This window comes from Apteryx mantelli, chromosome 17, assembly GCF_036417845.1.
Source record: "Apteryx mantelli isolate bAptMan1 chromosome 17, bAptMan1.hap1, whole genome shotgun sequence".
NCBI classification, from domain to species: Eukaryota; Metazoa; Chordata; class Aves; order Apterygiformes; family Apterygidae; genus Apteryx; species Apteryx mantelli.
This window is the reverse complement of record NC_089994.1, coordinates 1,537,562-1,608,912: the sequence shown is the minus strand read 5'-3', so window position 1 is coordinate 1,608,912 and position 71,351 is coordinate 1,537,562. Positions and strand designations below refer to the sequence as shown.

The 71,351-nt window shown below is 45.3% G+C and overlaps 1 protein-coding gene across 1 annotated transcript; it reads left to right on the top strand.

The window, feature by feature from the left end:
• Window positions 1-17,143: 17,143 nt before the first annotated feature.
• On the top strand, window positions 17,144-45,847 carry LOC136993542 (double-stranded RNA-specific editase 1-like). The gene is made up of 6 exons (XM_067306954.1): window positions 17,144-17,214; window positions 25,258-26,192; window positions 40,134-40,248; window positions 44,396-44,564; window positions 44,915-45,063; window positions 45,675-45,847. Exons 1-6 carry the CDS (start codon window positions 17,187-17,189, stop codon window positions 45,845-45,847), a joined length of 1,569 nt encoding a protein of 522 aa, XP_067163055.1. The 5' UTR covers window positions 17,144-17,186.
• Window positions 45,848-71,351: the final 25,504 nt, after the last annotated feature.

Genomic DNA, 71,351 nt, shown 5'->3' with positions numbered 1-71,351 from the left:
ACTTAACAACAATTAGCATATTAGCACAACTATTAAACACACTAACAGAGCAGGATGATGATAAGAAACATACTTTGTAAAACAAGAGAAGTTCCATGTCCAAGTATTCCCGAAAACCACAAGGACCAATTGTCACTTTGATGTCATGGGTTTATTCCGACAAGTATTTTCTGAATATCATGGCACACTTCCTCGTCATTTGGGGGTAGAAAGGTACAACATTCTTTACCAATCAGGGTACAAAAAAGGCCTTTGACAGCTCGGATGAAATCGAGTGCCATCCGATTTTGCAACACCATTTGCTGTATTGCTGATCCTGCAGCAGTAAGGACTTTTACAGCGTCACTAGCAGGATTGGCTGCTGCTTCAAAAATTAGCGCTAGCTTTTCCCAATAGGTACTTCATCGATCCTGCATTAGGTAATTCTCAATGCAAAGGGTTAAGCAGCACTACTTGGGGGTTTCCCCCTCCTCCTCTTGTTGTCTGCGACCATATCTAAAGGGTTGAGGTAGAAATAGAGAGGCCTCAGAGATGGTCCCGGGCACCCTTGTGTTCTCCCCAATGGGAGGGGCTGCAGATGCCAGGAGCTTCACTCAGGCGGCCCCAGCAGGAGGCTTAATTCCAGCATTGTCTGCCACGGCAGTGCTTGGCTCTTCTGCTTTACTCATGCTGGTATGATTAGAGTGTCTTCCTGGCACTTAAACAGAAAACGGGATGTGCGAAGCATGGGGTGCAATAGTCGTCATGGAGTAGCCCAAGGAGCAGAGGGGCCTCGCCGACATCACTTGGCTCCTGTGCCCAAAGGCAGCTCCCGTCGATGCAGCTGTTGGTCAAAGGGCTTTTGGTCTTTGTGGCTAGGGAGCCAAAGGCAGCTTTGGCAAAGGCCCCCAGAGAATTCCCCTGTTGGCTACAGTGGTTCGGGGGCCTTAGCCTTGGAGGCCAGGAGGGCTGGGCTGGCCCCGTGCTTGTGGTCGGGCGCTCTGGTAGCTGGGTAAAGCAGTTTTCCGAGCTGAAGGCAGAACGTGGCGCACTAAAGCAAAGCCCTCTGCTTTCTGTGTGCTTCTAGTCTTTGGAGGCCTGCCAAGTGCGTGTCTGGAGGTCACCTGTGTAAAGGGACAGGGGGACTGACAGGGCAAGTCCTTAAGGAAAGAGATGGAGGGAGACAAAGGCTCTCTGGAGAGGAGGGAGGGGCTACACCTCCTGTGGGGTGCGTTTCCATTTAGGTCTTGTTCGATCGTGGTGCTTCTTGCACTTGCAAGAGCAAGCTGAGAGGGGCTGGAGCACAGTTTTAGGCAACTCCTTCCCCCTAGCCCTTGCTTGTGACCGATGTGTAGAGCTCCTCTGCGTTTGGTGCCCCTCTCTTGCTTTCCTTCGGCGTGCTGCAAGTGCCTGGAAAGAGGCTCCCAGAGGACCAAGGCCTCTTTTCTTAGCCAGAAGCTGGAAGTGGGAAGGTTCAGGCCCATGTGTGCTGAGTATTGGGAGCCCGGCTAAGCTTGCTGAGCATCGCTGTCCCGTCGGCCCTGGGCCACCCCCTTGGGCCCAAAGAGAGACCCCCTTCCTCTCTGGGCAAGTGCCTGGGCTCCTCCTCCCTGGGTTGTCTGGGCTGCTTAGAGGCCAGGAAACGGGCACGTCCTCTTCCTGGCACCCCCAGGCTGCTCACAGTCCCATACTGCAGTGAGTCAGCCCCTGCCAAAGAAATCCTTGTGTTTCTGCTTAGAGGCAGTTGGAGGCTTCTGTGGCCTCTGGGTCTTTCCTCTGCACCAACGGCATGGGCCATCTCTTCCTGCCCACGTGTGCCAGCAGGACAAAATGCTTCTGGTTTCTGCAAGGAAGAGCTGAACGCCACGCGACGGAAGAGCTGCAGATGGCCGAGGATGGCCAATGCCTTTTGCAAGTGGCAGCGGGCCCCTCTCCTTCGGCTGCCTTGCGAGGAGAGTGCCCCTGCCGACAGGGGCCGACGGAGGGGGCACCTTCCCTAGCTGCAGCCTGCCAGCATGCGGCTTCTGCCGCTCGCGCCTCCTGCCAGGCCAGGTGCTCTCCTGCCCCTTTCCTCGGTGTCCGGGCAACAGCCGCACCCGGGAAGCAGCAGCCCTGCCGTGCCCGTGGCCTCCTTCTCTTGCACACCCCTTCTGGAGCAGCATCGCCTCTCGGCAGCTTCTCTCTGCCCCTCCCTGGGGACTGCTGCTCTCGGTGGTGGCCCTTGACTCCCTGGCACAGAGGCATTGCTTCCCCAAATCTCCCTTGCCCTCTCCCACAACAGCAGCAGCAGCAGCAGCAGCAGCAGCAGCAGTGCTACCGCTGCTCAGTGCCTTGCCCTGCTGCTACGGCGGTGTGCACGCCAGGGCATGCAAACAGCCCCGCCGCACCTGCAGAACCATCCCAAAGTCGGTGGAGGACATTTGGCGCCCGAGTGTTGCAGGGAGAGACAAGGAGCCGTCAAATCGTCCTGCAGAAAAGGGCTTTATTGCAGTGAAGTTACACGGGCGTAAATCCAAAGTCCCCCTGCTCCTGGTCCGAGGCTCCCCGGGGCCCTCAGCGGGGAGGTCAGTGCTAACCACAGACAAGTTCCCACAGGTAGAAGCACACTGCCCGTCCCGGCAGGCTTCCCGCTGTTACAAGGGGATGAGGATGCCGCCAAAGGTGGGGTTGGGGGGGGGGGAGGGGTTCCTTTCCTTTTTGTTCTTTCCTTTTTTTCGTTCCTTTTTACCTTCTCCTTTTTCCTTTCCTTTCCTTCGTCCCTTTTGTCTTTCCTTTTGTCTTTCCTTTTTTCTCTTTCCTTTCCCTTTTCCCTGTCCTTTTTTTCCCTTTCTTCTTTGGCCCCTTTCTTTTCTTCCCCCGCTTTTCTTCCCCTTCCTTTGCTTCCCCTCCTTCTCTTCCCCTCCTTTTTCTCCCTGCTTCCTTATCTCCCCCTTGCTAATCTGCCCCCTTATCCGCCTTGCTCATCTCCCCGTTTCTTTTCTCCCCGCTTTTCTCACCAGGTCTTCTCCCCATTTTTTCTTCCCCTTTTTTCCCTTCCCTTCTCCTCCCTTTTTTTCTCACCCCTTTTCCTCCCTTCCCCCCCTTTATCATCTTCCCCCTTTTTTCTCCCATCTTTGTCCCCCTTCTCTTCTTCCCACTTTTTCTTCCCTTTTTCTTCCCTCTTTTCTCCCCCTTCCCCCCTTTTTTCTCCCCCTTTTAGCTCCCTTTTTTTCTCCCTTCTTTGATGTTCTCCCCACTTTTCCTCACCTTTTTCTCCTCCCTTTTTGTTCCCCCTGCTTTCCTGCCCCCTTTCCTCTCCACCTTTTCTCCCCCTTTTTTCTCCCATTCCTGTCCTCCCTTCTCTTCCCCTTTGCTCTTCCCTCTTTTCTCATCTCCCCCTTTCCAGCCCCCCTTCCCCCCCACCTTTTCTCTGCCTTTCTTTTCTCCCCCTTTTCTCTTCCTCCCCCCCCTTTTCCCCCTTCTTTCTTCCCCCTTCTTTCTTCCCTTTTTTCTCCCTTTCTTCTTTCTCCCCCTTTTCTTCTCCCCCCTTTTCTCCCCCTTCCTCCCCCTTTTTCTTGTCCCCCTTTTTTCTCCTCAATTGCTCTCCCCCTTTTTCCTCTCCTCCTTTTTCTCCATTCTTTTCTCCATTTTTTCTACCTCTTTTTTCTCTCCCCCTTTTTTCTCTTGCTTTCTTATCTCCCCCTTTTTCCTCCCCTTTCATCTTCCCCTCTTTTCTTCCCTCTTTTCTTTTCTCCCCCTTTCCCACCATTTTCCTCCCCTTTGTCTCCCATTTTTCTTCTGCCTTCGCTTATTTTCTTCCTTTTTTCTCCCCCCTTTTTCTTCCCCCTTTTTCTCTCCCCGCTTTTCTCACCCTTTCTTCTCCACCTTTTCCTCTCCCCCTCCTCCCTCCCTCCCTTTTTTCTCCACCTTTTATCTCCCTTCTTTTTCTCCCCTCCTTTCTTTTCTCTCCATTTTTCCCCACCTTTTTTCTCCCCCCTTTTCTCCCCTGCTTTTGGTCCCCCTCTTTTTTGCTCCCCCTTTTTCTCCCACCCAGGGGGCACTCTCCATTCCCAACAGGAGAAACACTACCGGTGATGTGCGGTTGTCCCATTCCCCTTTCTCCATGAATCACCAGCAGATCGAGGGAGGTGATCCTCCCCCTCTCCTCAGTCCTGGTGAGGCCACATCTAGAGTACTGCTCCCCAGTACAAGAGGGATGTGGCACTACTGGAGCAAGTCCAGCGAAGGGCTACAAAGGTGATAGGGGACTGGAGCATCTCTCTTATTAGGAAAGACTAAGAGAGCTGGGCCTCTTTAGCCTGGAGAAGAGAAGGCTGAGAGGGGATCTTATTAATGTGCACAAGCATCTTAAGGGAGGGTGTCAAGAGGATGGGACCAGACTCTTTTCAGTGGTGTCCAGCGACAGGACACGAGGCAACGGGCCCAAACTGAAACACAGGCAGTTCCATCTGAACGTGAGAAAAAACTTCTTCACCGTGAGGATGACAGAGCACTGAAACAGGTTTCCCAGAGAGGTTGTGGAGTCTCCTTCTCTGGAGGTGTTCAAAACCTGCCTGGACGCGATCCTGGGCAATGTGCTCTAGGTGACGCTGCTTGAGCAGGGGGCTTGGACTAGATGATCTCCAGAGGTCCCTTCCAACCTCAACCATTCTGTGATCTGTGGTTACAGTTAATGCTGTTTTGCCGGGGGGAGGGGAAATGGGATGAAGTACCATATGTGGGTTGCTTCTTCACTTTACAAAATGATCATGAAGCCAGAAAAAAATGTAAACTGATGGATAATGATTCTAACGGTATATATGTCTTGGCTGATAAGGTGCAGAAGAAACGGAGACCGGAATGTTGTTCTGCATGTGATATTGGGAGAGGTTGTATTAAACTGTTTGAGGAAGCAGAGGAAGTGCAAATGTTAGTAGAAGTTGTATGAAATAAGGCAAGGGGGGGATGAAAACCCCTCACCATTCTATGAAAGATTTTCTGAAAGTGCTAGGAAATGGCCTGATTTGGATCCGGAGGATGAAGCCAACAGGAAAATGTTTAATATGTTGTTTACCGGGCAGTCAGCACCAGACATTAGGCGAAAGCTACAGAAAGTGGATGGCGTAGGAGGTATGTCCATTTCACAATTAATAGAAATAGCTTAACAATAGGGAGGAAGTAGAGAAGAGAGAAAAACTGAAAGAGAAACAGAAGGATCGAAGGTGACAAGCTTCTCTGCTAGCAGCTGCTATTGCAGGAAATATGTTGTTTTGTAGAGGGCTGGGAAAATGGGGTGAAGTAATGTATGTAGATTTGTTTTTTGCATTAAGGGACCACCGTGAGTGGCAGAAAGATTGTGGGATGATTCCAAGGGATCCAATGGTACTAGCACTAGAGAAAGAGGGAACGGGTCAAAATTTGAAAAGGCGTTGTTGCGCTTGGAGTATTGGGAAAAGGTGTTTGAAGTGTGGACGGGAGGAGGAAGAAGATCTGGAATTGATGGTTGCTCCCCGACAGAGGTCTTTCAAAAAATATATGAAACTTCTCTGAGCTGCAGCTTTCTGCTTTTTACTGTCATCTTTACAATAATAGTTGTTTCATCTGCCAGGTTATGTTTTTTATATGACATTTGACAGCTATATATGCTGTTACATGTTAATGTATAACACTGGATAGTCACTAAATACAGAACTTTCCATATAACTTGTATCTAGTTCTTCTTCAATGATAAGTTTTGACCAAGGTAGATATTAAAAGGGTCCTTTACAACTTTTTTTCATGTAGTGACAATACAGAATTATACATGAATTATATCTGTGTTTGTCCTCATGTAGTGCATATTTGTTCTATCAAACATTTAGTTAAAAATCTTTCAAGGAGCCACTCAGGGAAACAAAGTCAAATACTGCTGAGTTGGCTAACACATTTAGAAGTACTTCTAGTGTTTTCATGCCTTTGGAAATACTCTGCAGGGAATAGAGACTTCAGGAAAATAAAAGGCTGTTGACTTTGGGAAGTCTGTTAGCAAAACTTGGCATGCATGCCCACATATGAAAAATGTGGGACTAAAACATTACTGTTTGAGATTTGCATGTTTGTGTATACCTGTTATACAGAAATATATCTTGTGTGCGTTACTAGGTGTTATGTGAAATGCGTAACTAAGAGTGTGAGAAATGAGAAACAATCATAAAGCACCCTGAAGAAATCTTAATTTCTTGCGTGCAGCTAGGATATATAATGTGTTCCCCTTTTATATGCCTCATGTTTCTATGAAATGTAAAAGGCTGATGCCAGGCCAAAGAGCTTCCCTCCTTTTCCGTTTATTTTGACAGCAAATTTGCCTTTCCACGTCTGGTAGTGATGCAAGACGGCATGTGAGGACATCTTTGGTATCATCGTCTGAGGAAAACGGTCCTTCCTTGCCCGCTTTCACTTTCAAAAATGTCTCGAAGGGTTAATTGTCACATGTGCCTCTTGTGGATGGTAGGACTCAACTGCAGTGTTGATTGTACCCTGCCGTTAATCCTGCAGTTTGATGAATGGACCTTGAATAGGTGAAGAGAGTATATAGTGGGGATGTAACACAGGGTTAACTGTTCTTGCTGCTGTGACTTGCTGGAATAAATCACTGTATCTGTCTGCCGAGAAGTCCTGAGGGCTGACCCACCCTGTCTTTAGCTGGGCTCCTGCTCCTTCTGTCACCGAAATCGGGAGTAAAAGGCTTAAAAATGTAAACTTGCTGTACTTTTTTATGACTATTTAAATTAGCATACAGCGCACTTTTAAATGTGATTTTTTTTTTTTCTGTGTTTGACATAGCTGGTGTGTAATGCATTTAGAAAAGGAAGGTCTTTTGATTTGGGTTTTTTTTTAATACTGCTTGTATTCTAAATATTACAGGATGTGTTGCTATACAGAATCACTTAGCTTTGGTAATTGTTTTTAGTTAGCAGCTGGATTTTGATTTGCCACACCATGTTAAAAACCAAAAATCCCCTCTACTACACCATCAGAGTGAAAGCCTGTATTTATTTTAACAGCATACCTGAGAGAAAATAGGGTGGTTTTTTGTTCCAAAGGTCAGATTTTTTTCAACAGTCCTTTTTCCCAAAAAAGGTTCTGTATATGCACTGACTGGACCCAAATCAGTTAAGTAACTGAGTAATTAATATTTATGTCAGTTGTTCACTACTGCTATTCTTTTCAAAGCTTGGTAATCTCTGAGCAACAATTAACCTTTTTCCATTATTCTTATCTTTTATTCCAAAATTAGAGTTTTTTCAAGTGCTCTCGAAGGCTGTTACTGCAGTTGTTACTTATTTTAGAACAGGTTATTAGGAATAAAACTGAGGATTTTGATCGTATCTGCTGTTTGATGTGAATGCACAGTTTCAGTAGAATCCTGAATTTATCATTGGTCAGATGTCACTAAAAATTACTGAATGTTAATTCTCAAGCAATGCAAAGATTTTATACCTGCAGGATCCGAGAGATTTCTGAACATCTGTAGCTAAATAGGTTATTTATGGGCAATAAGTAAGTTTATCTATTATTACAGCTTCACAGCAGATTTTATAGTGCAGTAATGCAAGTTTGGAAGGTCAAAGAAGTCAGAAAGCCTGTTCCTTCTTCAAAGTGAAATCATAACTGAGTTATTAATGATTTGAGGACTGATCGAGCATGCCTTGGCAGGAGAGGAAGCTGTTTGCTGTAGTGAGAAGCTTGGGTTCAGATGCTTTTTTCCTGAAAACACTCATCCCAATTTCTCAAAGCATGTGATTGCACTGTTCTCGGTGGGACCTGTTCTGTATGGAAGGGCGTTTTAAAATTTTCTTTGTAGCCCAATCCTATACCTCTAGAAGCTGGCTGAAAAAATTTCTGTGGAGTTCAGTGGAAAAAGGTAGGAAGATTAGTCTCCTAATTAAATGTGCACAAAAAATGCTGGGACATATTAATTCTTTCTGCCCTAGCCAAATACTGTCTCTTTTATGTTATACATACTATTTGAATGTTTTTTGCTAGGAAAAATAAATGTTATTTGGACTTCTTTAATAAGTACATTCTGTAGAAACCTTAACAACAATTTTGTGATAGGAAATTACTATGCAGGAGAATACTGAAATTTTCTAAGCTTTTAGTTGAATAGCTGCAACAAATTCCACAACGCATTTTTCAATTGTAATGGCTTGTAGCAGTGATCTAGCTCTCATTCTGTTCTCTGATTTATCCGATTATTGTTACTTTTTCCAAGAATGGCTTAATCTGAGAATTGAGTTGAGAGGGTTTTCTCCCCCCCCCCCTTTTTTTCCCCAATACAGACCTGCAGGTAGCACAGCCCTTCCTTTTCCCTAACGTGTCCATATAGTAAGTCCATGGGCACTCTCTTGTTGCTGTGCATCCACAGCTGAGGGCCTTACAGTCCTTGTTTTCCAGTGTCAAGGGTGCTGCTCTGGCCTGCTCTTTGGTCGGCAAGCTTCTCATTAGTCCTGCAAAGCAAAGGAGCCCAAGCATGACAAGCTTCTTGGAAGTACCACTGCATGGAAATCCTTTCGGAGAACCATTTGGATATTGCGAGTGTTCCCAGGCGGTGGCGACGGGAGGTGTCGGATAGCTCTACAGGAGTCGTGCGTGCCAGATAGGCAGGGGCTGCATTCAGAGCTGGCGTGATGGGTGCTGGGTCAGCGTTTCTTCTCTGTACAGGCACAGAGGTACCTGCCGTGGCTGTAGCCACCAACTGCAGTGACGCCTGCAGAAAGTGTGGTAGTATGTGAGAAAGTTAACTTTGGGATTGCCTCTATCAAAGGGCAATGGATTTACGCTTCTAGGACTGGGATATGTATGTCACTAGTTTCTCCTAGAGCCACCAAAATGTCTACATCTCAGCCTCCAAGAGGAGTTTCTGAAACAATGGTACGACAGAAGCTGTCTTGGCATTGTCTATGGCCATGATCTCTGAAGAAGCAGGAAGAAGCAGTGAGTTCATTGGCTTTAATCCTTCACTCTCCCTCATACGCTCTCAAGTTAGTGCTCTGGGCAAAAACTAGGTCTGGAACGTGTGTATACGCTCCAGCTGGAGACCACCCTTGGTTGTGCCTCCTCGCAGCCACGTGCACTTCCCAGGGGCTTCTGCTGGTATGACTTCACATCCATGGTGCTCTGAGACAGAGGAGGGGAGAACATCTCTTCATACTTAACTTCAGAAAAAGTCACCAAGGCCAAAAGTAATGGAAAAATTTAGCCAAGTCTGAACCTACCTAGCAAACCCTCAAGAGACTTGTGTTTAAAGTCAAACACAACTGTACAAACCTTTACCCTAATAAATATCTAAGCTATAAGCAACGCCTAGATAACAGCACAGATGGAGAAGGTGGCTGTGCCAGCTGTTTGACTTGGGCTGCAGACTTAGCTCGCGTTTTTGTATCCGCTCTTGTGAGTTCAGGCAACAGCAAATGTGAACTTTGAAAAAATATCTGCCTGGGGTTTCTTGGCACAGAGGTGACGTCCCATCTAGGCTCTGAAAGATGAACATAGTTGGGCATCAGGCATCTGAGGGTGATAATTGAAAAGGAAGGTTCATCTGTATTTCTCTTGTTCAGACTTAGACCTGCTATTTGACTCAGCTCTCTACCTCTCCTGAAATCTTTCTGGCTTGGCTGGGAAAAGTAATAATTGCAGTTGACTCTGGTCAAAAATAACAATTTCACAGGCCCCTGTTCAAGCTTGCAAGCTTCGTTCAGTTATAAGTATGTGGTGGTGTATCGTTGTTCATTTTTTGTTGTTTTTTTTTTAATTGATGTGAACCTACCTATAGACTATAGAAATACATAGCATAGGAATACCTTGACTCATAAAGACTTCCAGCATTTTATTGTTTTCAGAGCGTTTTACTTTATTGTTTTATACACACTGAAACAAATAATTTTAAAAAGATTTTTGTACGCAGTTTTTACAAAATTGGGCTCTTTTTGTGGTATTGGAAAGCAAACTTGAGAAGCTTTTATGGAGCAAATTTAAGTAGCCTGTTCTCAAAAGTTTTACTAGGATTTTTAATCTCTTTAGGGGAGGAAGGCTTATGTGATTTGTGTTATCCTTTCCATCTCTCTACCCATCTCTTCTAGTGAAGATGGCAATCAGACAGAAGAGACACTCCCAAACTAGTGCTGCTGTTGTGCAAGGGTGGCCCACTCGGTTATTAAAAATTGGTGAGCCAGCTGCTGCCAAACAACTGTGCTCTTAGAGCACCTGGGTTAAACACAGGGTGTGATCTTTCCTGCCTGGTGGCAAAGGTCCTGATCAGTGTACTGTGATCGTGTATCAGGTTGTCTATCAGAAAAATGTCTCAGGCTCTCAGAAGAGGTGTCTCCTTTCTGAAGTCTCTAGCTTCCTAGCTGAGACCGGAGAAATCTCACGCTTCGGTCTCTCTGGCTCTTCATTTGTGTAGCGCTCCAACAGAAAGCCCAAAAGGCTTCTGGTTGTCCTGTCCTCCTTTTCTCCCACTCTGCACGTGGGCATGCACATGTTATTTGAAAACTGTCGTCTCCAATCTCTAGGCACTGAGGTGCTGTAGAGTCAAAGAGCAAAGAACAGGCTCCTCACTCTGGAGAGATGAGAACTTTGTGCCAAATTCAGATGAGCAGCAGCTAGGGCTGAACAGGGAGGTTGTGATGTGTCCTGAGTCGCCTGCCCAGCTGCGTCATGGACGGCAGAATCGCTGCTCCTGCCTATACTGAAAGTAGCTCTAAGGATATATGATACTGCAAGAAAGGAGGGGAAAACCCCCTCCAAAACCTCAAACCTACCAACATTAAAGAATATTCAAATTTGTGATTTCTTGTGTACTCATCTGCTGCAAAAAGGCTGATGCTTCTTTCAGTATTAAGCAGTGGAGATGTGCTACCATCCCATTTAATGCAGTGGGTTTTTTTCAGTGTATGGGTGTAACCCAGAGGCTGTTGAAGACAGAAATAAATAAAACTGTGATCAGCTCCCATTTGTATGTTTGAAAGGCTTTTCTGATTCCTAAGCTTTATTTAAATGAAGGCTCTCTCGATTTCTGTGTGTTTAAAATAGTAATTGTTTTGTTTTACTGTGCTCAGTAAAACATGCTTGTTTATGGCAACTTCAGTTATCTGTTTTTCCCCCCCAAATTGCACCAGGATGGAAGCTGTCATGAAATGGGGACTCTGCTAGCCAGAATGAAATGGAGTAGCCAAGATTGTTGGAAGCTTGCAGCTAAAACAAGACGTGATCAGGAGCTCTGCATCCCCCCATGGGCTATCAGGAGTATTTTAACTCAGGCCTACAAAATCTGAAGTACCTAAGAACCTGAAGTATTTCAGTGGTCCTCTAAATGCTGAAGCTATTTGTATTGTGGAGCTGTTTCATGTTTTGTCAGCCAAAGTGCCAGCATCTTAGGGGATGAAGCCTGTTAGTTTTAGTGGTACAGGAGGAAACATAAATGGCGTGTTAAACACGATAGTGCAAGGTTGACGATGAGACATGGGCTCACAGAGCAGCTGCAACAGTTTCTAAACACCTGTGGGCACTGCAGCGGAAAAGACCTCTAGGGCAGGATTTGAGAGAATAATATTACAGCTTTCTGGATACTTACAGGGAACTCATTCCTGCCGTTTTCCTGCTAAAGAAGAGAGTTTAATAGTGCTCACACTGAAACAATCAATGTTGATGTGTTTGTGGAATGAAGTTCGGGTAGGTATCCCATTACTGCATAAAAGGTGGTGATAGAGCTGGGCTTGTTGTGAGGAACCCTGAAAGTCAAGTGTTGCAGTTTTGTGTGAAGTGAAACAGATGGAGCAGGAGACACCAAAATTGCTGTAGAGAGTTGTAGAGAAAGTGTGTATGGATGTGAGCATGCATCTATAGCTAGGTTTGAAGTGATGGTCTTAAAGACTCTTTGAATATGTACGAAAGGCAGGATGGGATTTGTTAAGGACCAGTGGGGAGAGGCTGTAGTATGCAAGGTGCATGATGATGAGGGTAAGGACGAGAGATTATCACTGTGAAACCTGCAATTTAGCTAAAGCTAAAAGCTGAGGAAGTTCTGTAATTTGGTTTCAAGTGCCCCTAGGAGTCTCAGGAGTAGTAGGTGTGAATGTAGTGTTTCAACTCTGTGCCCCTTGCAGTTCCAGACTGCAGGTGACATAGTCCTTGGGAAATTTTACTCTTTGTCTTGTGCGTCGTGCTTATATGCGTGATGAAGATCTGCTTTAGTCTGTGCTGTCTAGCTAGTGGGAGATCTAGGCAGCTTCGTATTGTTCAGAAATGCGTTTTGTGCATTTTGGCACTACGTTTCCTCTCCTTGTTTATGGAGAATCCTCTTAATTTCTCAAATCGGTATCTTTTCTAGACTGGGTTGAGCAGTGAAATGGAAATTGTCTCTCAGGAATGAAGAGGCATTTTCAGGTCACAAACTTGAGTGGTCATAAACATTTTACATTGCTGATAGGAAATTTAGGATAATTACAGGCTCTCAACACCCATGCATGGGGTGTTTTATTATTGAAACAGCAAGTGAAATGGTGACAAACATATGACGTATTATTCTTTCTCATGTAACTTTTAAAAGCATAGTATTAATTAGCCTAATGATTGTTAAGTAGTTATTTTGCTTTTTCAGTAAGTGCTGCTCAACTCCTTCTTTGAAAAGTAAGCCATAAAGACTGCAAATAGTTTGCTTGCTGAAGGATTTGTTCAGTTGAGGATATAGCAATTTTAAATATTTTTAATTACTGAATAACAATCTTTGACTTAGCATAGGTGTTAACATCACAAATATACTGTCTGTATATTTTATTGACATTTATTCCCTTTCTCAGTATCTGATACTCCTTTCTGAGTTACAAGTTTGTAAATGTTTGATATGCACATTTAATTTGCATTTTAATCGTATGTGCCAGTGGCTATGGGTTTACAAAACCTGTTTTTCGAAGTGACCATTTCACTGTGCAAGTCATGCACTTATCCTGTCCCAAACTCCTCTCGGGTTGATCAGTGATGACGCTTGGGGGTTTTATCTATAGATCCATGACTCGACCAACTGTTTGGACTGTAGAGGTGACTAGTGGTGCTTTTGTGGCTCTAATGCTGGAGGAGGACTTGATGTCTCCCATCCCAGCGGGTTATACAGCTGTTGAGCAGTCAGCTGTATTACTTGTTTCAGTATCCCTGCATATTGTATTTCATTCTTGGATGCAAGGTTTTTTTGTTTTCTTTGGTTGTTTTCTTTTTTTAATGTTAGCAAAGTTTTTTTTTTTTTCCCCCCCTGTAAAATGGTTCAATATATTTGGCATTTAGATCTGGACTCTGGATTTGCTGTGCTCTGCATGACGTGTCTACTAAGATAATAAGTATGAGTGGAATGTCTGGTTACTTCTGGCAATCTTTGACTTAAGAACAACTTGAATGCAAAGTTCTACATTTTTTTTAACTAGCTAAAGCTCAGTACTGTTTTAATGTTAATGTAAAATGGAACTGAAGCTAAATTTTCTCACAGGAAGTGGGAAAAGAACTGGAAAAAAATTCATTGTTATGAAGCAGCCATTTGGTTATATTAAACCACTTTTTTTTTATTTTTACATCATCCTTACCAAGTGACCATACTGATTTATATGGATCTCTCCTCTCAGTAAGTGTTGAATCTGTTGTCTGATTTCCACTAATGTTGACATTGAAGGGAGTATGAATTGCTAAATATTTAATTAAAGTTGACAGCTAGATGGAAGAGAGAGATATAGATGTGTGTCCCCAGTGAGGGAGAGGCTGTAATAAGAGCAAAACAACGTAATCGAGTGAATACTTCAATATAAATTGGGTATTGAACAATACATAAACAGAAAACCCCTGGGGCTGCAGTGAGTGCAGCTGTGCTGTTTGACATCATAGTGCTCACGTTGGAAAGAGGTGTTGTGAAAGTCCTGCTGCAGGGAGAACTTCAGCTGAAGCTGATGCGGCACGAGGCAGTCCTGCCAAGGTGAAGCTGCTGAGATGCGAGGCAATCATGCCAGGAGGGTTGGAGCTGGAGGCAGCCAGGTTTCCTGAGTTCAGCTGCTCGCAGAGCTACTCGTTTGATCAGTGTCTTACCATAACATGCTTTGCTAGGGTCTCCACCTAAGCCGCCTCTTTCTTCTGATGATCTTTGTAATGGGCGCAGTTATCAGTTGTGCCAACCCATACAATGGCATAAAACCAAGCTGTGTCTTTTATGCCACGTGCCTTCCAGTATTCCTCCTTTTTTGGAGGCACAGGCAACCTCTGCTTCCTGACTGTTTCTCGCTGTCCCTTCCAGTTGCAGCCTCAGTCCACGGTTTCACCATGTGTTGTCTTTCCTGGCGGTACGATCTTAAGATATCGCCAGTGTCTCTCCTCTTCCTTGCCCAGGAACCATTTGTTGTAGTGCTGCAGAACTCTCTGGTAGTTTTGCTAGTGCCACCAGTTGTGTATCCATGCTGAGAATCGGCTCCCTGGTCTGATCTGGCACAAGCATTTCTTCGTCCCCTGCACAGCCTGGCTGTGCAATAGCTGTCAACAGAGATGAAGAGAGAACATGCCCTGGTGAAGGAGTGATAAGACCGGTGTCTTAATCCCCACTGAAGACAGCATATGTGACTGCAGCCTTGGTCTGAATTGGTTGTCGCTTGTTCTGCTGAGTCCTGAATATCCTGAACACCTATCCTGAAAGTGTGTCCATGTAATCTTTAATTTTTAGGAAGATATGTACTTTGTAGGTAAAATTTCCATGGGTAATTAGAAATGATGCCCCAGAACTTCAGCATCTGGGTTCATCCAGATCCTAAAATTCTTGCAGCTTCTGAAAATATGACATGTCAAATATTTTTTTGAAGGGAAGAAAAGAACAAGGTTCTTAACGGCCTCAGGATACGTGTTGCAGCACTGGGAATGAGAAAGCTCCAGGAGCTTTAAAGCCCTGTTCCCTCTTTCTGCGTTAAAAGTAAACTAAGTAAAAGGCTGAAACTCTGACAGGAAACAACTGTGTTGTTGGCAATAATAAAAGAGTGCTAAAGTTTGCCTTGTGATTTCTGTGGACTCTTTGTTTTGACGGACCAGATGAAAGATGCCCTTAACAAAAGTGGGTGTTGAATCTTAATTTAATCTGACTGTCAGCAAAAGCAATCAAAGTCATGTTGGCATATTAGCATTTTTGATAGTTACTAAAAGGAAATTTGAAATGTAGTAGAATAATTAATTATGTTAAAGAATAACATGGGATTGCTAGGGATTGATCTTTGTAGGAGAAGCATTACTAAGAATGTATTATTGACTGTTTAGGGAGGGTAATGACAGCAACTGTGGTGCGCTAAGGGAGATCAGAGGTGCAGCATGGTGGGAAACCTGATAATGATGGTAGACTTGCATCCCTCCCATGTAAACTGGATGAATGTCACGTCAGGACTCGTATCAAGACTGGATTTAGAGGTTGCTTTATCATGGAGCAGCTAATAAAGAAGGAGGCAAGAGGGGAAGCAGTTCTCAGCTTGGTCCTGAACAGCTCCAAGAGTCTCCTGCAAAATGTAATGATCAGAGCTGTTGTACAACAGAGATCATAATATAGCTCGAAGCACATCCTTGCAGGAGTGACCAAAGCCCTCCCCAAATCCACTGCAGTAGTGCCTGATTTCAAAGAGAAGAACTACGTAGAAATGGGGAGACTTGCTAAGGGGGTGCTAGGAAAAGTAGGACCTTTGCAGGTGATGTGTAGACTATTTCAGTTTGTGATTTTGGAGATGAGATGAATGCACACTGCCTGTTCAAAAGGCCTTGAGAGAGGGCCAGGGGACCACAGCATGATTAAATAGCAGAATAAGGGGCAGCAACTGGAATTACGTGGTCTCCTTCAAACAGCTGAAGCTGCTGCCAGATAGTGATAGTGTTGCTCATGTTGTGTAATAAAGCTTTGGAACATATTTTATATGTTAATATTTGGTCCTAAAAGCAATGGGAAAATTCAGGGGGACCCTTTCCCTCTGCCCATCTTACGGCATCCATTTTTTTATTCTCCGTTTTTATTAGTGGGAAACAGAAACAGAGAGGCAGAGCGATTTGCCAGCAACATGCCTGTCTGTGATGGGGTGAAGAATTTAGTTTAAATTTGCCTAGAAATTCCTGTTCTTGCAGAAATATCTTTGAAAGACAGGCCTTGACAATTTTCAGAGAATGGCTAGATTATCACAGAACTGTTTTGCATTTGCACAGTACAATTCTCTCTTCAAACGCTTTCCAAACAGTTACGGTAAGGAATCAGCAGAAAATAAATGCATCATAAAAAGAGCAATAACGCAATGCAGAGCATAGAGAGCACAGGATTTAGCTACTAATACTTTAGGAATGCTGAGAGGCAGGCGAACACAAAATTCAACAGATCAGCAAGTACAAAACAAATGAGGGTTTCCCATGGTTTGATCCACTGCAGTTAAGGATGCCAAGAGGTTAATTCTCCGCTTTACTCTCCTCACCGTAACAACAGATCTTTTGGTAGAAGTGTGCATCTCTACGTCTTTCACGTGTGGTTCTGGGTTCAGTGCTCCCTGTTGACTACTGGACTTGTGAGCAATACCTAAAGAGCAGCATGTGTTAGGTACCAAACAGACCTTCATCAGAACGGTGCTGGGTAAATGACTGCATCTTCAGTGTATCGACTGCTTGAACTGTGCTTTCACGTGCAGAGTGGGTTTGACATTGTTTTTACCTTGAGACGTCCTGCTGGTTCACTGCGGGAAGAGCATTTCTTCACTTAACCAGGTCTGAAGTTGCTGTCAAAAACTGCTGACTCTAGAAGTTACCCGCAATAGTTGGTGAAGAAAAGTTGTGTTTGCAGTGAGATGATGGGGTTTATGTATGGTTGTACTTCTGATACGTGTCTATATCTTCAGATTAAAAATGTTGTGGCCTGCCATAGAAAAAGCAAAAATGCTTGCCTAAGTTGCAGAATTGGCAGTTCTGCAGGCTGCCCCTCAGCTGCAGAAATAGGAATGACCGAAAAAGGTTATGCGAAGAATGAGCTGTCCATGATCACTGGGGAAAAGCATATGGGCAGCCCAGAGCAAAGCCAGTGCCCAGGCCGGCGGATGCTGAAGGAGATGGATCACTTTAGCTTGTATGTTGGCACATTAAAGCTTAAAAACCCCATTCTCTGTTTTCCAGACAGAAGCAGTCTCCGCCAGCCAAGAAACCAGCAAAAATATTTCACAATGGACGTAGACGATGAAGAAAACATGAGTAAGACGTGTTTATTTACACAGTAATAAATGATGTAATCGCTTCTGAAGGTGACTTTCTCTCCCTAGCACAGCGGGTGACTATGAAGAAATTTTGTAAGCACAAATTAAAACGGTTTCTTTGAATGTTTTAAATATGCTATAGAAGAATGAATCAGAGCTTTTGCACTAAAAGAACTTTTAAATACATATGGCTATATACTAATCTAGTTACCCTATGTGTGTTTCATATTTCTCTTCCAACACTTGGCTAATCATGCAAAATATTTATATTTCAAAATAGTCCGTAGTTTTGTAACATGACTCTTCCTACTTTGAACTGGCAATGAAATAATGATGACAGTTTTCTCACATTGATTAAACAGTTTGGTACACTGCAGCGATATCCCACATATGGGACTGACGCATCCCGCTGTGCTAGCGTAGGTAGCACAGAAAACCCTTTCTGTGCCCTGGCTCTGTACTGTGTGTCCCGGCTTTCCGGCTGCTCTTCTGCAAATTCCTCACCTCCCAAAAGACCCGCAGGTAGGGTTGCAGGTCACCTTGTCCTTGAGCTAGGTGAGATTAGTTCAAGAGCAGATTTTGTGCGAGGTTTCCAATCCAGGTGAGAGCCTTTTGTGCAGTTTTAGTAGGCAGGTCATTAGGAGGCTTCCTGGAAATAAAGATCGTGATTACATGAGATGGTGAGGGAAGAGTACTGATTTGAAAGGTCAAAGGCCTGCCCCAAGTGTGTACAGTGCCTCAAGCAAAGATGTTGAAGACAGGACCATTTCTGTAGTCCTTAGTGCACAAACCATGCTAATGGTGGCCAGCATCGTTCTGGGCTTCTTGGGCTTTTTCACTTAGAATGACTGCAGTGTTTGTGGTTTGCTTCTTGCCAGGGGTGTTAGTTATGCAATGCAAGATACCTCCGCGTTCTGCCATCACAGCTTTCATGCTGGCAGAGAGGTAAGAAGAGACCACTGGAAGAAGAAAAACAATCTGGAAGAGGGAGAAACGCTGGAAGTGCAGATGATAAGCATTAGGGTGCAGTTAGAGGTCAGGATGGGCAGACTCAGGGGGAGAAGGGAGAAATGAAGGAGGCTGAATCAACATACATAAAGTAAGTGGGGGAGAGCAGAAGCTGGAAGAAGGAAAAGCAAAAGGAGGAGCTGAAAAAAATCACAGTGCTCAGCTCACCACGTATCTTGGATGCCTGATTGTTCTCATTAGACAGCTAATTGTTCCAACCCTGGCCTAGTGAAGTGTTTAAATATATGTTTAAGCACAAAAAGAGTCAAATATAGTGACCATCTTAATGAATACGTTGGTGAAGTGCTGTGAGGCTGCTAATCCTGCGGTAGAATTTAAGATCCAATAACTTATGGAGAAAAGTGTTCTCACTAAAATATTGTTAAAAAATATTTTAAAGATTTTTGGCCTTTCAACTATTGATTTATTTTTGGTGTGTGAATGAGAGAAATGTTTTGTTGCTGCTATGCTTATGTGCCATGCTTGACTGTAATTTATTATAGAAAATGTAATAACAAACATGTGCTTATTCCCTCTGAATGACAGTGGCTAAATGCTACATCTCTCGCAATGTTTTTGAAGCCCAGCACTATAGGAGGCTTTAGAAGAGAACAGGTGAAATTCAGTTTGAAGAAGTTACAACACCTTTTTCTTGGGAAATGTTGGATTATCATGAAAAGAAAACTAAAAACCTTAATTGGTTTCGAATGCGTCATTTTTCTTCAGCTGAAAGAGTGAACTTGCCTGGAATGGGTCTGCTACCACTTTCTTTTTGGTATAAAAGAAATTTCTTCAGGTGGATGCTAAGAACACGTTAGCTGTTTGTTTAAGTGGCCTCCCTAAGGAGGACTTTAGAGAGGTAAGAGATGTAATTGGGGAATTCACATAATTTGAAGATAATTGTCAGATAAAACATGCTATATTCCAGTAAGGAGTAAATCTGAGCATGAACAAAAGGTGCCTTGCTGAGCTGAAGAAAATACAATCTCTTCAACAGTGACATTCTGTAAATGTCTTCTTAAAAAATATTCAGTTTTTGTCTGCTTCTGTGTGTTTTTTTTTTTTTTTTAATGTTAGTGCATTCAGATAAGAAACTGTTTGGATTTATTGAGCTTTTTATCTTGTCAGGAGTCTGCCTCCATGGAGTTGGTTGCAGGTTTGGGCCATGCAGTTGTGAAAATTTAGTTGTCTCCCAGAAGCACATTTTCAGATGCCTTTTCTGTACTGTATTTTCTAAGGGAAGCTAAAATAACAACATATACTTGGATGAACCCATATAATAGAAGGTATAAGAAGGCTCTCATGCATCTGTATGTCCACACAAATAACATGAATTTGAAATGTTATCAAATTTATGGGAGAAATCCAAATTCTTAAGTTTGTCACCCTTGATTTTTGCAAAGATTTTTCTACTTTGTATCTTTTTATATTTTTATATCCTTTGAGATTGCAGAGTGTGGTATCAGAAGCTGGCTGTTAAAACTTGTATTGTTTTATGTAGCTCCTTTTTGGGGGAAGTATCATAAGGAAAAGAAGGTAGACATAAGCAATATTTGTAGATTGTAGTTATAAAGTTAGAATTTCTCTGCAGAAGCTAGAATTCAAATTGTATTCATTCTGCAGAAATTTAAGGCAATGACGATGTTACATTAACTCCCTTGAGAAAATACAATTTTTCAGACCACGGGTTTTAAGTACCTTCTCCTTTTCCTGTTGAACACAGAGAAGATGTGGCAAGAGATTTAGGGTTTTCTGTTGCTTGGCATTAAAGGTATTTTTGCAGCATTCTGAGTGTCCTAGAATCTTTTTCAAGAGTGTCTCCAGATATTATCTCAGTGTCAAATCAGATACCCCTGCAGTCGCTTCAGTACAACAGAAGTAAGTAATCTGCTTGACATAAATTCACATTTTGGCCTGTTCTTATCCATTACCTTATGGGGAAGGGAGAAGTGGTGGATTTTGCAGAACGCTTGGGATACTAGTGAGTGACTGAATTAACCTTTTTCTTTGATTATGTTTCCCATATTTTTTCTCTAAAAAGATTCTCGCAAGAAATGCCGTGATTTTGCTCTACCTCTGTTTTATCTGGAAAAACTGACTTTTATAGAATTTCCCCAGGCCAGTAAATGAGAGCAGCAGTATACAGGGTGGATAGAAACATCCTTCCCACTGTGGTTCAGCTAAGAGTCATCTAAATTTAATTAAGTGTGCTCCATATCAGACAGACAGAGTGGGGAGAATGTTACCTCCCAGCAAGTAAGGGAAGTTCCCCAGTGGATAAAGCATCTTACTTAAAGGCACTTTTTAATTACAGGGGGGAAAAAAAAAAGACCAAAACCAAAAACCAACACACTCAGCCAGAATGTTTCTTTACTAGCATAAAAGTTTTTATCCATCTTTCCCTTTTAGAAGGTTCTCAGCTTAGTAAATATCTGGAAACAAAATGTTTTCGTGGCAGAATTTATTTTTTCCACTGGAGATGTCGGCATGTGATACTGTCAGAAATGATTTTTGCCAAGGCACCTTCCATAGACATCAGTGAAACCTCTAGTTCAAACTGCCAACTGTTTTTAGTGTCTGGAGAATAAACTAGTCTTATAAAGAATGTCTTATTCTTAAGTTAAAGGTAGTGTTAACGTTTTAAAAAGCTGGATCCTGTTGTCAAGTGCTTATATCTCTATTTAGACCACTTTAAAATGCTGGATACACAACAGCTGTTATGGACCTCAAAGGATTCTCCAAAGTATTCATTACTTTTAAAGATTTGAAAACTTATTTAAAAACTAGTATTGGTCTCTGAAATTCTTGACTTTTGTGTTTGTTTCCCACTGAAAGCTGTATGACCTTACAAGGGCAAGACATATGAAGATAGCATATGGTCACTTGTCAACCACAATAAAAGTTAAAAAAAAAAAGAAAAGAAAGAAAATGGATAATGAAAAGCATCCATTACTGAATGCAGAGATTTTTTTAATAGTTCAGACTGTAAATTTTTCTCCTGCCAGCTCTCTCCTATGCATTGCTAATAGTGTTTTAGCATTTACAGTTCTAAGTTTCTTGCCTTATTTTACCTGTTATTTTGTTGAAAGCTGTGATACCAGCAGCAAAGGCGTTAATACTGGGCTTCGAATCAGATGGACAGAACTTGAAAAGAGCGAAGCTGGCTTTTAGAACGTATATGGAGCAGTCCACATCTTCCATGAGTTCTGCTTTGGAGCAGTGAAATTTTATTCCCTTTGAGTACTGCTGTTCCTAACTAGAGTCACGACGGGATTCTCAATCAGCGAGAGCTTTCAGGGGTCAGGCTGCCCCTTCTCATTTTCTCTGAAGTGAGCAAAAGACTCCTGAAGGCTTCTGGTCTCTAAAACAATGTTACCAAAACCAAAAAAAAAAAATTGCAAGGGTACATCCGCAGTGCATCTGGTTCTTTACTACTGTCTGTGGGGCTGCTTCTCCCGTGTCCAGAAGCGCACAGTGGAAATAAAGGGATACTGAGAGAAGAACTAAAGGGAGAACAGAATGAATAAGTACAGGTTAGAGTTTTTCAGTATGAGAAGGCCTGACAAGGTTGCAGTATTACAGAGATCTGTAAAATCATGAGCAGCATGGGGTGTTCATCTAGTATTGATGCTGCAGATGGTGGGTTCAAAACAAGCACGGGGAGATGTTTTCATGCAACATGTAATGAACCCAAGGAACTCATTGCCCAAGACTTGGAGGATGCTGAAGTGGTTTACATGGTCTTGAAAAGCGATTAGAAAAATTAATGGAAGAACAACCCATCAGAGGCACACTATCACTCTCTCTCAGGACACCCCAAAGCTGCAGCTCACTGCAGGCTGAGAGGTTGTTCTGGGGAAGTATCGCTATGTCCTTGCTCTGCTTTCATACCCTTCTCTTGGTGTCTGCTTTTGGCCCTTGTCAGACATGGGATATTGGGCTGGGTGAGCGTGAGCTAGCAAGGCCGTTCTTCAGCTCTGCGCTGGGTTGAGAGGCCTTGAAAAGAGCCATTTCTGAATGGTGGGGAAGGGCTGGGTTGGAGGAGTTATTAGACATTGGAATATGGAAGAGGGTTGAACAAGATGACTTCTCTCTGACTTTCTCCCTAACAGGTGGTGGTAGTAAATCTTACTTTTTGACTAGTCTGTCAGCTGTTCTTCAGTTCTAAGATAATCAGGGGAACTCGCAACTGCTGGGCAAGACAGGCTAAGGAGGACTGAAAGCAAATCTTCACCCTCATCCTGGGAAGCAGCTGTCCTTTCTTCCGGTCCCATGATTTTTGGTGACTTTGTGGGTTGAAACAGATCAGAGTCCCTTCTGCTTCTCGAGGGAAGTCTTGTCCTTTCCATCACATCCGAGGCTTGGATTTGGATCTCCTTTGTGTTGTACGAGTTTGCCTACTCTCATAGTCTCCCAGCTTTGCCTCAGGCTGCTAGCTTGCTTTCTCTCCTAGTTTCTTCCATCCTGCAGGTTCTCCAAAGCTAATGTGCCCCATAACTCAAAGGCAAGGAGTAGTTTTCTTCCCTTCCTTTTGTTTTTTTTCCTGAGACAAGGGAAGCATGCAAGTTTCTTTCCTGCTCCCTACAAATCCCACCTCTTTGACAAGACATTGTTTCCCATGTGTAGGTAAAGAAGTGGATTTAATAGTTCCTCCGACTGCTGTACTCTGTACAAATTTCTGTTTTTAATGTTCAGTTGGCATATATTCAATTCATGTTTTCCTCTTCTGTTTTCCACAGATGTTGGTCCTATTGTTAGCAGTCTTAATTAAAAAAAAAGAAAGATACAAATGGAGGCTATGGTGTAATGTTAATTAAATGACTTCCATTTTAGTGTAGAAGTTGCATTGTTTGCTAGCAGACTCCTGATGCTGCTAATAAGAACAATGTTCCAAAATTGTGGGCTTAGATAAGATATAATTTTTAGAGATCACAGCTTCAGGTAAGAAACTCACTCTAAGCCAAATTTTAATGTTTTGTTTTATTTTACTTAAATTCCTTCAATGTAGTACAATGAAGAATATTCATGCATGAACACTCTGTGTTGACTGTTGCGGTCCTATAGTATTCATTTTGCGGACAATATAATTTGCGATTGAACACTACAAATGATTACTAAATTAAGGACATTTCTAGTGATGAAGCACTTTAGAGTATTTAGTGTTTCACTGTTATATTGATTTGAATTTAGCATTCAGTACTGTACAATTCTTTGCTATACCATCGTGACGTAACAAAATGTGTTCCTACTTTGGCTTTTTCTTTTGATCGTCTTTTTTCGTCTTTTTTTTTTTTTCTCCCTCCCTCCCTCTCTCTCTCTTTGAGCACCGAAAGGAGTGACCTATCGAGCTTTTGCTGGAGGATGTTATAAATGAAAATTTAGTAACCATTCCATCAGCTTTGTAACCTGGGCGAAGTGGTGTGTGCACTTTAGCTATTCTTAGGGAAAGGTTATAGTGTGTTGGAAATTCATCGCTGTGAAAAAGAATTTCCACCTTGGTTTGCTCTAAGTTTGATTAATATTTATCACCTGTGAACTGTGTGGATGTATTATAGTACTAGATATTTTGAAGTCCTGGAACAGAGAAGTTGGAAACACTTGACCTACTAAATTTGCCTTTTCACTTGTGTATGCCAATATAAAGCACAAATAATTCATTTAAGCAGTTTCTTTACAGGGTAAAACCGAGGTCTTTGCAGTTGTAGCAAAAATAATTCTTAGAATATACGTGTGACATCGTTACTCAAGCTTTCTACTTTAGGAAGTAAATCATTAAATTAATATAATGATGTCACATTGCTTTTCCATTAAAGATATCATCATTGTGATTATGCAACATTTGTCACACGTCTTGTGTTCTGTATAGCCTTAATGAAGGATCTTTATCATTATGATCTTTGGTTTTATCACTCTGGAATACCAGTTGATTTTTACTTTGCAAGGAATTGCAAAATTGCATGTAAATAACAAATACAATGTTTCTCAATAGCTGGCTTTGTGCAGACATATAGTCTTGTGGCACAGCTGAACTTAAGCATAGAACTTAAGCATTTTTTACAGCTGTTTTTCTGAGGAAAGATGGAATATATCTGTGGCAAATTTTAGTTCAAAATCTAAGACCATCTATCCAGAGAGAAGCTGAAGCTAAGTTTAGCGCGCTCTACTCTGCATTGCACTGCATCCTTGCAGCCTTATTTAAGAGCCTTTTTGATGCACAGAAAGGATGAGTATGTGTTTGGGTTCAGTGCAGATGAGCTCGGGCTGTTCCAAGGTCAGATTTTCTGGGAGAAGGATTCTGCTCTGTTGGGCATTCTGCCGGAATTAAACTGTTCTTGTTGCTGCCGCGTGGCGGGAAGTCAGCTGCTACTGAGAAAGCGGGCAGCCGTAGCTCCTTAGCAAATTATGGTGCGGTTGAACATTGAGGAAGAATGTCGAAAAGAATTGAATGCAGAATCTGTAGTAGCTAAAGAGAAATATAAGAATATTGGTGCACCTTCTGGTCAAGGTGCCTACAAAAGAGCTTAACTTTTCTTGACTCAGACTTTATGTCATTTCTCAATTTGAGCAAATAAAATCACTGAAGAAAAACTGTAGCCGGAATAAAATAAAAGAATTTAATATCAATTTCCTGATTTTGGTCTTCAGCATCTGTTTTTATTTTACTTGTGGTAGTTTTTTGTTTTATAGGTGTATATTGCAAATAGTATAAACTGTATTTCTGGTCTAAAGCCTTTTTCAGGCCAAATGTAATTTATGAGTAAAAGTTTTGTTCCAGTGTGATTTGAATGCAAAATAAAAGCTTCGGTGTTTTATTGCTGTAGGAAGATACCAAATGCATAGTTCAGAAATCGCTCTTGAATGTTATTCCTTGAATTATTAGGAGATCTAGCTCTCCGTTTGTACTGCAGAAACATTAGCCTGTGAGCACACATCACTTAACCAGTTACAAAGATAGATAAAGGAATCTATAAATTTTGCATTTACAAGATCCTGCAACGAAGGCATTGTAAGTTACTCTTTCTGGGCACCACAGGTTCAAGCAGCACTGATGTTAAAGAAAACCGCAACATGGACAACGTTCCCCCTAAGGATGGCAGTGTGCAAGGCCCCGGGGAGGGGACTCAGCTCTCCAACGGTGGTAGCAGCAGCAGCAGCAGAAAGCGTCCTTTGGAGGAGGGCAACAATGGCCACTCCAAATTTCGCCCGAAGAAGAGGAAGAAAGCACCGGGCCCCGTTTTGCCAAAGAATGCCTTGATGCAGCTTAATGAGATAAAACCTGGTTTACAGTACAAACTTCTGTCCCAGACGGGTCCGGTTCATGCCCCCATGTTTGTGATGGCGGTCGAAGTTAACGGACAGGTCTTTGAGGGGTCCGGCCCTACGAAAAAGAAAGCAAAGCTCCACGCCGCTGAGAAGGCTCTGCGGTCTTTTGTGCAGTTTCCAAACGCCTCTGAAGCACATCTAGCAATGGGGAGGACTCTGTCCGTGAACACAGACTTTACGTCTGACCAAGCAGACTTTCCAGACATGCTTTTCAATGGATTTGAAACTCCAGTTCCTTCCGATGCTTCCTTTTATTTAGGGTCCAATGGCGATGGATCCTTTAGCTCTAGTGGGGACTACGGTTTGTCGACGTCTACTGTAACTAGTAGTCTTATGCAGTCACCTCTCCCTGCACCATCACCGTATCCATCCACAAGTGGAAAGAACCCTGTAATGATCTTGAACGAGCTGCGGCCAGGGCTGAAGTACGAGTTTCTCTCAGAAAGTGGGGAAAGCCATGCTAAAAACTTTGTCATGGCAGTGGCGGTGGATGGTCAGACTTTTGAAGGATCAGGAAGGAATAAAAAGCTCGCAAAAGCTCGGGCTGCTCAGTCAGCTCTGGCATCCTTATTTAACATGCAGCTGGACCAGACTCCATCTCAACAACCCATCCCTAGCGAGGGGCTCCAATTACATTTACTGCAGGTGAGGAGCCCATTTGCTTTTTGTTCATATATTTCGGTGACTGCCAAGAGTATCCGAGTCATTTGTTTTGAATCAGCTTAAAGCGTATTTCTGATGTTTACACCGCTTGCGTGTTTTGTTGGGTGATTTATCCACTTACGGCTTCTGTCAGCGACATGAAATCATTGTATTCTGAAATCCTTCTGTTCCGTTGGACAGCAAAGAGGTTTTGTTTGTTGATCCTTTCAGCCTTAATCACATCACGTAATAAAATGCAAAGCATAGCTTAGTGCCCGCTTAAATTACAGTTTTTATCAGGGGAAAAATTGAATCATGGCTTTCTCGTGTGAGGCAGCTGTGCACAGATGGAGTTCAAGTCAGGATTTTACTGCTTTAAATAATTTGATTATCTGATACAACAGTTTTTACTAGAGAAGAAAATCATTCTCTCCTGCAAACCGAAATTGTTGGCATGAACGGTGCTGAACAGCGAATGTCAAGGACAGGTTAAGTGAGGCCAGCGCAGTGGTCCCTTGTACCCAGTACTTGAATAAAAGCCAGACTTTCAGTGCGTGTATCCAAGAAATGTGTGAAGAGTTTTAAATAACTGTCAGCTAAAGGATGATGCACTAATCAAATCAGTTAATTGAAATTTACAATTATTTTAGTCGACAAATATGTGAAAATTACTTTGGCAAGTAAATCTGGTAAGAAATAGTTTAAATCAAATAATAGATGAATTAGGCAAAGTATTGAACATACCAGACATAGACAAGAAATGTAAAGTAGCTAGAATGGAGTAAATTTTTAATCAAGAAAAATTCCCCCTTATTTATGTACTTTTGTTTTTCCCCAGTCAGACACCAGTAATCATTTTTCAAATGACCTCTTTCTAGTGCATCCATTGGCCTTTTTATATTAACATTACATATGCTTATCTCAATTCCAATACTTGCCTATTATTTTCTTGCACCTTTCTATATGCTTTTTTTAATGAGACTTTCAAGGCTTTGACCTTTGCTATCCCCAAGGATGGTTTTAGAGTTTGTTAAAAATATAAAATATTATTGTCTAAATCAATGCATCATTCAAGAAAGTGGGATTAAAGAACATAATTTGAGGTTGTGAATATTTTAGGTACATTTTTCCCTCAAAATGCTTGGACAATTTGCATCATTTGGAAACTCATATATGCTGTCTTTTTATGTTGCACAATTATTGCATTATCGATGAACGTTTCCTGCATTTTCAAATCTAGGACTGTGATATTTCATCTAGTTATTTCTGTTTATGATTTCTCAGTAGTTTCGGTTAATTCAGACCACATTCTTTGTAGAGCTTTTTAAAAAGCCTGTGGCACCAGCCGCTAAAGTAGTTCACTCTAGTGATTTGCACAGTATTAGTTCTTGAATCAGTAAAATGGTCAAAATTGGAACTGCCATAAGAAGTGGGGAAGAATTATTCAGAGTAGCTTCGGATAGGTTTTAATCTTCATTCCTGATGTTGTGAATCACTATCAGCTGTCTTAGCCTACTGCACCGTAAAACCGACTATTGCTATGGGTACGCTTGCCCTTATGCAGGAGATGGCCAGGACATTCGAGCCTTGGGCTGCGTTTTTAAATAACAAAACAGCAACACATACAATCATTTTTTTTGCAGTGCTCCTATGCTGACCTTCATATCTATATTGTATAGAACAAAGGGTCCTTTAGGACCAGATTGCGTTTTACATCTGTTACAGGTGTGCAAAGGAATAGGCTACTCGGCTGTGGAATTACCCTGACACAGAGCATGGCATAAACTCAAGAGCGCCCAGCAGGCTTTAGAAGTAGTTCAGAAGTCTTTTGATCAGCTTGTAGTCAGGAATTTATTGTCCTTTCTTCACTTTGGTGTGTTGTATTAATGTGCTTTTAATTACAATTGGAATTACCTGTCAAGTTATTGGAATTGTATCAAGGAAGAATTCAGTCTGTTAGTAGTTAGTAGTTAATAAGGGACTTCAGCATTTGTGGGACTTTTTAAGGGTTTGTATTAGGTCTTGCTTTATTTATCTTCTTTATACTCTTTGTGGGTTGTTCTTTTTTTACACAGTGCTTATTCAGTATGTGTAAAGATGATAAATTTGGAGATAATCCTAAAATGAGCAAAGCTGCAAACACTGGAGAGCACAGAAGTGACGTCAAAGGGATAGGATGTGTTATAACCCTTAGACCAAATAAAATGGTAACTGGGTTGGAAAAATCGGAAGCTCGATGCATGCAAGGGGAGAAAAATCCAAGATACCAAATGTTCAATGGAAAGAGTAAAGGTATGATGTAGTCATGCCAATAAAGATGTTGGAATTTACTGTCTGAGTGGCAGGTTCAAAATGAATTTTCAGTTCAGAGCTGTGCGGTAAAAAGGACAGGACAATTCAAGATGCATAGTCTGAGACAGCATTACATTATGGATCTGAGAGTCAGTGGTCATCCTCTGCACAAGTCTAAGACATCTCTAATACGCTGTAGATTAGCTATATACATAGTTAATACGTTATGGTTAATTTGTGGTGCCTCATGAGAAAAACTGATAGAGTGCAAAGAATTTAGAGGAGAGAAAAGATTATTATTACTCTGGAGCTGATTGTAAATATTGGATGAAATGCATATCAGTTATTACACACCTGATAGCTGCAGACACTGTGGAGGAAGTTAAATTTGGAGATACATGCGTAAGTTATCAAATGAAACAAGGAAAGTTTACATTGGAAATGAGCTTATAAAAAGGACATTGGTATAGTCTTTTGGGCCGTGGAGTGGATTATCAAAGTGCTAATCCAGTGGCTTAATACATTTAAAATCAGTCTGTGCAAAGCAAGCATATCTGCTTATTTCCAGCTTGACCTTTTGTGAGGGATGAAGCAAGGTTGCCAGTGGTGTGGAGAATCTCTTTGCTGAGAAAGTGGCTTAAAACCAGTAAGTCGCTTAATATAATGTGCCTCAGAACAGATGAAGAAGTCCTGACGAAAATCAGGCCTCGTGTATGTATTGCCTTGGCATCCAATGTGTTAACGTGGAAGAGATTTCATCAGTCTTGCACACAGGGCTTTACTTTTCCAAAACAAAGAAATCAATCCGGTGAAACCTTCTGTATTAGCAGTAACAGAAAGCATATACCAAGGACTCCAAAATGTGCGCTCTTCCACTCCTTGCCGTGGAAGAAAATTAAATGTTTCAACACATCTAGGTTAATGTTGTTAAAATGTTTAAGATCCATGTTTAAGGCTTATCATGGATCTATAGAGTCTGTAGGCACTTAAGGTTGATGGGAACTGAATAGAGAAGACAGAGAAAGGTGAACAGTATTTTAAAATCTGCTCTGAAGACAAATGTGTCATGTGTTTATAGATGAAGTGTGGTAGCTATTGCAACCAGGTGTTTGCAAATTGTCCACGTAAAGTCCAAATCAGGTTACTGAAGAAAGGAGTATTTTGGAGGCACTGAACCCCAGGAAGAGCCATAGTGAGCCGGACCAAAGCTTCTTCTCGCCCATCGGCCTATCCTTGGTGCCAAATCGTCCTTTGCTGTCCCAGAGATCACTTGTTTTCTCTACTTTTTTTTTCTTTTCCCTTAGACATTCCCTGCTTCCCAAGAGGGCTGCAAGGGTTTGAAAGAGGTGGGCTGATGCTGTCACTAAAAGCAAAATCAAGCATGGACGGTGGCCAATACCAAATGCCTTGAGAAAACTGAGAACAGGGCATATCTCTAGCAACACTGCCCCAGCATATTCTTCCAAACTCAAGAATTTTCTTAGCCAAAAACGGCATTTTTCCATTTAAGAGCCCTTGATGGATTAGGACACCCTCCCTCCCCCCGCAAGAATTTCAGTTCTTTCTTGAACTTTTGTAAACTTTTAGCTTCCACAGCACCTTGTAGTATTAAGTTCTGCAGTTTAGATGTGGATTATGGGAAGAAGCATCTCAGCTTGTTGGTTTTGAACCTGCTGCAATGCATTCTGGTGTGCCCCAGTAATTCTGCTGCCTCCTAGTAATGCACTTTTCCAGGCGCTTGGTACTTTTTCCTGCAGTGTTTCCAGTGCATATTGTGCACTTTGTGACTTCTAGTAAAGTCTGCTGGTCCAGGCAACACCTGCTGCCAGTGGTTGTGATGGAAACTGTTCTGCCAGGGTAGGTATCCTCTCGGGGCCACTGGTGGCTGGGGTTGGGAAAACCTTCATAGAAGCTTATCATGATATTTCCCAGATTTCCTCAAACTGTTGACTTAAAAAGATAGCTAATGAGTTGTGATGCAAAGGGGAAGCACTGCTGGGTCTGGAAACAACTGAAGAGATAGGAATGAGGGAATTGAAATTGTAAATATTGAATCTTACGGAAAGAGTTATTTAGATTAGTGAAAGCTGGAGAAGTTGTGAGAGAAGGCAACAAACTAAATAAATAAGCAGCATAATTGCAGATGAAAATAATTAAAACATCCACTAGAGGGAATACTTTTAATTATTCACCTCATTTATTGCAAATTCAACTTAGGGCAAAAAGAGCTTGTGCATCATTATGGACATACGTGCAAACAAAATGTTACACGGAAAAAATTGAGTGAGATCCAATAGTGTGATGGGTATTTTCACTTGAGGTACAATATTTAATCCTGGTCTAATTTGGGGCAGGCAGGGAATAAAAAAGAAGTATTAAAAAACAGAAACGATGTACAAGTAAGTGATGCAAGGGATCAAAGGTCTGGGAAGACTTCCTCTGGAGAGATGCTGAAGACACCTAGAGTGTTTAGTGAAATATGTTCAATGTATAAAGTTGAATAAGAATGTAAGAAATTCAGACCTGGTAGAAAGATCATACTGAATATGTTCATAGGAATTCGTGAGTAATGTCTTGAATTAATTGTGGTGGAATTAAAAGAGATAAAAAGATACATTTGTGTAAGTAATGAGAGAATTTACTGCCTGATTGGAGTTTCTTTAAATAAATATAAGAAACTTTTTTATCATGGAGAACTAGAAAATAACTACCGTGTTTTATTAGCATAGATATGTTTGCACCTTCTCTGAGTTGTGTATGCTGATCACTGTCAGAGGAGAGAGAATGTGCCAGGCTGACCCCGATTTTGCCTACTGTGGACACTGCCAGTGCTCATCAGCTTGTGAGAAAGTTCACATGAGCCCTAAACTGTAAAGGTAAGAAGAAATAAACCTGAGGGAGAACATTTGTGCTTGAGAGGAAGAGGAAAGATCCCTAGCGCTCCAAAGAGTGCCCAGAAGTTTGGGAAGTTTTGGGTCAGTTCCCTGCTCAGATCCAAGAGTGCTGTCAACCCCTGAAGCGCCCTTGGTCCACCACCGCTTCAGTACTTACCAGCATTTATCTAGATGGAACAGCTGTTTTTGGTAGGAGTGATCTCCTGCTGAGATCTTCCTTCAGATCCAGACAGACCTGAACATTTTAAGGTTCAGAATATTTTAAAACATAGATTTTCAGGTTTTTTTTTCTTTTTCTGAAACATTGCTGTAAAATATTTATTAACTGAAATTGTTTTGTATATGTGGAAAAGAACTGGTTTCACTGTAACTTCCACCAGAGAAAGGAACGATGCACCCAAAATAGCTTTGAGCTCACATGCCTCAATGAGCAAACTGTCATCTATTTTGGGTCTTTCCTTGTTTGAATTGTCCAACTTTGAATAAATGAGTTAATACAGGAGAGGGTGGTAGAGAAACTGTATGTGTCTCATGTTAGGGCACTTCCTGAGAATGGGAGAGAAAAGTTCAAATTCTGCTTCAATTAATGTTTATTTATATGAGATGGAATAGATCCCGAAAGAGATATGACAGATCCACCCCCCAGACAGGTCAGTGGTCTGGGCTTGATGGGGAGGCAGAGCTTCAAGTCCTTGGATTTTTTTCTTCCAGAACCTGACATTTTTATCAGCCCCAAAACAAATTTGAGGTCTGCAAACTATTAAGTTTAAGTATGAAGGCAACTCTGAAGTTGTCTGGTCAGTTAGAGAAGTTCAGAGATTTCTAACGCAGTGTATTTATGGGTGCATTGGGAATGCCCGCATAACTACTTATTAAGCAGTTATTGTTAAGCAGCTGTTTTGTATCTCATTTTTACTTCTTCCTTAGGCTTATCAAGAATAACAGGCGTTGAGGATTACAGCCTTTAAAGTATATTTCATTTAATGAAGTGATTTTCATCTGGTGTCCTTGTCTTTAAACTGACCTGTTAAACGAGGTAATAAAACAAGAGGGAATATCTCTTTGGAAAGAGAAAAATCTTCATGGTTGTTTCTGGAGGCGATCCAAAGCGGTTGGAGGAGGAAAAGTTGAGCGTTGTGGCCTCTTTGCTTCCAGCGGCCGGGCTCCTTGGCAGGCTTCCGCTGCGCCTTTCCTCACCCACCTCCAGCCTTCATTTCAGAGACATCCTGCACCATTTGCTTCAGTTTGCGCCCCTTGTTACCTTTGATAATTCCTTTGCAATAGTAAGGTTCAGCTCTGTCAGGCTCCTTCCCTTCTGCTCTCTTCTGTCTCTCCTTCCACCTCCTTTCTCAGAATCCCTTTTATAAAATTGAATTCAGAGTATATCCTTATTAATTGTAGAAGCCATAAAAAGGGTCACTGAGGAAAGAGTTTCCTTTTCTTCTTCTTCTTTTTTCTTTTTTTTAATTCAGGAGACTAGCTGTTTAAAAATATTACTATGGATTTGAGAAAATGGAACAGTTAACCTCAGTAAGCTCATATGTTACATATAGACTTCAACTGTTACTGTTTTTACTCTGCTTTTGTGAGACTATTTTAGAGTGTGCACCCAATATAATAATAATAAGCGTATTCAGGTTCTAGGAAACATACGAAAAACCATAAAATTGATTGGCTAGTACAAGCTTGCTTTCTTCAAAACTTTTAAGAATCGCTGAAAAGATTTTCTGTCCCTAAGTCTGCAAATATATATGCAAAAAGCTTCTCTAGTGTTTGCCCAGAGATCAGCTTCGAGGCTATAGTAGCCTTAAATTAAGGAGAACAGAAAACGTTTTCCCACATGTAGCGTTGTCTCTTCTGTCTCTGCTGTACTGCCATAGCATCTGTCCGAAACTGGTTTTGCCCAGGTTGAAACTGCTAGCGATAAATGGTGATGGCCTGAGGATTTTCCATGCTTGTTTGAGCTGAAAATAAGATAACAAAAAATTATTGTCTAATCTGGATCTATTCCCTGATCATAATGTAGCTCATAGGGTAAACACTCGTGCTGGTATCACCTAGAAAGTTTATTCCCCAAAACCCAGGAGCTGAAGTGGACTGTAAGAAGGTAGGAAGAGCTTAACCCAGTGTTGTTCCCAAAGAAGGTACCTTTTGAAACGACAGCTTTAAACTGTTGTACCTGAATCTGTCAATCTTGATTGCCATGGAGGAGAGCCCAACTGTCTGCACAGTGTTTTTAGGGGAGCAGCTATCTCACCATTTTGAAATACAGAGGTTGGTCAAAGTTTTTTCATCACAAAACTATCCTGTTGGGGTATCTCAGGTTACCCCCAACCAAGTGTACCAGGAAATACTGCAGCTTGGAGTAGAGCGTTCTTGGATACCTGACAGTAAAGGCAGACTTTTTTCCAGCTATCTTTGTTAGATGAATGAATTTGCAAGTATTAAAGGTTGATTCTTCCCTTCCCTCCACGCCTTATGATCCACAGAGGCAAACATCTTTATCTAAAATATTTTCCAAAAGCAGCATCGACCTTTAATCGAAATCAAACCACTAGACTTGTAGTTTCCCTTTCCAGGACATTGTTTCACTATGGGAACACTACTTGCATATCTTAGGTGCCGTGATGTTTTTGTGGTTCAGTTGGATGTGGGGGCATGGGATGTAGAAGACTATGGGGGGAATGTCTAGTCTTTGATAATTAGTCCAGAGGAGTTCCATTTCCTGTGGTGTGTGTCCATGAGGGTTGCATTTTGTATCCAGGCAGATTTTTATTTTATTTATTTATTTATTTATTTATTTATTTTTGCGGAGAAGCTTGAGGGAAACTATGGGTGGTCCCATTCCACAATTGCATATTTACAAAGCACTCTTTCTTCAATGTGACATTTTGCTGGGGACAGTTGAGCAATGTCGTTTAGTAAAAATCACACTTTCCTGAAAGTTTACCAGTCTCTTGCAAGCATTAATATGCAGCAAAGATATTCTGAAGTAATAATACTTACTGATTAAAAAAAGAATCTTCTTTTATTGGGAGCTCGTGATTAGAAGTATATGACTATGGCAACTAATCCTTCAAGTTCCCTATCACATCAGCTCATATTTACACACAGTCCCATAAATGAGCTTCTCCTTTCTAATCTCTTCTGTGACAGAAGTGAGTTTGAAGTATCTCTAGTAGGGTACTCCACTCTTGACAACATGGCCCCTATGACAGATAGATAAACAGAAAGAAAACACCGTTGATTCTTTTTCTTTATTCTTTAGGAGCCCTCCTCCCCTGCCCCAGCATCAGCAAAAGTGCCTGCAGAGAAAAAGCGAGTGATAGGCAATAAAAACACGACATCTGGTTTTTATCTTGTGTTTAGCATGAAGGAAGTGCTTGTCCTGGATTACTTCCTCCTTGATTTCAAGGTCACTGGAGCATCTCTCTTATGAGGAAAGGCTGAGAGAGCTGGGCCTGTTTAGCCTGGAGAAGAGAAGACTGAGAGGAGATCTTATCAATGTGTACAAGTTTCTTAAGGGAGGGTGTCAAGAGGACGGAGCCAGACTCTTTTCAGTGGTGCCCAGCGACAGGACGCGAGGCAACGGGCCCAAACTGAAACACAGGCAGGTCCATCTGAACATGAGAAAAAACTTCTTCACCGTGAGGGTGACAGAGCACTGGCACAGGTTGCCCAGAGAGGTTGTGGAGTCTCCTTCTCTGGAGATATTCAGAACCTGCCTGGACGCAATCCTGGGCAACGTGCTCTAGGTGACCCTGCTTGAGCAGGGGGGGTTGGACTAGATGATCTCCAGAGGTCCCTTCCAACCTCAACCATTCTGTGATTCTGTGATGATCTATCGCTATTCCTTGACTCTGCAGAGCTAGTGAGGCAGCACATTTCTAAGCTCTTCTGAGGAAAGTTACTGCTCATCAGTAGCAGAGGCTGTCTCCTTGAGCTGCTCAGCCAGCTGTGTCCCTGTAGTTTACATGTTTTTGAGACATGAAGATGATGGTAAGAAAACAGGCAGCAAAAGTTCCAGATGAATCAGATTGGTTGTGTCATAAATAAAGAGTTTTTGACTTACAGTGTTATGGGAAACGGTGAGATTTTTGTTGCCATGACCATTATAGTTTCAGTAAAATCTCAGTCAGTGGACTTTTATTACTATTTTTAATATTTTGAAGGGCAGACAAATAGGCAAGTCCCAGCAGTTATTGCCAGACTTGAGTCCTCATCTAATGAGAAGATAATTTATTGATAAAAGCATGTCTATTCAGGCTAAAAAGTCTGATTCTCTAATTGTCAAATGTAACCTAAAGCAGATAAACACTCCATCTTTTCCGGTGGAAGTCAGGTGGGAAAAGGCTTTGCGGTGCTGTGAGGAAGTGGCGTGTCTAGAGTGGTGAGACAAATCTGAAATACAAAGTACTGCAATTTTGCAGGACTTGTTCTTTGTCGTCCTGCTGCTCTTCTGCCCACCTGAGGTATGTCCAGGAGATCTAGGGGAAACATGTTTGTAGGTGAGGTGGTATCTTTGTTGAGGTGATTGGAAAAAATGCATGAATTTTGTGCACCGATTCCCTTTATTGACTTACTGAGCCATAGCAAGCCACATGAAATGCATAAATAGACACAAGTGCTCTTAAAGAATCTACTATTTTAATGGAATAGACTGCTTGAGAGAAAAAGATAGTTCATATCTAGTTTACTGGGTAAGTATTCCGCAGTTTCAAACCTATACAAGACCAAAATCTTGACAACTTAATCTGTAGACATTTAATAGTGCTTATTTCTCACCATGCACCTGTTTTTATGCAACTTGGATATCAGATCAATAACATCTTTTATATATTAACCTGTTTCTATCAGTAAAATTCTTTTCTTTTTTCCCTCCCTCACAGTTTCTTCTGTGTTGTTCACATCTCTAGTGGACATTTTTGTCTAGCTTGAGTTCTGCTTAGTTCTTCTTATCAACGCTCTCCAGGGTCTTATTTTATAATTCATTCAAGCGTTTTTAGGTTTCTTTGCCAGCAGCTTAGTTCCACGTTGTTTGAGATGCAGCCCCATCCTTCTGCATAAGCTTACATTTTCCCAGAAAGACTCACCGTGTTCTCATTTGTATACTAACACTGTGGTTATATCTACTTCACCAATTATGTAAGAAATAATCTTGTCAGAAAAAGCTATATATACATATATATATATATACACATACATACACACACACATATATATATATAAACCCTATATATGAGCATTCCACTCAATTACTTGTCAAGTAGCTAACGGAGCCTGTAATACCCTTTTATCAGCAGTACTGGCAGATAACTTGTCCATGGGTATATTCCCAGAAATGCCTAGAAGTTTGAGTTCCTGCCCCATGACAAAAAGCCTCATCAAGCGGTGCTGGTTCCCTATGAAATGGGGAGATTACAGGCCTCTGCAGATCAGCCTCCATTTAGCCATCTGGACTGAGGAGCTACATAAGGAAGCAATGTTCAGAGATCCTGAAAGAAGCATTTCTGTACCTTTCCCTTTTACTACCGGTGGTTTTTGGCTCAAGGTTTTGTGAGCACCATTTCTGATACGCGGCATTTTTATGTAGGCAAGTGTTTGAGAAGACTCTTTCAGACCACGCTTAATTTTTACAAAGAAGGAATAATCCATATTTTTTGTTACCTGAACAGCAAGCCTTTCTGGCATGCTGATGCTTTGGTTCAACATGCTGTCCCTGAAGCATCTGTTCTGTTTGTGGTTAGGGTACATCAGTATTCGGAGAAGTTTTTCACTACTTCTGCAATAATATGTTCTCTCGTAACATTGATCTGCATGGTTATGCGTTGCTTGATAGCTGGTCAGCTACCAGCCATATTCTCCTGGAAGCTCCAGTATGTCTGATGTAAAGCACAGTAGAAAATTAGGTATGATTTTTTAGAAATGAGAGCATGAAACTTGCAACTAGGAAGCATTATCAGCAAGCTACGCAGCGGGTTTGTGGCTAAAGTGTTGGAATGGGACTCTGATCTTTGTTCAGTTCTTTTCCCCGCGGTGGTCTGCCATGTAGCTGTAGGCAGGTTAATTATTTAAGCTACGTGTGTCTTAATTTTCCATTTCTAATACCAAGATGAGTATAGAACTGTTGGCATTTACTGTTTTGCTTCTTGTATATTTATTTACCTTATAGTCTTTCATCCTGCAAAGTTTCACTCTTATTTACTGCATTATATAAGTGCCGGGACTGGCACAATTAAATTTTGTGTCATTTGATCATGATGCTATCGTAGCACAGATTATGACAGAATTTTGGGTCCAGCGTCAGAAATACTTTGTTTGCATTAGTGAGATAAGAGTTTCTGAGTTGTAGTCTATTCAAATGCATCATGAAAATTCGTAGTTGGAGTGTTGGGGCTCTTAAAACCTGCAAACTGTGCAATGCAAAACATTGACTGAAGCTTAAGATAAATGCGACCTCTGTCACTGCTGACTACTAGTCTTTGTTTCCAGTAGGCTTCTGGAAAAAGCCGTAGAGCTTGGAAATTATGACACACAGGCTGTAGCTATTTCTTCCTTGGCTGCTAAAGCTCTCCCAGAAGGGAGTTAACATTGAGAATTCCTTCACGTTGTTTCCGGGCTGTCAGCTCTTACGGGCTTTGCAAAGATGATGGTGGAGAATCGAGCTGACAGTCTTGCAGCCCTCTGGTTTTTTTGACCCTGGCAATGTGTTTTTAGATCCGATTATGTTTAAGTTTTTGTTTAGATTCAACTGGATCCCTCCACACAGATCTGTGTACTGTTGCCCATCAGCACTGTTGGTTTGCCTTGGACCCTATCTAGGAGGAAGGAGAACGGTGATTTTCTTCCATTACTGAAGGGGCCCAAAGGTAGTTAGTAAGCAGAATCTTCTCAGTCTCAAGAGTCCTTTTGGGCTTGATTTACTTGCCCACGCATGTGTTTAGCACCACATTCGATGCTCTTGGATACCAAAGACATCTGCATAGCACTGGCAGATAAGACACAGGACCTGTGTTCTTCTAGAGCATCGTGGGCCAGGTGGTTACCGCACAGCATCTCGGGTACCGCTGGGGGCAACACATGGACAACCGAACTGAGCTCTTTATACCTGGGACTCCAGCGATGGGATTTGGCTCCAAACTATAGACTGCTACACGTAGTCAAAAATATTAAGCCTAGGTGTTTCTGTGTTCATGAGTGTCCGAGCTGCCGTTATAGTCAATGGAGAGCTGATCAGTGAAGTCTGGAGGGTGGCTCAGCTGATCAAATACAGGCAGTCTGTTGAGGGAGAGCTGAATGGTCCACCATGGTGACTGCATCTCTGTTGACTATAACAAGAGCTTAGCTAGCAGCTTACAGCTGGACACCCATCTGCAGGGGTCCATGGTCTGGACTGGGTTCCTTCCCCAGCTCTCAGTTCTCCCTCTCTCTTTGGATCCTGATGCTGATCCTGGTGGGAGACAGGTGAGAATGAGCTGCCACATCTCCCGTACTAGCTTTGGGCTTCTTTCTTCGTGCCTGGGTGGTGTGATGGTGTCTGAAACAGCCCAATCAGCCTTAAAGAGCCTGTTTTAATGGGCATTCCTACTTCCTCTAAATAAGAGGAAGACGCCTGAGAAGGTTTTTCTCTTTCTTTATGTATCTAGATTACAGCTGTTTCTTTTTGAACATGTAACTTGCCGTACTCAGCCATTTCTTTTGGAATAAATAACTGTGCTGCCATGCACACTGCTGGGGTATTGCGCTTCATGGAGTGCATGTGAAAACCACTTAGCCAGTACCAAGTACAGTCATTAACCAGTGTTTTTCCTCAAAGGCAATGTTGTTGCATGGTTTGCCCTGGTTTTCAGTTTCTTTTCAGGTGAAAATTCAAGATTTTGATTTTGACTCATTTCCTCTAGCTGTTATGGTTCCAACCGCCTTAAGAACATCAGGTGAGATTAGCTGCAGTGTTGAACTGAACCATCGGCAGAGTTCAACAAAAGCAGGACTGGTATTTTGAAGTTTCCCTTAATATTAGAAATTATTCACCCTTACAGTATGACCTATGTTGCTTGCCAACCCTGTTGGCAAATTATAAGGATGAATCTATTATTCAAGTTTTCCCGAAGGTGAGAGAGATGAATCTTCCTAATTTTTGATGGCTTGTTTTGGGTTATATGTTGACATTTTCCATTCCTAAATTTGCATATGTCTTGTAAAAATAAAAATATAAAATTTAACTACTGTTGAAAATGGATTCATTCTTATTTATGTAATAACTGCATAATTAATTCCATGGTTATAAAAGGTTTATATGATGGTTTGAAGAGGCTGGTTTTTGCACTTCAATCCTCTTGTCAGGTCCAATGTTTAGGATACTGAACTGATGTGTTTTGAGGTTTGAGCATGAAAATATTGACTCAACTGTCTATTCAGTTGTTCTCATAAGCCTCAAATGTTCATAACAGTCATGAACATTAGCTGTTTTGATTCTTGGCTTAAGGCTGTCTGACCCTGTTTTTATAGATGCAGACACACAGAGCTCCAGTTTAGCCTACAGAGAGCTATGAGAGTTCAGTATAACTGAAAATTGGACCCTAGATAGCTCCTGGACGCACTGCAGAACTTGAAAATCTTTGTCCCATCAATCTTCTAAAAATGAACGACGCAAACTCTTTTAATCTATTATGTCAAATCAGTACAAGTGCAGATCTTTATAACCTAATGGTTTTATTATTTGTTTAATTTCCTAACGTGCATTTCTGTGATTTTACAGGTTTTAGCTGATGCTGTTGCACGCTTGGTTGTAGATAAATTCAGTGATTTGACAGAAAATTTCACATCTCCACGTGCACGGAGGAAAGTCCTTGCTGGAATTGTGATGACAACAGGCAAAAAAAAAAAACCCACACACCCACCCACACCATTTTAACTGCTTAAATACCAGAACTCTGGATGTATTCTAAGAAACCGTATCTTTTCTTCACTCAACCAGTATTGAAATATATTACTATTTAATCTTCAAACTGTTGTATTTAAGGCACTTGGATCTTGGTTAAATGTGATTACAAGAAAATTCTACCTGCGAATACTTCTATTTCAACAAAGTTCCTATATTCTGTACAGGTAGAGATGTCTGAGACTTCTGAGATATTTGAGACTTCTAATTGAGACTTCTGAGATAAATCGTATTCTATAAAACACATGTATCTTTTGAAATGAATTATGCACCTTTTTGGAAATAAATGTAAACATAACAATCACCACATTAGTCACATAGACAGTATCTTCTGTTTTGGCATATAATGTTATAAATTATGCTTGCTTTCCAAGTCCTTAGGACTTTGCGCTTTATTTAGTTATTCTTGCAATATTTCTTTCTTGGTGCTTAGTGTCTCGGTCATTTTAGTAAAAATACTTGCTGAAAGCAGCTTCTGTTTCAGCAGCTGACACTAGTGTGCACGTACAACCAGCAGCAAGGTTGTGCTTTTGTGATTGCTCACATGAGATCTGTGCTCTGCCAGATCACTTGGATCAAAAGTGAAATTCCACCGTAAGCTGATCTGCATCCGTGCTGCTGCTGAATTTTCCTTATGTTAAGATTTATCCTTGCCTTTAGTCCAGTTGGTCACTTGATTGGACTGAAGTTCATTTTGGACCTGTCATGAAATACCCTATTAGCTGTACAAGTCAGAGCAAGATCTCCTCTCCCACCATGTTTGAATTGTCATTTTTATTCTTCTCCTCCTTCTTGGAAGAAATGAGATTGCTTTATAACAAAGGATAGTCCCACAGAGTGCTTCACAGAATTTTCGAGGTATCCAGGAGCTTTGGCCGCATCCCCATTTAGGATGCACTAAGACTTCTTGCAGTTGGGGCAGTTCATTCGTGGTTATTCTTGTCCTCTTTGTAGGCTCATCATAGTCTTTTTCAGGCCTCTGGGATTCACACTTGTGTGCATTCAGGAGGCTGCTGCTGTGAAGGCAGTGCTCCTTGGGCTCTCAGTGCTGACCCCTCTTATCTGGGTTTCCCCAGGACCTGAGCAGGTCCAGTACTCCTGCTGGCATCTCAATGGGCTGCATTTGTGAATCCACCTGACAAGCACGTGGAACCGGCAGAAGGGCTGATGGCTTCACTGTGCAGAACCTAATGGAGAGCGGTGCGCGTGTGTTAGCAAATTGGGCATTACTTCTGTCAGAGTGAAGGTTTTGTACAGATTGCTGCCAGTAAAGTTATTTTGTACTGGTTCAGCTGCTTTGCCTCACGTGGCTATGACGTTTTCGGTCTGGTATTCTGCATCCTAACCATAAGCCTCGGAGACTACACTGGTAAATGCAAGAAACTGCTTGAAAGCCTGGCAAGTCTAAGAGAAGGAAACTTGATGGGTTTGACCATTTCTAAAATTAATTTAAAAAACACTGAATTATCTTTAGTGCCAGAAGAGATCATTCTGCCCTAACCTTTATGACGTCCCAAATTCTCATGAAGTATTATGTGATCCAGAAAGTAAGGGGTTCGGTTTTAGTACAGGTGCTTAAACATAAGCTCATCAAAGATCCCTTCCACGCACATACTTTGTGCTCCAAGTAAATACAAAGTATAAGTGGGGTAAAACTGTTCCCCAAAGTCTGTCCAGTGAGACATTGCTAGTCCCTCATCCTGATGATCTATCTGTGAAGAACATGCTGTAGTTTTATTTTAGATTACTGTATAATGTTGAAAAAGTTGTTACTGTAATTACAGCCCTGTGTCCAAGATTCCCAGAGGAGCCATGTGCCCAAAGAATCAAAAGCCTTAATTAACATGTGACTACATTTTGATTAACTGAAGAAATAGCTTTGCACATTATTAGAAAACGGCTTTGTATGGATGTGTTAAGTGTCTGGGGAATCCCTAGAATTAGGTGACCCTGACGCCCAGCCTTAGAGAACAGCTTCCCCTGACATGAGACACTGAATATCCCGAACAGGAATGCCGTTGGCCATGATGGCTCGTAGCAGGGGAGCCTGTACCAGCTTTTGCTGCCGAGGGCCAGCAGGGCAACTGCTGAAGTTCTCGTAATGTCACTGTTCCCTTCATAAATCTCCACCTGGATTTGTTCTGTTCCCTGTGTTAGACCTCAGAAAAACGCTAGGAAATTTCTGCACGAGTTCAAGGTTTTCAGATTAAAAATAGCCTCTGCAAAGCCACAGTGAACACACAGAGAAGAGAGGTACCTGTCGCTACACGGGGGCATCAGGATGACTTGGGCTGAAGACTTTGTCCGATACTTTCATTTCGCTCGGCCCCTTTCTTTTCATTTGAAAGTGCCAAGTTTTTGATCTGCTGCGTGTTTTATTTGAACATTTCTTCTCTTGGCTGTTTGGTAAATAACAAAAAAGTAAATTCTATCAAAATGCCAGCTGACTAAAATGAACCTTGAGCTAACTAAGCTACGTTTCTCTAGATAGTGACTCTAGTAAGTATTTGGCAGAAATATATGCTTAGAAAATACAAAGGCTGTATGTTTCGCTACAATATCTGGGACCAGACTCTCCCCTGGAGCTGGTACGTATCACGGATGAGTCCCACCAGGGAGCTGGTTATGGCTTCTTGATTCTCAAGTGACTAACCATGGCCCCTTCCACGCGTTAAGCTTTATTTCTACTGATTTTGAGGTGGTGAAGCACCTCCCCATCTCTCCTCCTTGGTTTTATCTCAGCCCCATAGGAGGGCAAGCTGGGCTCGTATTCATTTTTGCGAAGGCTGTACTTCGGTTAGGATTTATTTCATCAACAGTGACAGCTCAAACAACCCGTCCTGTTCCGTGCCACTCATCCCCTTACTAATTACTTGTTCTGCCCCGTATATTGGCACTGCCATAGGGCAATCAGGTGGTGAACAGTACTAGGGCCCTGAATTGCATTCAAAACAATGGCTATCTTCCCCATCCAGCTCACCGCATGTTTGCCCAGAGGTGTGCCAGCAGTACAGGAGTGTGAACAAGCCGCTCCAGAGCCAGAGCTGGCACAGCTGTGGATGGGACGTGCATCACATCTGGCTCTACACTGTAGCAGGCTCCCTCTGTATAGGCACCCCTAGGAACTGAGCTCATATTAAGGGGAGGATCCTAAGCCTTAGGTGCCTAAAGTCCGGTTAAATCTGTTTTGGGGTCGGTCTGTAGAATGTGGTTTCTCGGCTTTTACTTACTCTAATAACTATTCTGCGGCAGGAAGATAGCAGAGGGCATTTGGCAGGGCTGGCCGCTTTCTGCCTCTGCTGATCAAGCATTGTGAACTTCGAAGGAATTAGCGTGTGGCTTGTTGGGGCTTTTTGCTCTGTTTTGCTAGAGGGATGTAACATTTTGGACCTGCCTTTCTGAATTCTTCATACAGCTGACCTCTATTTTTTGTGACAGAGACAGTTTTCTGACTATAAAACACAAAATATTTTTAAAGATTTCACATCTAGTTGTTCTGTGCAGAATTATTTAACATCAAGGACTATATCTCTAGAAATATTATACTGCTGATAAGCTTTGCAGCGGTTTAAGCATTTAATCTTTCTTCCTACTGTAGTTCTACCTTTCCTGTTCTTGGCTTAATACCCAATCAAAATATGTTGTTTTTTAATAAATCAGTGCCTTTTAATAAGACAAATTTCTAAAATCACAGTGGATATCTGCATATGTAGCCAAGAGGTATGTGCTGCAAGCTAGCGGGCCAACCGTGTCTCAGAAAAAAGCAGTGTCTTTGGAGTTCAGACTTTAATATCTCTTCCTGAAGCAGCAATGTTTTCCTTGCAAGTTTTCAATTTCTAACTAGTCTGAACTCCGAAATGAAGAACTCACGTGAACCATAGACCATGCTGGTATAGGCGCAGGGAGGATAGGTCTGACTGAAGCTTTTGCTATAAAGAAAGTATTGGAAAAAGAACCAATTTTTTTGAAAGGAAAACGCAGAAAGAAGCATTGTTTGAATTTTGTGGGAAGAAATCTCTTGCTAGAATGACTGTGATTTTTAATTGCCGAAATTAAAATTTTGAAATTTTGTTTTGCAGGTACAGATGTGAAAGACGCTCTGGTAATAAGTGTTTCTACAGGAACAAAATGCATCAATGGTGAATATATGAGCGATCGTGGTCTTGCATTAAATGATTGCCATGCAGAAATTGTATCTCGCCGGTGCCTGCTTAAATTTCTATATACTCAACTTGAGCTTTATCTAAGGTAAGCTTAACAAAACGTGTATTCAACTAGGTGTGAACCTGGGGAGGGAAGCGTGGAAAAAAGTATTTGGGAATCTTTTTGTAAGCTATAAACATGTAAATCAAAATAATCTGGGCTAGCAAATATGTGATGTTTCATTTCCTGATAAGTCTCTAAAAGTTCACTGGGAACGTCGAGGGCTCTCTCTTTCTTGTCTCTAGTGTCTCTTCATTTTGTTATTTCTAATAACTGTTAGAGTTATAACCATGTCTAGACATACTGTAATCATTTTAATGTCTATTGAGACTGAGCAGTTTACATTACTTATGTGTTTATTTCAGTTTTGACTATAGCTTTCTTCTCTATTTCAGCAATAAAGAAGATCAGCAAAAATCCATTTTTATCAAATCTGAACGCGGCGGGTTTAAACTGAAGGAGAATGTGCAGTTTCATCTCTATATCAGTACGTCTCCTTGTGGCGATGCTAGGATTTTCTCACCCCATGAAGCAGCACAAGAGGGTATGACAGCAATCATATTAAAGCTGTGGAGTCTAAAGCGTATTTGATCACATACAAGTGGCACAGTTAGAGCTTAGGTGTCTTCTTTCCTTTTTGTGTAGATGTGTGTTAGAAAAAGGTCTCTCCAGAAAATCCGAGTAATTCTTCCTGTATCACAGAAGTTAAGTATAGGCAGATCAACCACCTGGGCTTGAAGAGGCTGAAAATTAGTAAAGATAAGCCAGCGTGTCAGCAAGTATCCTTACAGAACTAACCAGGCCATTTTAATATTGCTGTCTCTTAATGGTTGTTGTCTGCCTGCTCATTTCTTGATCTGCTGCTTGACTTCATTCTAATACTATAATGTGCAGAACAGAATTTAAGAACTACCTGCTACATATTAATTGTTCCTTCATGGAAAGCTGGTTTAATTGCGAATGCATTTTAGGAGACACGGTGTACAAGAGAGATGTTTAATGCTGTAGCTAAATTGAAAGGAGCAATAGAAATTGTTACGCAAGTTAACAATTATGCAGGCAAGTGTCTTTAATTGACTGTTCTTATTTTAATGCCATATATAAAGTATGTTGAGAGTATTTCTGAGTTGATGGTGAGCACTTTTTGTCATATAGATCAAGGGGACAGACATCCAAACCGCAAAGCAAGAGGACAGCTACGGACAAAAATCGAATCTGGGGAAGGGACAATTCCTGTGAGATCTACTACCACTATCCAGACGTGGGATGGAGTATTGCAAGGAGAAAGGCTACTTACCATGTCATGCAGCGACAAGATAGCTAGGTGAGATATTAGTAATTGGTCTCTGTAGTATTGTTTTTTTTATTGCTGAATAAAAAAGGCAGGTGTGCATGACATGTGCAATGAATGTGCAGGTTATCAATGGGTTTTACTGCTTAAGTGTAGTGCGAGGGGGGCTATAACCATTAATAAAGCTCTGATTCTTCACCTGCGATTGGTGTCAGACCTTCTGCTGGCTTCATAGGTGGGGCGGAAAAATTATCTGTCATTCCAGCCACTTAAAGTCAGGACAGCTTTGTTTTGTGTTTATATCACTGGAAAATATCAGAGGAATGTTTTTGTTTTTTTTTTTTGGCCTAACATAATACGGCATTAGCAAAACAGTGCAATAAGTACATTACACAAGTCATATTGGATAACTGCCTCTGATGTATTTACATCTTTGTATATTAGAGATACATGTGTGTTCCATGGATGGATTTAGAATTATATTGTTTCATACAAGGAAGAAATGTTTCAGTTAAAAACATGTTAATTAATGGGCACTTTTAAATTGTAACTTGAAAATGATTTAAATTTTATTTGAAATGTTTTTACTTAAATGGTTGAACTGTAATTAAAATAATATGTTTTCTAACATTAGTTCTTTTATGTACATTTATCTGATTTATTCTTTTTTCTTTTATTATTTAATTTTTCAGTTTTCTTTTTAATTGGGCATAGACAAAAGATTCACCTACAATTTAGCAAGTGTCCTTTAAATAGTATCAGAAGCATGGGAGACTTTCTAGAAAATTGTAGCATGATTTTTCAAAATGAGTCTGTATGTTTTCAGCCTCTCTATGCTTTCATAAAATGTGTAAGAGAAATGCCAAGTTTTTCAGCTGATGTTTTTAGCTTAATTTTTAATAAAAATAGCTATGCATTTTTGTCAAGTCACGGTTAGTTTGATTCAAAATTTATTGAGCATATTTTAACACAGAAAATATGTCAGAACTTATTTGTTGTACACTGTGTATACCAAATTAACGATACAGGGTGAAGGTTATGTAATTGTTTTTTTCCTCTAGTCTTGTCTCAAGCAATCAACATCTCTACTGAATAAAGACATTTTTCTTTGTTATTTTTAAATCCCTCTGACATAAATGGCCAGGGCCTTTTGAAGTGAGGACAGTGGGTTGTTGAAAAATAATTCTATAAAAATGGCATTTAAGTTTCTTTTAGAATTTTATCAATAACTCACCAAGCAGGTTTGCCAGCTTCACATCAGTGACTTCTTTCAGCCGTCCAATATGGTAATCATGCTGCATTCATTTGACTTCTTTTATCACGTCATCATTGCTATTAGTGAAAATAAAAAATGAAGCGAGTTCTTGAGCTAGAACACATTTGACTATTTTGTTGATTTTGTGTGATGCAGAACAGAATCCATCTCACGCTTGCCTAGCTAGCTGTCACCTCTCCTTGGGGCTAATGGGAATAATTTTGTTTGTGCCAGTGAAGGAAGCAAATAGAATCCTTTGACACAGAGCAAAGACTATATGACGGGTAAGGAGGCCCAAATTTTCATATTCTTTTTTCTTTTTTTTTTCCATCTCCTCCTTCTTCATCTTCTTCTGCTTTTTTTTTTTTAATTTCCCTGACACTTATGATCATGTTTTGTCCATTTAAATTTGAAAGAATGCATTGCTATGTAGTTTCCAATATTCAGTACTGCAGAACAATTTAGCCCTTTCAGGTGTCACTAAATTTTCAATCAGGCTAAGTTGCTCCTATGGCACAGAAATAATTTCTTTAATAAAAACCTACTAAGTACCTCTTAAGTCAAACTCACGGTCAAACCAAAGCTTTATTTTGCTAAAGATTGCATTTCTTTGCACAATAAATCTTCCAGCCTAGACAATATAGGGGTAAATTCTCTTTGTGCAGGATTACGTGGGGAATCCAGTGTATTAAAATTATTGATTTCTGAACAGCTCCCTTGTATAATCCAACCTATTACTTCAAGCCTCTGAGTGCTTTGTTGCAGCCTGTTGTCTACCCCATCCTGAGCCGGTTAGGAGTATCTAAGGAACTTGCAACCTTTCTGTTATACTTCTCTGTTCCAGTGAAGAGTTGCTGACAAGTACAGGCTCTCCAGCGGCTGCTTTCCACTGCGGTGGAGTGCCAAGCCCACCGGTAGTAAGGGGATGAGCTTTGATACTCATCTGTGGGCTCCCTCTGGTTTCTCTTTACGTTCTGACTGCATGTTGGCAAACTTAAATTCACGAAGCTCTGGGTTGGATTCTGCCATGGCCTGGGATAGGACTCATGAAATGGGCTTTGGGTGTAGAATGATGTTGGTCTGCTGTTTTCCCCGAGAGCTCAGCTCGCCTTTTCTTCCCTGGCTTCTCCAGTGGCAGATACTCAGCACTCCTTACGCCACCAAAACATCCTCCTGAAGGGACAGTCCTGCTGTTCTCTGCCAGTCTTCTCTCATTATCGCAGTGGTAAAGGCAAGGTGGTGGTTTAGCTCCTTTCCCAGTCACCTGGGAAGTGAGAGAGCAAGAAGTTGTGGAACAGCCCTGTAGATTTTGCCTCAGAAAGTCCTCGCTTTACTCTGACTGCTCATCTCCTTCTGTTCTTGCTTTTGTAACCTTCTTTCACCTCGTGCTTGTGTTGGGAGAATGCTGGAGAGGTAGGGGAGAAAAGACAAAAACGATCAAGAAATCTGAAAGTTCTGCTTTAGGGAGGAAGGAGTGGTGGGGGGTCCCTGCCAGGGCACCAAACTCTAACCTGTAGTGATATCATGTGGTGTAAACCTGGAGAACAGCAAAAGGTCTGTATATGTAACAGTAGATGTAAGCCCACCTTGGATCAGAAGCATTCGAACTGGATTATTCCTAATGTGTTTAGCACGTGATGTCATTCGAGGGCAGTGTTACGGTGATTTCTATGACCAGAATAATTGGTTTGGAACATTAGTATTCATAGATTTGTTTTAAATGTATCCTGAATTTGTTCCATATATGTGTATTTTGGCTTCAGATAATTGCTTGAAGTTCTCATAAAACATTCCAGTCATAGATGGAGTATGTTTTATTGTCTTGCTGAGAAGAACAGAATGTTTTTCTCCGTGTTTTATTCCTAGGAATGATCCAGGAATTGAGAAGTGGTTTAACGTTAGATCCAGTTACTAAGGGGGAAGTTGCTTGTTCCCTTTTTGTCCAAAAGGGGAAAAATAATTATTTCTGATAATCTGTTGAGTGAAAGAACACCGCCTGCCTACACATTGGCCTTTTCTTGTCTTGTGTTTATTCAGAGTAGAAGATCCGAATGGAAGTTCCTAACTCAGTCTTTATGTCCATCTCTTGAATGGCTTTGCTCACCAAAGGCTGTGTATTCTGCAGTTATATTCATTCTCGTCCAGTATTTTTCTGGTTCAAAAGTGATTTCCAAAAGGAGAGCTTCACAGCTGAGTTAGTATGATCTCTGAATAGCAGTAGAAAGAACAATCTTCTCATCAATTCTCAATCAAAATAACAGTGGTCTATTTGAATGTATTAATTTTGATATGTGGTGACTGTGTGGCACCTAGATTAAAAAAAAAAAAAAAAAAAAAAACACCTCAGGGAAAGTGGAAGGAAACAACTACCCAAGATGAGGTATCTAAGTCCTAACCAGTAAGACCAGTGACCTGAGTCCTGGCTCAGGCTTGGCAGCATGCAGCAAACCCAGGCAACAGCAGAAAAGATGGGACAAGTCAGAGCATTGTGGTTGCCAGCCTAGATTCAGCTGCAGCTTTCCGATTTAGCTAACTGAAAATGTGACCGCAGCATGAATAAAAAGATCTTTGCAAGGAATCCTACCGTCAAAGAACATGGACTTCTGGCATTAGTTGATTTATAGTGTGGGCTGCTACCTGACCCACTTGAACTGGAAAAGAAAAGAAACTCTGACTGCACTCCACATGCAGATGTTGCTGCCTGTTTGTGCTGTGGCTCATGGAAGGAAAGCACTGATCGTAGAGATTCAAATAATCTCTTAGACAAGGAAGCAAAGAGAAATCAGGAGTTTAGATTTGACCGAAAGAGAAATGAAAAGGTGATTCGATCAGTGAAGTCTGCTACAGTCCGCTCCGGCTGTTCCTTCTGCCAGGTAATGAAAGCGAAGTCCAGCTAGACAGGTGCCCACAGCAAGCAGATCATGACCTATGCAGCGTGAGTCTGGATTTGACTTGAAGAGCAGGAGTGTCCCTGTGCGTGAATGATGAACCACAGTGAATGGTGAACACGTCCGTTATGATGAGGCAACAAATGAGTGCACTAAGAGCCAAATGCTGGGATATTCAGTCAGATCCACTTCGGAGACACAGAGGTGAAGACTAACACAGAGGGTTCTGCAAGCATCTCTGGGGATGATGCCCGCCTTAAACTTGGCAGGCTGATCGTAGCAGTCACAGAAAGTAGAAATAAGCAGAAAAAACATGAACATAGCTAGTGCAAACACGAGCACCTTCTGTTCAGAGATAGCTAGAAACACAATCTTTAGGTTCCTAAGTTTGCAAGGTAGGAAGCAAGTCCTCTCACACCTTGGATGCACGATCATCAGGAGGGGCTCCTGGTTCACAGGGCAATTCAGAAGGCCTCAAAATCTTGTTGGTATCACAGTAGGCAAAGCCTACCTTTGAGATTATGGCCTGAGAGAGCTGCCATCTGGGCTGCAAGCCTTTGTCGTGGAGGAGGGCAGAAGATTCATATGACAAGGGAAAACACTTTCCAGGGATGGTCTGACATCTTCTCACATCTTGCAGCTTGCCCCAACCCCTCCCAGAGAGGAGTGCCCCAGAAGATACAACATGCCTCTTACTTGTCCTTTCATTGTGCTTTTTGTCTTTTTTTGAAGAAAGGAGATTTGACTGAGGCCTGTGAAAACAGAAATTAAATTGCATGAAAATATAGTTGTTACTTTGCATTATATAAAATTTCCATCCTTAGTCCCTTGCCTTTGGGTGCAAGTAAAAGCTTGACATAAACAAAATGTCTACTAAATCATTTTCCTTTTCCCATATTTATTGCTGTTTATAAATGATATTAATAAGAGTAGCTCTTTGAACTGTAACTTGTTTTTTCTCAGGATTTGCAGTCTATCATAAATATAACTTCATTTTTCAACAGACAATTCATTTTGGTAGTTGCAGAGGATTCAGTATTCATTTTTCTGTGATAAGTTCTGACACCAATTCCATATGCACTGTTTAAAATGCAATGAGTAATGACTCAGCTCTTGCATACTTCCGTTTGCATAAAAATAAATGAGTGGTGCTGAGACACTGGTATCAACATCATGCTTTATCGCTTACTGCTGTTAGGCTCCCTTCACTTCTGTGGTCTCTCTAAAACAGTATAAATAATGAAATTTATATGCAATTTGGGTTTGGAAAGTTCAGAGGTGAGTTTTTAACTGCAGCCTGTATTTTCAGCAAGAAGTGCACTAGCAAAGTCTGTGCTAAGGTATTGCTGCAGAGTTAAATTTTATGTTTTTTTTTTTCCCCATGTATTCAGAGTTGTAAAATGAGCTGTACATCATGAAGACATTAACAGACCAATAGGCATCCTTATAGGTGTTCACCATAGATGTCCTTGCCTCTGAGCACGTATTAGTCCAAAGCAGAAGTCTGACAACATAGAAAGGAAAACAGGACTCCTCTTGATTTAAAGTCAGTGTTGAGTTTCTTTGTCCTCTTTTTTAATGTAGCATAACTGAAAACTGCAAAAAGCTTAAAAGGTGTGCATTAGCCTCCAGCTTGTTAGCATCTAAGCAGTGAATATAGATTAAGGAAACCAGTAAGTATGATAAGTCTGGAAAAATCAGATTTCCCTGACGTGGTGCTCATCTGTAAAATTGTAGCTCTCAGGTGAGCCCGCTGCACAGAGAATGTTCTCTCTATAAATTTCAGATTTTGAACACAATTCACGTGCAACTTCATTGCCAAACCAAAAGCTGTATGTGAATTTATGGATACTTAAGTGCAGGTGTGGCAGAACCTGAAACTGGTTACATCTGTAGGAACTGTTGCCGTGCTCTCGCCCGGACCCACGGTGCCACCAGGGGAGCGCTGCAGCCTCCTCTACTGCAGGGTCACAAAGCACAGGCCTCAATGTGAGAGATGCTAAAATGGCGTTTATTCTGGGCTGCGTGCAAGCTTACATACAGGTGCACTTCGTTTCCACCCCTAGGCTGCGCGTCACACCACGTGATCTTCCGCTACGCCTAGTCTACCGCTTCTCATGCAAATATCTTGTCTATGCAGTTTCCCAAGATCCACCACATCTCCCCCCCTTTCTAGAACCTCTTTTTCCTGTACTATTAATTGATATACTCTACGCTCATGTCTATCAAGCAGTTAAGCCGTACACGCCGTAAGCAATAATTCAGAATTAGCAAGCCGCAGCATATCACTATTACTACTGTGAGTGCTATCAAGCCTAGTGTTATAAGCCATTTCTAATCAAACCATGACAAGATCCACGCCCCTGTGTTGACTTGTTCCCTGTCAGGAAAGTCTCTGTCGGCCCCGCCTCGGGGTTGAACGGGATGCAGTAGTGAGCTGCTCCGTGCGCCTGTGCTCATCTCCTCCAGTATGACTCTGTGGTCCCCGGAATCATGAAGCCGGCGATAAACATCAATGCAGCCATGCAGCAGCATCCCGTCTGGCGTTGCCCTGTTCAGGATGGAATCTCACCAAGAATGATTAGTTACACCCCAGACCCTTTCGTACGTGCATTTAAGTCAGGTTTTATGCATTTCATTGGAACCCACCTTATCTGCTCCTCCCGTTTTATCGCGGCATACCCTCTTCCCTGTGATATCAGTTCCCATCCTGTCTCCCACTCCCCTTCCCCTGGGAAGCTGACCTTCACACCTGGACCCGTCGAGGGCGGTAGGTGCCCCCAATGTCTCCTCACTGGCTCCATGGGGCAATCCCCTCTGCTGTGATGGTTCAGCACATAGAGCGCGCGATGCAGTAGCATCACCTGTTTCTCAGGAGGGATGCCTCCCCCACAGCCTTCCGCCTCAGCTAGGGATTTTATTTTACTTTTCAGTGTTTGATTGGCCCGTTCTACGATTGCCTGGCCTGTGGAGTTATAGGGCAGGCCTCTGAGTAGAACAATTCCCCATAGCTGTGCCCATTCGGCTGTGCTCTGAGAGATAAAACAGGGCCCGTTGTCTGTCTTTATCTTCGCTGGCACCCCTAGCCACGCAATGGCTAGGTTCCAGTGGCTCTGTGCCGCTCGGGCCGTCTGCTTCTGATGCTGTGTTGCGATGATCACAGTGCTACAGGTGTCTATTGTTACCGCCAGCCAAGGCCGTGGCTTGAACTCCGGGAAGTAGGTAAAGTCCGTCTGCCATATCTCATTCCCTTTTAGACCCCGGGGGTTCACCCCCACCTCCCACAGCGGTGTTTTCTGACAAATATGGGCATGCCGCGACAATTTCGCGTGCTCTGGCCAGAGGAATGCCTGAGTGCTTTGCCAGCGCGCGAGGCCCCAAATGAAGGAAGTCGTGCACCTCCTTCGCCTCGGTCATCATCCATATTCCCTTGGCGGCCCCGTCGGCAAGGCTGTTTCCTTCGTAGAAGAACCCAGGTAGCGATTGATGGCTGTTGACATGCATTATAGTGCAGGGCGCAGTCCGGCTCTGCAGCGCCTCTTCTAACATCATGCAGATATCGCTTCCTACGAATCCAGGCTGGGCCATCCTGTTTACCAGATTGTGAACGAAGATGGAATCCGTGGTGATGTTTGCATGGCTATTTGGTCCTAGCGCCAGGGCCATGCAGACCGCTTTCGCTTCCAGCCACTGAACGCTGGCTTCCTGCTGCCACGTAGCCTTGTGCCACTGCTCATCCTTATACCAAACTACTGCTGCTGTAGAGGTTCGCGACGAGGCATCCGTGAAGAACGTCGGACCCGGCTGGGGCTGTGGAAGTACCCTCGGCTTAATCTCTGGAAAGCAATGCTGAAGGCTCTCTAACAGCGCAGGGGTTTTTCCGTGCTGAAGCACTCCTCCGAAGGTATGTAGTGCCAAGACAACCTCCTCGTCTTGGGCAAAATAAGCATTCCAGGTTGCCTTAGGTATAGATGTCGCGATGACGTCCGGGTCCTTACCGAAACGCCAACAGCAAGCCTTCCGTGCTTTGGTGATTACCTTAGCGGTTGCCGCAGTGATGGGTAAGAACGCTGTACCGACTTGGTTGGAGAATAGCCACAGTAGGATCCTCACTTTAGCTGCTTCGTTCTGCGCAAGGGCCCCTATAAGGCCTGCCTTGGTTACCTTCAGCATAGCGGTGATAGGGGCCTGCGGATCCCACCTTCCCAATCCAGCTGTGGCCATTCGTTGCTCTATGTTGCGAAGACTCTTCTGGGCCTCTGGCGTAAGGTGTCTGGGCTCCCAGGGTGCCTTCCCCTTTAACAGATCGTGGAGGGGGCTCATCTCCTGCGGCATTATGCCAATGATAGGCCTCAGCCACTGCAACGCACCTACTAATTTTTGTACATCGTGTAGGGTAGTCACCTTCGGGTTCAACTCTATTCTCAGGGGCCGCACCTCCGTGGGGCTGATGCAGCACCCCAAGTACTTGATGTCGCTTCCTCGTTGGAGCTTTGCTTCTGACAGTTGCAGTCCTGCCTCCTCCAAATTCTGTTTGACCTCTTGGAGGGCTTGTTCTAAATGCTTGTCCTCTTCTGCCGCCAGGAGTATATCATCCATGTAGTGAATAATTTTCATGTCCGGCCAGTGGTCACGCACCGGCATAAGTTTGGCATAAGGCGGGCGAGTTCTTCATGCCCTGCGGTAAGACCGTCCATTGGCACCGCTTTGCAGGGGCATCCAGATTGGTATGTGGTACGGTGAACGCAAATCTACGGCAATCGTCCGGGTGCAGAGGAATCGAGAAAAAACAGTCCTTAATGTCCAATGCCACTGCTGGCCATCCTCTCGGAATCGTGGAGATCAGTGGAAGTCCGGGCTGGAATGATCCCATGCCCATCATTTGGCTATTAACGGCTCTGAGATCATGAAGAAGTCGAAACTTCCCAGACGCCTTCTTCTTAATCACGAATATGGGAGTGTTCCAGGGGCTATAGCTCTCTTGTAAGTGTCCTGCTTGTAGCTCATGGTCTACTATTTCTCTGGCGGCTTTCAATTTTTCTTCCGTAAGGGGCCACTGCTCTATCCACACAGGTTCTTCCGTTTTCCAAGTGATCTTCACGCCGCCTCCAGCAGTGGCCCTCATACTAAATTTGTGAGCTTGAGCCTCATTTGCGCCATGGCATCTCGGCCTAACAGTGAGTCAGGGATGTGCGTGACGTACGGCCGGACCCGAGCCATCAGCTCGTCGCCGTCGTCGTCCTGCACGCGGATCTCCACCGGCATCATGCTCCTGTACGTACTAGCCATTCCTCCAACTCCGGTTATGTAACCAGCATCCATCAAGGGCCAGCTCTCAGGCCACTGGGCGTGTGCTATGCATGTCACGTCCGCTCCGGAGTCCGCCAGCATGGTTATTATCCTCCTCCCCTCGTCACTACATCCTCCCAAGCTCAGCGTCGCCCGCACCACCGGGCGGTCACCTAATTTTACTGCCAGAGCCACGTTGGGACGTCTTCCTCTTGGACCTCTGCCACTCTCAGGCCAACTCCGGTCACACTCCTGCGCGGGGCCAAGATCTTCGGGAGGGACGCCCCTTTGCGATGTCCCCCCCGCCCCCCGTTTCCCGGCAGTTTCCGCTGTTGATTTTGGGGACACTCTCGGGCTACATGCCCGTACTGCCCACAAGCCCAGCATGACCCTCGGCCTTGCCACGAGATCGGCCGGCCCTGCCACTGACAGTGTGCGCTAATATGCCCTAATCTGCCACAAGAGAAGCATCGCTGTGGTCCCTTTCTCATCTGGTCCACCGCCGAGACAAGAGCCTGCGCTGCTGCTGTTCCCTGATCCTGTTTTTGCAGTACCGTGCGGATGACAACCGAAAGTGGTGCTCCTTTAGGGATCGTTTTCAGGATGTCCTGCGTCATGGCGTTACTCTGCTGCCAGAGGCACTCCATCATGACCGGACCCTGGGCCTCAGGGGGCAAGTCTGACTCTGCAATGGCCCGTTGGAGCCTGTCACAGAATTCAGTGAAGCTCTCTGCGTGTGTCTGTTTTATCTTTGTCCAGGGTGGCTCTACCTTTACTAGATTCCCGAGTTCTTCATACGCGGCCCGCGAAGCCTCTGTTGTGGCCATGACCTCCCAGCCTCTGAGAGCTGTCGCTTGCTGGTTCGGGGATGCGAGGTTTGCACCTCGCCCCACCAAGCGATCCAGTGTGGTACCTGCTAGGTGGTGGTTCGGGTTCCCGGCGGCAGCTGCAGCGAGGGCGGCACAACGGCCTTGCCATGCCTCCTTCCACAGCATCCAATGCGTGGGTGACAGTATCGCCCTCGCCAGCTGCCGTAGGTCGTAAGGCGTGCACGCCTGGGCATGCACACTATCCAACAACATCTGGGTTTGCTGATGTTTCAGCCCGTTCTCTTTCACCGAGGTCATCAGACTCTGTACTATCTTGGGCTTGAGCGCCACCCACTGGACCCCTTCCCCCGGTACTGCCCTTACGGGGCAGACTTGCGGCACTTGCTCGAACCGTAAGCCCTGAAGGGCACATGAATCGGCTATTAGCTGCCAGTCAGTGAGTGGTATGGACTTGGCAGGGGCCGCTCCCCTTTTAGCTCCGCTGAGCAGGTCCCTCTGTTTTTCGACCTCCCGCCTTATTTCCTCTAATGCACGCAATAGGGTGTCGACCGGGGATGTTGTTACTTCTTCTCCGCCCTTCGGCTTCCCTTTCGGCTGTGTCTCTCCTATTGCACACCCCCGCAGCCTGCGCGTAACTTCTCGCAAGCCCCCGCCTTCCTCGTCGCTGCTATCTTCTCCGCTCTCCTCCTCAACCGGCAATCTCACCCGAACCTTCCTCCCTCCTTTCAAGGTCGAACTCTGGTCTCTCCGCTCTGATTGGCCGTTACCCTTCCTCCCTCGCTGCAGTGCCTGACTCTCCCCGCCTACAGCACCCTCCTCTGCCGGGGCCCACGGCAGCAGGGTCCTATCTTCCTCACTAAGCGTCTTCCTCAAAACTGCGCCAGGCACGCAATCCTCGGGTTCGGTCCCGTCGACCCCCCCATCCCTCTCTGTCTTGTGCGAGATCTTGCCAGGGATACACCGGAGGCGGCTCCTGGGATTCCACCGGTAGGATCACTGGAACCTCCTCGCCCCCGCTCTCCCGTTCTTTCGCCGGGGCCTCCCCACCCCCGCTCTCCTGTTCTTTCACCGGGGCCTCCCCGCCCCCATCACTAGGCTTCTCCTCCGTTTCCGTCTCAGCCTTCTCCTGATGAAGCAACGCGTCGCGGGCGGCTTTCCAAGTCTGTAATTCCTCCCGCGACCGCTTCAAAAGACGGAGTATAACTCCCCACGTCTTGAGATCTTTAGCCTTGTTTGTGGACATAGCTCGCTCCGCCAGCACCGTAGTGCATCGCGGCCAGAATTCTGGCTGCAAGCAGTCCCCCGGCTTATTTATGACTCCTTCTTTCTGGAGTCGCTCTACACATAGTGTAATAGCTTTTGGCTTCACAGAAGCTCCCCATGTCTTAGCTAGGAACACAACTACCTTTATCAACGCCTCCATATCGTCCGGACTCTCAGCTATCGCCCGCTGCTCGCCGTCGCAGCCGCCGCTCTCCCTCTGGAGACGGCCCGCACCCCCTGGGTCTCACGGCGAGACGTGTCGGTCCTGCCGGATCACGTCGGGGTCACCATTTGTTGCCGTGCTCTCGCCCGGACCCACGGTGCCACCAGGGGAGCACTGCAGCCTCCTCTACTGCAGGGTCACAAAGCACAGGCCTCAATGTGAGAGATGCTAAAATGGCGTTTATTCTGGGCTGCGTGCAAGCTTACATACAGGTGCACTTCGTTTCCACCCCTAGGCTGCGCGTCACACCGCGTGATCTTCCGCTACGCCTAGTCTACCGCTTCTCATGCAAATATCTTGTCTATGCAGTTTCCCAAGATCCACCACAGAAAAGACGTACCGGCAGCCTCGTCTGACGCCGCTTCCTCTGGTGGGCGCCAGCTGCGAAGGGACGGAGCGGTGCGCCGGGTGCACGGCAGGCCTGCCGCGCGCCTCCGCGGGGAGACAGGCCTTTGCCCGCATCGTCAAGGGGGTTGGGGCGTCTCGGTGTTTTCGAGGTGCTGGACGCAGCCGCGGCACCGAACTGGCTCGGTGCTGCCGGGCTCGGCTCGGTGCTGGGCTGGCGCAGGGTGCAGAGGTCCCACAGCGTTTGCACGGAGCCGATGGCCGCTTCGGCGACGTTCCTCGCCAGACGGCGTTCGGACTGCGGTGTTTGTCCCTCGAGCGCGAGGGGTGCCCGGAGCGGCTGAGTCCTGTCCAGCCCATTTTGGAGATGGCTCTGCGCCCTGACGGCTGCACCCGGCTCGGGGAGCGCCGGGCCGGCGCGCGAATGCCGGAGGTGAAATCGCAGCACTTGAACGGGAGAGCTCTGCCCCTAGGGACCGTGGGCTCCCCTGGGTGCCGCAGCAAAGCCGGGCTCCCCCGGACCCCACGGCAAAGCTTGGCCCGCGGCGGGGCCCAGCGGGACCCTCCTCTCCCGGGGCGGCTGCTGCGGTGCCGCCGCCGCCCCACCGCCGCCGCCCCACCGCCGCCACCCCACCGCCGCGACACGGGCGAGCGTTCGCACGCCCCGTGGGCATTGCCCGTCCGACGGCTGCCGGCGTTCCTCGCTGCCGGAGCAGCGCCGGAGCGGAGGGCTGACGGCACCCGCACGCCGGGGAGCCGCCTCGGCGTCCGCAGACAGAGCCCAGCGGGGGACACCCTGCCCTCCAAACTCCCTCTCCTTGGCGTGCAGCACATTCAGCGGCACTTAAACCTTTTGCCAGTTTGTCTTCTTACGATGCGCTTTTGAAAAATAGTATATTTGACAGGGAGGAGCACTTGAACGGGGAGGGGAAGCCAGATTCCTACAGGTTGAAGCGTTTAACTTCAGTTCGTCACCCGACATGACAATTTTGTTTGTAGAAAAGTTTTCTAATTTTATACTTTAAAAGTGCTAAAAATGTTCCAAATAACGCTAAAGTGGCTCATTTTTGCCATAAATAGAATATTCGGTCCAACCCCAAATATTTTTTTCCATCCAGGTCACAGCGCCTGTGGCCTGAATGCACCAACCTGAGCGCCCCGTGCCCCTGCCTGCACCCCCAGCCCTCTCTGCGCCGCCGGGTCTCCGTTCGCGGGCTGGCCGCCCGCTCGGTCAGTGAGAACGCTGGCGACTGTGTGTCTGGGGCTTGCACAGCACACGGAGGGGGCAGCAGGAGGAGACCCCGGCTCGGCGGTCACGGCGTGGAGCTGGGCAGCAGGGGGGCAGCCGCGATTCGGGAGGGACTGCGGCGCCCCGGCCCGAATGGGTTGACCTGGCTGCAGCGTTCGTTTCCTAACAGGAGGAAGGATCCTGTTGCCGACTTCATGGCAATGCAAACGCCGTGCCCTGCTGCTCGGCAGGACGCGGTGACATGCGGCCGGAGCAACACGAGGCGCTGACCCCCCTGCCCGCAGCGGGGTGCCTCTAGCCGCGTGGAGCCGGCTGATCCAGGCGGACGGCGTGGCTGTGTCAGGGAAAGTCAGGGAGCCGTGATCTGAATCGGGCCCTTGGAGAGAGCCAGCGGCAAGCAATTCCCACCCTTGCATTGCTCTTCTCAGCTTTGAGTCCTATCCCTCTGATTAAGATGGATTGCTTCTCTCATCGCTTATCTACGGTGCATATATTAAAACACTTAACATAATTTAATCTTTTAAAAGTTCCACTGCATTGCTTGTTGAAATGCTTGGCATTATTGTTAATCTTCCTGATCTCTGCTCATTTAACTATTTTATCCCACACTTCACACTCCCCTGGCACCACCCCTAGGCTCTGCAGAGCCTCGAAAACAGAACCTGGGGTGGCTCTCGGAGTGGGGAGAGTGAGAAAAAAGCAGGTTACCCTGTCAGCTGGATACAGCGAGGGCTTTACCTCCCGCTGGAAACCTTGTCTTTAAAGTCGCCCTTGAAAGCCTCACCTTAATTTAAAGTCTCCCTTCTGCCTGCCTGCCACGCCAGGGTGACGCTGGGAAGACTTGTACATTAGTAAGTCTGTTGCAGAGAATTTTCCAGCTCATGATACTGGTGGCTGTGATATAACGGCTTGGCCAGGAGCTAAGGGCTACTCCTGGCTTGAGCACATGTTTATTCTTCTGAGACCAAACAAGCAGCCCAACCATGGTGTTTGCTTGAGCCTGTATCTCCCCTGTTAGAAGAAGGGTGGCCGTCGGTCAACTGATTTTGCCCTCCAGTGTCGTGGGAGAAGGAGCAGCGGAGGGTCACAATTTACCGTGATTAACTCACGAGGGCTACCTGTAACTGCAGGTGTGCAGCACTTTTGCCTCAGCGCTGAAAGTGCTTGACCAGGCCCCGTGGGGGATCCCCGTTTCAAGTGTCCCTGTCTTACAGCTCCAGCACGGAGCGGTCCTGGGGCCGGGAACGGGTCTGGCTCGTGCTCAGCCGAGCGTCGCGGGGACGCAGAGGCCGTGCCGCACGGGGCTGCGTCGGGGCTGGCGGCGGCGTGCCGTCCCCGCACGCGACCGTGTGCCGCTCAGCCTGGCCGTCTCCACTCACCCCGTTCTCCCTGCTCCCGCCCCGATCTCCCGCCCGTCCCCTCCATGCGACGGGTGGCTGTCCCCATCCCCTTGGGTGCCAGCGCGAGGGATGGTGAACAGTGAAGCAACAGGGATTAATCCACAGGTAAAGCAACCCTGGGAAAAAAGGTATCCCCCAAACCCAACAACCCGATGCCCAGCTCCTCCAGCGGCCCCGGACCCACCTTGGTCATGGGTTTGCGGTGCCAGAAAGACTCGCTTGCTGCCCTTTCGTCTGCCATCATTTAGGGCAGCCCTGATGCCCGCCCTGGGCCACGCGCTCCGACCTGCTCCGGCGCTCGGCCGACCACCATCCAGAAGCTAAAACCAATCCAGCAAAGGCGAGGAGCAATGGGAATCAGCCCCATTGCTGGCAATCCCACCCTGGGCACTGGCCAGGTCCAAAAAACCCACCAGAAAATAACAATAATGAAATCCTGCCTTGCACTGACTTTATAACTTATTTATGGTACAGGTGCAAAAAAGTCTCCGTATTTAACCAGCTCATTGCAAGCAGCCCAGTTGAGATGGGTTATACTCTTTCAACACCTTGGGCTCCCAGTTATGGAAATGTGGTATTATACACGTGGTGAGGAGCTGCCCACAGAAGAAAATTCTCTTCAGTGCGGCGGTGCGTGGTAATGCATACTAATTAAGACAAATGTAATTACCCAGGCTGCAACTCATGCTTAACAAATTAGAACCGAAACACGGCAAACATGGAGAGAGAGGAAAAAGAGGCTCATGGCTTTGAAAAGCTCTGAGCCCTAGGCAGGAGCTCGGGCATCTTTTCAGGTCAGCAACGCTTGAAATCGCCAAGGTGGAGGAGAAACTCCGCAGAGCTGAGCCTGACGGCCGTGTCCTCCATGCATCCCCTCGGAGACCCTATGCAGAGTCTCTTAGAGTTTGTCCCGTTCACAAGAGGTGACTTTCCAGCTTTCTTCGGTATTGAAAAGCCACTGCCACAAATTAAAGGGGCACCAAAAAAAAAAAAAGTGCATTTATTTACATACTGGGAACTTGGAGCTTCAAAACCAAACCAGGCATTCTCGAGTCCCGCAGAGAACCGCGAAGCAGCACTTTGCGAGGAGCTAATGACAGGGAAAATAAATCCATGTTCTTATCAGATGCCCACAGGGAGCAGCCCCCATCCGTGCCCCCGGGCAGGGAGCAGCGGTGCCCGCGTTGCTCCGAGAGGCCGTGGCCCAGCCGGGGGCTGTCATTTTGCAGGCTTGCTAGCCTGGGTGAGACCCCTGCTAGCTGGGGAGCTCGACTGGTTCGGAAGGGCAGGTTTGCAGGCAAATACCACCTGGGAGCGCTCCACGGCGGGCTAGGGGCCGGCAGCGGGGCAGCCGAGGGCCTGCTGCCCTAGATGCTGCAGGGACTTGGTGCTCCCTCTTTGCACAGTGCGTTTCTTGCCCCCTGCTCATTTTCCAGCCGGAGGCTCCTCCATGGTGTTGCTGCATTCCTGTGCTAGTCATAAAATAAGTTTAATGCAGGCCACATTAAAAATTCTCATTTGTCTTTATGCACAGCCATAAACTAATCAAGGAGAGCTGACCTCTTGGTAAAATCCTGAGCTAAATCGCTTTAGGATTCCCCTGGTAAATCAGGCTTTAATTGTTCTCCGAAAGGAGCTGCTGGTGAGAGCTTAATGCATTGATTCACTGGACAGGTGATAACGAGGACAGCGCAGCCGAGCTGCCCAGATTTCATACGGGCACATTGCCCCAGCCCAGGTGCTGCGTGTTGACACGCGGGAGCTCCCACACCAGCACAGCTGCACTCTCCTCCCTTACCTGGGTATTTGCAAGCTGAGCTCAGGGTCCCTGGCGAGTGTCTCGCTTGGCTGTTTTTGGTTCCCCAGTTCAAACAAGCTGCCACCCATTGGCAGTTCAGTCTGGTGCAAATGTGCTGAACCAGAGGCCTGATTCCAGGAGAAGTGGTCTTGGGAAACCAAGTTTCGGTGAAACCTTGCCACGTTTGGTGTGAACGTCAGGAAGGGAATGAGACGGTGACTGTTACTCACTCCCCTGGAAAAGCAAAAAGAGGTTTTTGAGCATGCAGCTGAGGATGAGCAAACTCAACAGAGCAGTGGATCCTGCCGCAACGAGCGGGGCAGGGTAGGACCTTGTGCTTCTGCCCTCACACGCCGGGGGAAAACTCTGGTGGGTGTGTCGGACCACCAGAAGGACTCAGCATGGTTTTCTGCATGTAGACATGGCCCTGTCTGCAAAGATGTTCCTGGCAGAGGTAAGAGCACTTCCTGCAGCAACGTGGCATTGCCAAACCCTTCCGACCATTTCCAGAGGAAGCAGCTTCTGGAAACATCTTCCTCTGGAAACACCATCCTCCACCCACTCCCTGACCTGGGTAACGTTTGCCTATTGGAAAAGTGCAAGGTGAAGGTCAGGCCCAGCTGCCTGGAGGCAGGTCCTAGTCAGAGGAACCAGGGTTGCTCTGCCTGGAGCCTAGCTTGTCTGAATCCGCTTAGCAGGAGCGAACATATCCATTACCTTGTGTTTTCCACTCACAAAAGGATATTTGCAAAGGGATGTTAAAAAGCAGATTAATGAGCAAGACATTAAGAATTAAAACAACAAAAATCTGCACGGTAAGTAGAGCTGCTGTCAAATAGTGTTCCCGAGGGAGAAAATACCCTTCCCCCTTAACTTCTTAATAAATCCATGATGATTAATGCCATTGCAGAGGAAATACTATTATTACAAATACATTGATGATGGCAGAGCTGCAGAATTAATAACACTGGGTATCACTTAACTAATTAGCTGGTGTTTTCAACAGGCCCATTATTCAGATGCATTAAAACCGAACCTTACATTGTATCGTCCTCTGGGCTGTCTCTGTTGCAAGGGGACGAAATGAGAAGCGTCCCCTTCTTTTCGGCCAGAAGCCCTCTCACCTTGGCACTGTTGTTCAGCTGAGCTGCCCTCTTTTTGGCGGCGCCTCTCGAAGCCATGGGAAGCTGGTGATGGAGTGTCCTGTGGTGCCTGAGAGGAGTAGCTGCAGAGGGCAGAGAGCGGGACCAGGACCTGGTGTCTCCAGGCTGTCCTCAGTCCTCCAGGGCTGGCTGGCCCCAAGCTTGCAGCCAGCTCAGACTGTGGGCAAAGGCTTCGACTGCTTGGAAACCTGCTCATCGCTCCCCTCATGATTTCAGGGCTCTGCTCTTCTAGTTAGATTTTCCAGTGCCCCTTTTTGCTGCCCTTCCCATCTAATGCAAAAGAGCAAAAAACAGCAGATCCTCATTAGCTGGGTGTTTACTTTGCACGTTGCTCGTTAGCATTTACATGCTGGGAAATCCTGATAGCTGGCTGTCCATCAAAGTTAACCGTGTGAGTGGTACATGTCTAATGGACTAATTGGGTTTGAGCAGGAGCTGGAGGGAGACGAGCTGGTTGAAAGTGCTTGATACATTGATGCTGCATTGGTCACCAAGATTGTGGGGACCGCTTTCTCACCTTGGGAAAGCTGCCTCCTGTTGTCAGGTCTCAGAGCTGTGGACAGCCTTGGGTGCGATTCAGCTGGTGGTGATGGAGGGGAACCAGGCTGGAGGGGGAGGAAAGGAGTGAAAAAAGCATCTCTTTGCCCCCAGAGTTCCCTCTCCCTGCCCCAGCTAGCTCCTCTCCTCCCACCTCCAGACTCCCCCTCTGCAGCGCTGGCCCTTAGCTCTGGATCCTTGTTCTCCCAGCATTTGCTTTCTATCTGCTGCTCAGCTGTTGCTCTCCTGGGCCTGGTCTCTCCATCAGGTAGATCCCTCAGCTGGTCGTCTCCAGCCAGGCAGAAAACAGGCTGCCTTCCCCTGTAACACACCAGTTAGTTAGCAAGGTGGGTTTAATGGGTGAGTATCTACCAGCACGGACTTAGCATGGCATTGCCTGCACCCAGGCCGTGGCACCATCTCTTCCCATCCTCCACCTTTCCTGATCCCATCCGCTGCTCCGCGCTGAGACAAATGAATCCCGACACTGCCAGAGGGCTTCTTTCAGTGCCTTCAAATTAACACATACTTAAAATTCAAATGCAAATAAATTTTTAATTCCCTTAATTAAAATTATTTTCTCGTTAGAGCTGAATAATGGGATTTGAATATTAGAAATAATGGGATGTGCCTGGCTTCCTGGGACATGCATCGACCCCGTGTTGGAGCGGGGTGAGGCAGCGGCCGCGGAGTGAGAGCCCGGGACGGCGCTGCCCTTGTCCGGGGAGCCTGAGCGCGCCGGCGCTCGGCCGCCCCTTGTGCCTCCCGGCAGAGGTGGCAAATCCCTCCCGGGGTGTGGGGCAGCTCCAGGGACATCGGCACGGTGTTTCCCTCTTGCAGGGCATGGGATGTGCCGGGAGGGACCTGCCGCCCCCGCGCTGCTCCCTGGCCCGAGGGACGGATCCTGGCTCTCGTTCGTGCTGCAGGGACCGTGCGAGCTTCGGGCCGGGGCTGCCGTGCAGGGTCTTGGGCAAGCGTGGAGCGAGAGCGTCCCTGCACCAAACCGCTGCAGCCCCACGACAGGCGGGTGAGCAGTGGCGGAGGCTCCCTTGGTGCCCCCGGCCCTGAAACGCCTCTGCCCCGGCCCTGCCGGGCTGCTCTCGCTGGCAGGTTGTCACCCGCTTCGGCTGTGGCGCTGGTGAGATGCGCGAGATCCACGAGATCCACGTACAGTGTCCTTGGTATTCATATGAATGCAAAAAAAGGGAAAATAGATGGCAGCGCTATAAACAGTGATACTTTAATCAGCTCTTGCTGCCCATACACCACCCCAGCGCCTGGACTCTTGGACGGGAGATGCAATAGCAAAGAGATCAGATTGGCTCTGATCTCGCCTGGTTCAGCTGAAGGACTGGTGCGTGGAAGCAGAGATGGTTGCACTCAGGGTTTCTAAAACGTCCCCTCTTGCACCTGTGCCGTCTGTGATGCTCCCGTCTGCTCTCAGCCTCTGCCTCACGTTTTAGTGTCTTTGGAAGCTTTTAATGCATCTTTTAAAATTAATAATAATATACCCATTAAAAGACTGCAGGATCAATGAGTTATTCTTGAATGAGGTGAAGAGCCCTGCGTGTATGGCTTGGTAGAATTTATTAGCATGTGTATTTGCATTGCTTGCAGAGCGCTTGTTAGATGCTGTACACAAAATGATTTATATAGATCCCTGCCACTTGCAGCAATCCAGCCCAGAATCATTAAAAAGCAATTGCATTAATCATTTATTAATTATTACTGAAGTATTTATGCAGTTAAATGGTGCCTTCATTTCAATCGTTGTCAATTTTTTACCAGGCTTTGCTGTGTCAACGAAATCCAGAAGTGCCCAACGCATCCTGCTGACAGGTCGGAGGCTGCGCAACAGCTTTGGGTGTGTCCCCAGGGCCCTCTGCGCACCCCCGAAGAGGAGCCGTCCGCGGGACGGGGGGCGGCAGGGGGACGCGTCGGTGCGGCCTGGGACGTCTCAGCTCGCAGCACCGGCGGCACTTGGGGCGCGAAAGCGCCCGGCAGGGCTCGGCTCGGCTCGGCTCTGCTCGCTCGACCCGTCGGCCCGTTTCCGGCACCGCTGCCCGTGGCTCCCGGCCCCGCCAGAGGTCCGGGCACGCTGCCGCTCGCCGCAGCCCCTCGGCCCTACGGCTCCGGCGCCCGCCTGCGCGCTCGCTCGCTCGCACACCAAGGTGGTCGTCTCATTAATCCCCGTTGCCACCCACCGCCGAAAGGAGCTCCGCTACGAGCGCAGTGTCATCCAGCGCAGATGAACTGGGCTTTGGTGGGAATTCAATTGCACAGCTCTTTCTCACTAAGCATAATGCATTTTGGCGATACAGTAGCTTCAGTGCTAATGAGATGCATTTTAACTGCTGTGAAGACTGTATTTTCCCCTACACTTAGTAGGCAGGATCCACATTAATTACAGTTTCAGTGCAGAAAAACCCACAGAGTTACTACCTACATTTTACTACTGGTAATAAAAGTTTCTTTGCATTGCCGGGGACATTATGGATTCACTTTTAAGCCACATTTTATACCAAACAACTTGATTGTGATAGCAAGGAGAAAACAATTCCACTTAGACCGCTCACACTGTGTTGTAAAAGTGTCATTTACAGCAGGGAGATGAATCAGACGCGTTTAAGTCGGAACATATTCAGAATAAAAGCGTCTACAGGAGTTGTTTTAAGAGCTGTTTTAAGGCATGAAAAACTCAGAGCCAAATTAAAAGAGCAGCTCGAGGTCCCGCTGGGTCTCCTGGAAGTCGACAGGCACTGGCTTCCCCTCTCGAGCTCCCAGGATCTGCTTGCTGGGCCCGAAGAGGAGCCGGCCCCGGGCAGGAGCCGGGCGAAGGCGGCGTGGCGATGCTGGCGGAGGCCTGCGAGCAGGTGGCGGGAGCAGGGCACCGCGGCGGGCAGCGGCTGTGGGGCAGCGCGTGGGCTGAGCTAGAGGGTGCCAAGGGATTGCGTTCTTCCAAGGAAAAATGCATTTGCTCTTTGATCTATTTTTGAAGGGGGGGGGTTGAACTCTCTGGCCCAGCAGCGCTGAATTTCCCTGGTAATAATAGGGAAATATCCCTGTAAAAACCCTGTTTCGACCCCCTTGCCCCCAAAGCTGTCCCTCCTTAGCAAAAGCCGGTTTGTATTTCCAAATGGCTCAGCACAGACCGTGGACGGGAGCCAGCCTCGTCTGTGCCGCTCGCATCCATCCGAGGAAAAATCCCTTCCTCCTTGGTGAGGGCATTTCATGGGACCTTCCCCAGTTTTGGGCCAGTGGCTGCGGTGGGAATATGGACTCGGCGCGGAGGAGCTGTGCACAGCAGCGGCGTAACTGCTGCCCGCTGCCACTCTGCCGGCGTTTCGGCACTGCGGTGAAGCGCACGTCAGCCGCGCGTTGTGTCTCCCCCAGTTACGCTGCAGATCGACCCTGCAGCGTCTTGGGCATGCGGCTCCCAGCTCCCGGCAGGGCGGCACGCCGGTGGCAATGCCGGCTGAGGGAGCCGCCCTGGAGCTCGGCGCAGCTCTGCGGCGTCGCTTCTGCTCCTGCGCGAGCAAGCTGCCCTGCTGCGGGCGAGGCGCGGGAGCAGGCTGGCTCGTCGCTGCACCCCCCAGGTCGGCTCCGAGGGGCGACGCGGGGAGCGGGCTGGGAGGACGGCTCGGCTCCCGCGGGGTGGGAGAAGCCGCCCGTGGGGGACGCTGATCCCTCCGCACTGGCGCCGTGGAGCCCCTGGGTGGCATCCAGCTAGAGCAGCCTTGGGGCTGCTCTAAAGGCCAGCTCCGAGGCATTGGCCTTGGGTTTGGGACTTTGCGAGTTTTTTCTTTATAGCCATTTCCCCTCTCTTTATCCTCCGTGCGGTGGTTCGGGCTGTAAGACTGAAGCAGACAGCTTGAAAAAGCTGAACAGTTGTAAGCTGCGTGAAGCACAAGTGTTCGATGAGGAGTTAGCAGTCCAAAGCACTGCAGAGGTATTTAATAAAAGATTGATCAAATGAGCTGTGGCATGCTGTATAAATCATTTTGTGACCTTCACTTAACGCCGAGGCCTCATCTGCTAATAGCTGGAAGTCATTTGTAGCCTTCTATAATGCATCTTGGAAATTTTCATGAAAAAATAAAAACAATTATTTCTGTTAATCATTCATGTCTTTCTTTAAGTATTTATACGTGTTCCCTTCATTTAAAGTTCCCTTCACTTTCAGCACAGGGGAGCGCCCAAACCCATCTGTGCCAATGAACTGCAGAGCTCTGTAACCTTCCTGTGAACTGACATTAAAGCAGGTGACAAATAAACAAGTCATTTCCCCAGCACAGCTAGACAATTAGATTCTTGCTTTTTTGGCTGGAGGAAATGGCTGAACAGACACAGATGTATTTGCTTTTGAAATGCTTTGATTATTGGGCATGGCTAAAAATTTAGTATCATGCACAAGTGGGAAGAAGTCTTATTTTTCTATTTAGCTTCCCTGAGGAGCGGCAGTGCATGAGGAGGAAGAGCGGATGGTATCCGTAGCTAGCTGCAGTGGGATTAGCAAGGAAAGGAGAGGGTCTTTTGAAAATGGGTTGGCATGTAGAACTGAGGAGAGAAATACATGGTCTCTGTGCAAAGTAAAGAGTGTATTTTGGTGAAAAGCAGTGAGAGGGATCTCATCCTGCTTTTTCCTTCATTCCCTCGTTCCTTCTGAAACAAATGCTGATCTTTTTCCAAAATGTTTGAGTTTTTTTGGGTGGGTATTTATGGATAAAACAGAAGCAGGGGCTCACAGCTCTGTCGTACCCCTGTTGCAGGCTCCCTGTTTACTGAAGCTCACAGCAAGAGGTTGATTAAGGGGGGCCAGGCTTCCTAGCATCCTTTGCACCTCAAGCCTGCTGGATGCTTTTGAAGACGTGACAAGCAGGCAGGTGCTGAGACCCCAAAACCTGGGTCCTTCTGAAAAATCAGGCCTGTGTTTCAGGCAGTCGTACCCTGATGTCTGATGCTGCTCTGGACTTCGTGATGGCCTGTTGTGCTGGGTGCCCTCGGGGTGAGGGCAGAGGCTAGAGCGCTGGTGAGCAGTGCAGGCTTGCACAGGGCTGCCAAACCCAAGTATTTGCAAATGGGAGCCCAAATCCCAAAGAATCATCAGGTTTCTTTTATTTGGGACAGGATTAAAAAAATAAACAGAGACTCATAGAATCACAGAATCACTGAGGTTGGAAGAGACCTCTGGAGATCATCTAGTCCAACCCCCCTGCTCAGGCAGGGTCACCTAGAGCATGTTGCACAGGATCACGTCCAGGTGGGTTTTGAATATCTCCAGAGAAGGAGACTCCACTACCTCTCTGGGCAACCTCTTCCAGTGGTCTGTCACCCTCACAGTGAAAAAGTTTTTCCTCATGTTCAGATGGAAGTGTCTATGTTTCAGTTTGTGCCCGTTGCCTCGCGTCCTGTCGCTCGGCACCACTGAAAAGAGTCTGGTCCCATCCTCTCGACACCCTCCCTTCAGATACTTGTACACGTTGATAAGATCCCCTCTCAGCCTTCTCTTCTCCAGGCTAAACAGGCCCAGCTCTCTCAGCCTTTCCTCATAAGAGAGATGCTCCAGTCCCCTAATCATCTTTGTGGCCCTTCACTGCACTTGCTCCAGTAGTGCCACATCCCTCTTGTACTGGGGAGCCCAGAACTGGACGCAGTACTCCAGATGTGGCCTCACCAGGGCTGAGGAGAGGGGGAGAATCACCTCCCTCCACCTGCTGGCAACACTCTTCCTGATGCACCCCAGGATACCATTGGCCTTCTTGGCCACAAGGGCACATTGCTGCCTCATGCTTAACTTGTTGTCCACCAGCACTCCCAGGTCCTTCCCAGCAGAGCTGCTTTCCAGCAGGTCAACCCCCAACCTGTCCTGGTGCATGGGGTTATTCCTCCCCAGGTGCAGGACCCTGCACTTGCCTTTGTTGAACTTCATGAGGTTCCTCTCTTCCCACCTCTCCAGCCTGTCCAGGTCTCTCTGAATGGCAGCACAGCCCTCTGGTGTATCGGCCACTCCTCCCAGTTTTGTATCGTCAGCAAACTTGCTGAGGGTGCACTCTGTCCCTTCATCCAGGTCATTGATGAAGAAGTTGAACAAGACCGGACCCAGTACTGACCCCTGGGGGACACCGCTAGCTACAGGCCTCCAACTAGACTCTGTGCCACTGATCACAACTCTCTGAGCTCTGCCATTCAGCCAGGTCTCAATCCACCTCACTGTCCACTCATCTAACCCACACTTCCTGAGCTTGTCTATGAGGATGCTATGGGAGACAGTGTCAAAAGCCTTGCTGAAGCCTAGGTAGACAACATCCACTGCTCTCCCCTCATCTACCCAGCCAGTCATTCCATCATAGAAGGCTATCAGATTGGTTAGGCATGATTTCCCCTTGGTGAAGCCATGCTGACTACTCCTGATCACCTTCTTTTCCTCCACATGCTTGGAGATGGCTTCCAGGATGAGCTGCTCCATCACCTTTCCAGGGATGGAGGTGAGGCTGACTGGCCTGTAGTTCCCTGGGTCCTCCTTCTTGCCCTTTTTGAAGACTGGGGTGACATTGGCTTTCTTCCAGTCCTCAGGCACCTCTCCTGTTCTCCATGACCTTTCAAAGATGATGGAGAGTGGCTTAGCAATAACATCCGCCAGCTCCCTCAGCACTCGTGGGTGCATCCCATCAGGGCCCATGGATTTGTGGGTGTCAAGTTTGCTTAAATGATCTCTAACCCACTCCTCCTCCACCAAGGGAAAGTCTTCCTTCCTCCAGACTTTCTCTCTTGCCTCCAGGATCTGGGGTTCCTGAGGGCTGGCCTGAGCAGTAAAGACTGAAGCAAAGGCGGCATTCAGTAACTCTGCCTTCTCTGTATCCTTCGTCACCAGGGCACCCACCCCATTCAGCAAAGGGCCCACATTTTCCCTAGTCTTCCTCTTGCTGCTGATGTATTTGAAGAAGCCCTTCTTGTTGTCCTTGACATCTCTAGCCAGATTTAATTCCAAACAGGCCTTAGCCTTCCTCGTTGCATCCCTGCATACTCTGACAACATTCCTATATTCCTCCCAAGTGGCCTGTCCCCCTTTCCACTTTCTGTATACTTCCTTCTTCTGGTTGAGTTTTGCCAGGAGCTCCTTGCTCATCCATGCAGGTCTCCTGCCTCCTTTGCTTGACTTCCTACTCATAGGGATGCACCGCTCTTGAGCCTGGAGGAAGTGATGTTTGAATATTAACCAGCTCTCTTGAACACTCCTTCCTTCTAGGGCCCTCACCCATGGGATTACTCCAAGTAGGTCCCTGAAGAGGCCAAAGTTTGCT

Bases quoted from the DNA above. Each gene is read 5' to 3' on its own strand.
- LOC136993542 (XM_067306954.1), top strand. From the start codon at position 17,187: ATGGACGTAGACGATGAAGAAAACATGA. The intron at 40,249-44,395 runs GCAAAAAAAAAA...TTTGTTTTGCAG, and splicing joins TGGAATTGTGATGACAACAG to GTACAGATGTGAAAGACGCT. The intron at 45,064-45,674 runs GTATGACAGCAA...TTTGTCATATAG, and splicing joins CCATGAAGCAGCACAAGAGG to ATCAAGGGGACAGACATCCA.